At 37.2% G+C, this 72,089-nt stretch overlaps 3 protein-coding genes across 3 annotated transcripts; 1 reads left to right on the top strand and 2 right to left on the bottom strand.

Annotated features, from left to right (window-relative positions):
* The first annotated feature begins 13,731 nt into the window (after window positions 1-13,731).
* On the top strand, window positions 13,732-15,383 carry LOC111896355 (probable cinnamyl alcohol dehydrogenase). Its single transcript, XM_023892359.3, has 5 exons — window positions 13,732-13,992; window positions 14,087-14,200; window positions 14,295-14,522; window positions 14,604-15,043; window positions 15,115-15,383. The coding sequence occupies exons 1-5, from the start codon at window positions 13,793-13,795 to the stop codon at window positions 15,312-15,314; spliced, it is 1,182 nt and encodes a 393-aa protein (XP_023748127.1). The 5' UTR covers window positions 13,732-13,792; the 3' UTR covers window positions 15,315-15,383.
* A 1,147-nt stretch (window positions 15,384-16,530) lies between these two features.
* Window positions 16,531-19,834, bottom strand: LOC111896356 (protein MRG1). The gene is made up of 11 exons (XM_023892360.3): window positions 19,590-19,834; window positions 18,776-18,829; window positions 18,670-18,683; window positions 18,421-18,563; window positions 18,290-18,325; window positions 18,119-18,159; window positions 17,939-18,040; window positions 17,785-17,864; window positions 17,500-17,678; window positions 17,332-17,416; window positions 16,531-16,839 (listed from the first exon to the last, which is right to left on the bottom strand). The coding sequence occupies exons 1-11, from the start codon at window positions 19,728-19,730 to the stop codon at window positions 16,752-16,754; spliced, it is 963 nt and encodes a 320-aa protein (XP_023748128.1). The 5' UTR covers window positions 19,731-19,834; the 3' UTR covers window positions 16,531-16,751.
* An 899-nt stretch (window positions 19,835-20,733) lies between these two features.
* LOC111896366 (uncharacterized) lies at window positions 20,734-21,453 on the bottom strand. Its single transcript, XM_023892371.2, has one exon. It carries the CDS (start codon window positions 21,381-21,383, stop codon window positions 20,970-20,972), a length of 414 nt encoding a protein of 137 aa, XP_023748139.1. The 5' UTR covers window positions 21,384-21,453; the 3' UTR covers window positions 20,734-20,969.
* Between the last annotated feature and the right edge of the window lie 50,636 nt (window positions 21,454-72,089).

Genomic DNA, 72,089 nt, shown 5'->3' with positions numbered 1-72,089 from the left:
GCATCTCATACATCTATTTTGGAGAAGTCCTCATGATTTGGAAATGGTCATACTTGAATTTTCTTTAGTTATCTCTCTCTGTCTCTCTCGTGTACACAATCAAAGAGAAAACGAAAGGATTGGATACACATACATACAAGGATGGATGTGGAAATATGGAACGCTCTTTTGGAGCTCAAAAAGTCACAAGGTTTCATAACGTAAAGTGCTTGTATTGTCAACAATTTTGCATCAAGGTTGGGAGTAACTAGTTTTGTTGTTGCTTTGCCATTCCATAAGGAATTTTTTTGAAGATTTTTGGGAAAAACATGTCTACCACGTGTCCTCGAAGTCCTCTTCTCCTCTGGGGTTGACAAAAGTTTAAGGGTAAGTTGTCCAAATGGATTCCATAAGGAATGACACTTGCTTTGTTGATTAAATCGATCGGGATGCCCTCGGGGGCATACCTCCCTGTTGTTGGTGATTGAACAATGGAAATTCTCATACTTTTTAGCTTAGTTCATGTTGTTATCAGCGAGGTCCAAGTAACTAAATTGTTTTTGTTGCAGATGCAAGATAAAGCACTCTAGCTTCTTTGCATTTGGCTGGATGCTTCTTTTATGTGGTTATGTGCCATGTACCTCCTTCAAACACACTATGAAATGATCAAGTTAGATGTATTAATTTAAATTTTCTGAATTTTTTCTGTTTAAACCTAAACTATATAAAAAAAATTAACATTTTTTTTGTTGCAACCCTTTTAAGTGGTTTAGAAATAATCTTTTAGTAATTATATATATATATATATATATATGTGTGTGTGTGTGTGGGGGGGGGGGGGGGGGGTGGGGGGGTTGAGGTTCAATAAATAACCATTATTAATAAGGAACCAAAAAATCAATCGTTAGCGTCGAAAATTAAAGCGATCAATGGCCAAGAGAATGGATGTACACTAGTACATTGGAAATACATACACCAGATTAGACCATAAAACTCACATCTTTACCAAAAAAATTCACAACTTTTTTTCGTTAAATTTTTTTTTAAGCCACTTTTTTTATCGGGAAAAAAAAACAGAATACACATTTGTTCATGATTTTTCGTCATCTTTCAATAGAAATTCATGTTGATATATAAAAAACAAACTTTTTTTCAAAAAGAAACTCACTTCGTTTTGTTGTTTTTTTCAATATTTAAGTTTATTTTTATAAAAAAAACAAACCAATTATACAAAAAATCTCAAGGTTTTGTCCTCTATTAATAAACATCATCAACGATTAAAAAAAACTTGATTGGTTTAGATTCACATTGTAAATCTAAACTGTAAATATTTCAATTTTAACATTCACAATGTGAATTTTGACTTACTATTATTCATATTGTGAATCTGAATCTGCTCGTACTGAAATTTCATTTTTTTAATCGGTATAAATCTATGTTTAAATAGTACCAAAAAACATGACTTTTGATATTTTTATTAAATTTTTTCGATAAAAAATAGGCCTTAACATTTCAAAAAGCAAAGAAATGAAGTGAGTTTTTTTTAAAAAAAAATCATTTTTTATATATAAATATAGATCCCTATGGAAAGAGGACGAAAAAAACATCAATAATGTTATATTCGTTTTTTTTTTCTATAAAACACATGACCTAAAGAAAATTAAAAAAAAATGGATTTTTTTATAATCCGGTGTGTGTGTCAATTATAAAAGTTTACATCCTTTCATTTTGTCATTGATCGCTTTAAATTCTCACAGTTTAGATTGGTTCTTTTATTAATAAAGGTTTTCTAGTGAACTTATATATATATATATATATATATATATATATATATATATATATATATATATAGAGAGAGAGAGAGAGAGAGAGAGAGAGAGAGAAACAGAATCGGGTAATGACTCATTTTAAGTGAGGACACCTTAAAAAAATTGAAAAAAAAAATCTTAAAAAAATACAAATCATAAAATCGAGCATAGATCTATGTCCAGGAGAAAAAAAAATTGGGAAATTTTTTTTTGGATCATTAAAATTGAATCATGAATCATAATGATACAAAATAAAAATTAAAACTGAATCATGGATCAATTTTAATGATGCAATTTTTTTCGATTGTTTTTTTCTCCCGGACATAGATCTATGTTCGATTTTATGGTTTGTATTTTTTTTAGATTTTTTTTAATTTTTTAAGGTGTCTTCACGAGTCCTCACTTTAAAATGAGTCCTCACAGGAACCATACCCCATATGTACTTTTTTTTAAACCAAAAATAAATCTTGTATCTTTGGAAAACCATTAAATGAAATATGTACTATTTTTATAAACCCTAACAATGGTCACCGATGTGAGCGATGGGGGTAGGGTAATGGAGGATGTTGTTTCAAGATTGAATCGGCCGTCGCCACCGGAAATCCTCACATGCGACTGTGCTCCCACCCCAACCCCTTCACTAGTGTGTGTCTGTTCGTCGAGGGGGTTTGTTCTATGCCACTAATGCATATAGAAGGAAGGAGTACCGATGACCATAATCATCGTTGCCAACTCAGGTAAACATTTCTCTCGTTCACTACACTAAAAAAAACTAATATTATGAAAATATCTTGAAACCATTGAAAGTATTTGATGATTGCGTAGGTGGTCGAAATTCTCCTTTTCTTTATTATAATCAATTGATTAATTTAGGTTTATTTAATTTTGTAATTTGAAGTTGGATACAAATATAAAGTTCTTGATTTGTAGTGTTTTTCTATAACTTTATTGATGAAATTCGATTATGTTCAACTGATATAATCATTTCCATGCTTTTGCTTCTTGTTATTGGCCTGTGTTTTCTACTTAATTTTTGATGAATGTCTAGTATGTGGAACAGGCTAAACATGTATCCATTCATTTGCATATGATGTTCACCAAAAAGTATTTATACCATTTAAAAATTAGCCAATGTATTTTTGTTAATCTGGTTTGGTGTTGGTCTAATAACGTCTTTATTTTCTTTATTTTGACTGTGCTTATGATTATTTATTCCATAAAATATGATAATTTAATTTGATTTCTTTGAATTAATTTCATACTCTTGATAATACAAATTCTTTAAGAATATTGAAAACCATTATGGGAGAATATTTATAGTATCATTTTTGCAAAATAAACATGTTTACAATTTTTTCAGAATAAACTAGCTGAATAGCTTTTATTGATTTATGATTGTCAATATTATTTTTATTCAAATGATTTTCTTCATACAAAATTGAGATCAATCTAAAAACAAATATTATGCAAAGAGTCAAACAATTATTTAGATTAATATAAAAACAGTTACAGTGGGTTGTGAATGCTTCACTTCATAGGTTAAAAACAATTATCTAGTGGAAAAGGAAGAAAATATGGCTTGTAGATAAATGGTTGTATAGAAATGTCCATTGTATGTATCTACAACTGACTTGTGGTTTTTCGGTTTTTTTTGAAGTACATGTGATGACAAAATGTATCATGTGGAAAATGAAGAAAATACAAAGAAACAAAACTGTATTTTAGCAGAATATATTTTTCTAGTATGTATAAAGTGATTTTAAGCAATAATATTTTTTCAGAATTGATTAGTGTGTTTTGATTTTTTTTTTTTACCTTTTTAATCATTTTTATTTTTAACCTTCAAAAATAAATGTAATTCAAAACCATTATCAGTCATTTTTTTTTTCCAGAATGAATGTAATTGTTGTTTATAATCTTATTATGTAAAAATTAATGAAATTAGTAATTCTTAAAGAATAAAATATGTTTCATATAAAATCCGTTTTTTTAGAAAATGTTATTCTTGATTATATATGTTGTATAAATCTTTAAGCATGTTAATTATCAAAAAATTATTGAATGAAATTATGTAAAAATAAAATCGGTAATATCTTTACTATTTTATGGTTGACATTTTGTCATTCTGACAAAATAAATTCGGTTATTATGCAAAATTATGTTGAAATTAAAATTAAATTAATTCAAAAAATTCAAAAATTTAAAATTAAGATAATTAATGATCCCTTAAAATCCGAAAATTTTCTTTTTTATATATAGTTAATTGTCCAAAATACCCTTATGTTGAAATTTATGTGAGTATATTATACATGTTATCTCATTATAATATCATAGACCTTCATATCATGATCATTAATTGTATTCATCCATTGGTCCATAATTGTTTTTATAAACACATAATAGATGTAAAAAAATACAATAATCTAGCTCTCTCTGTCTCTCTCTGTCTCTCTCTCTCTCTCTCTCTCTCTATATATATATATATATATATATATATATATATATATATATATATATATATATATATATATATATATATATATATATATATATATAGTCAATATCAAATAAGAAAGAAAATTTTGGTAGGAAGGTAAGAAGTTTTTTTCTATATATTTTTTTAGCGAACAAACAAAATGAATCATCACATGATTCATTTGTAAGATGATTCACAAGAAAAAAAATTCTCAAAAAAACATGTTGATGATTCATTTATACAATGATTTTGTTGTAATTCACTAAAATTGTCATAAAAATGAATATTTTCTTAATTTACTTAAAAATGAATCATGAAGATGTTTTTTTGAAATTTTTTTCTTGTGAATTATCTTACAAATGAATCATCTAGTGATTCATTTATTTTGTTCATCAAAAAATATGTACAAAAGAAACTTCTAACCTTCCTACAAAAAAAAAATTCTTACCGGATTTATATCTGATATATATATATATATATATATATATATATATATATATATATATATATATATATATATATATATATATATATACATACATACATACTAAAGTGCAAATTTGGTCCCTGTGGTTATCAAAAAAATGTGGATAGGGTCCAAATTTTTTTCAACTTGCACCATTGGTCCAAAATCAAATTATTTTTGTGGTTTTGGTCCCTAAAACAGCTGAAATGACTTTTTTGCACTTTTAATTTTTTTTTGAATTTCTTTACTATTCTTTTAACATTTAAAAAAAGAAAAAGAAAAAATGGCCAATATTCTACCCACCTGTAACCCTGCTCTTATTTTTACATTCTTCATCTCTTTGACCCACCCCGCTTCTCTTTCCTACCACCGCTATTGTTGTCTTCATCCCTTTGCTTTCTCTATGTTAAGCACATTAACCTGTAAAACTTACCTATGTTCTTCACGTTCTTCACTACCACCGATCAAATATCAAAACACAAAAAACACTTCACATGTAGATACACCTACCTACAACTTAAAAAAAAACACCCTGCCCTGTATCTCCCTCTCTCTCTCTCTCTATCTCTCTCTCTCTCTCTCTTAGATCTGCAAAATCCCTTTTACAACACAATTAATATGATTGATGACTACACCAAAATATCATGGAACGGTGGGAGGTTAATCTAAACCATCCATACTAGAAACCAACCTGTAACATTTTCCGTAGCTATTCACTCTCTCAGGAAAATGGTAGAAATTGATCTCTAAGATATGAAGCACAAAAAAAACTATGAGATGTATCAGAACAATGGGGAAGAAGTAAACAAAATGATTCCCACCCCCCAGCCTGTTCCTGTCTCTGCCTCCTCCATTCCCTCCTCTACTCTTCCGTTGTTGGTTACCCAAACACCAACAACCAACTGAAGAGAATTGGTTCCTCAAGAATCCCCAAATTGAAGATGCCACACATAACCTAATCAGGTAAAAATGAGATTTCTTAAACGGAGATAATAGTTGAAGCAAGCCCCACTTATGATGAACATAACCAAGAAACCCAAAATAGAAAAATTAGGTTTTTTGTCAACAACTTCTCAAACATTGGAACTGATCAAGATGCAGGTCCTAAAGTAGAAACAATCTTCGTTTTCGGCCTCTACATACCTACCAGTTGCGAGCTCTGGTCAATCGTCATTTGATCCATATTATTTTCGATCGATTGCCACTGTTATATTCTCCTTGGAAAACACCACCAACTCCTCCCTCATTTGCATCATGTACATCCCTTGGGGACAACGAAATGGGTCAGTGCTAGAATCTCAGCTTTCTTGTTGGTTCTGATTTTAGTGTGTTTTGGTTTTTGATTAGGTGAAGAAGTGGTATGTAACAACCCAATTTTACAAAGGAATTTTTTTTCGTTTTAATTAATCAAACCGATTACACATTCCATAGGTTTTCAAAACATTTGTTTCCAATTCACATTTATTACATCATTGTTGTCTTTTCTGAAAACATCAGAGAGTCCCAAAACATCCAAAAAGGGAGGTAGAGTACACGCCACGTCATCACGCCTTGCTTTTGCCCTTAGGCTCCGAAGTACCTGCAACAATCAACAACCTGTAAGCGAAATGCTTAGTGAGTTTCCCAGAGCATACCACACACAATCCACACATCACATATCCTGATAGCCATAAAAGCTACACACATAACACATAAGCCATGCATACATAAAATCTATAATAGTGTCACGGGCTACCCCACATGGTCTTACATCCAATGCCACGGGCTCCTCCCGGGGTCTTCAAACAACATGCAATCGCACATCATAGCAAGCACATAATATCTATCACATTTACCATAATCACATAATGGGTCGGCCTTGGTGCTTTAAACCCATAGGTATGGTGAGAAGACTCACCTGATACGAATGCTGAACTGACACTTTTCGACTGAATGTACCCCACGGGCTGCTCCAACTCAACTGGCTAAAAAGTGACATATAATAACCAATCATTACCCTCAAAGTCCGCCATGGTCCACTTCAGTTAAGATCAAGTCAACAGTCCATGTTGACCCTAACTCGCCGAGTGCAACTAGCGACTCGCCGAGTTTCGGGGAAAATATTCAACACGTCGAGTCACCTAGGTGACTCGTCGAGTTCACGAGGTTCGATTGGTAATCTAGGGCTTTATGTCGAGTTTCCCCGCTTGCAACTCGACACGCCCACGAACATTCCACAGATGGGGGAAAATCTCAATCGACTCGTCGAGTTGTTCCTTCAACTCGTCGAGTCTACAAAAATCTTTATCCGACTCGCCTAGTTATTCATCCAACTCGTCGAGTTTATGGCAGAATTCATCGGGCTCGCCGATATGTTCATCCAACTCATCGAGTCCATGCCTCTCTTCATATGAATCACCGAGTCACCCTATCCGACTCGCTGAGTCCCTACAGATCTGAGACCATACAGACTCATTTGAGCCATGCAAAGCTTCCAAATTACAGATCGAAGCTTCTAAGGTATGCTTCTCACGTAAAGTTGCAAACTTTACGTGCATGCAAGGCTTTTAAGCTCTCAAATAGCAATCTAAACTTAGAATGGAGTCATACACTTGAGGGGGAGGCTCATGCTAGGCACAACTGATAACTTTATGCATCTAAAGTCCAAAGGGAGTCCAGATATGAAGTTACAACTTCAGATCTTGGCTCAAACACAAAAGCCCTTTCTTAGATTCCATGCAAAGGAGGGTTTTAGGTGGAAATAAGCCAAGGAATAGCCTAATACCTTTAGGGAGTGCTTCACAGCTGAAGATCTTGAATTCCCACGAGTTCTTTGCTTCCTTTAGCTTGCTTTCCTCAAGGGCTCCCTTCACTAAGTCCTTCCTTCAAGCTTAAGTTCACCAAAGATCACACACACACAAATCAGGGTTTTGGGAGGTAAAGAACTGTAAAAGGGGAGGCTAATGGCCCCCTTAAATAGGGTGCATGGCCCCGAACTTAGGGTTTCAACTGCCAGCATCTACTCGTCGAGTCCCTTCCTGGACTCGACGAGTAGGTCATTAAACTTCGCGGGCTAACCTGCTACTACTCAACGAGTAGGGAAAGCCAACTCGTCGAGTAGGTCCTTCACAACTTAAACAAAGCAATACAATTATTAGTACATGAGGATCAGGGTGTTACATGGTGAAGTGAAGGAGTTCGATGGGTATCATGTTCCAAATTGGGGATACAAGGCAGAAAAAACGGGGTATATATATATATATATATATATATATATATATATATATATATATATATATATATATATATATATATATATATATATATATATAGAGAGAGAGAGAGAGAGAGAGAGAGAGAAGAGAGAGAGAGAGAAATTAAATATTAAAAAAGAGTAAAGAAATTCAAAAATAAAATTAAAAGGGCAAAAAAATCAATTCAACTTTTCTAGGGACTAAAACCACAAAAAAAATTCGATTTTAGACCAATGGTGCAAGTTAAAATTTTTTTGGACCCTATCCATATTTTTTTGATAACCACAGGGACCAAATTTGCAATTTAGTATATATATATATATATATATATATATATATATATATATATATATATATATATATATATATATATATATATATATATATATATATATATATATATATATATATATATATATATATATATATATATATATATTTCACCGGTACACCTTATATTTGACAAATTATTTTGTTTGGACCAACATTTTCTTTTTAACTCATAATTCGTATGTTTTATTCCCACGTTAGCAATTTTCAACATTAAAATCTAAAAAGAATATATTAAAATTTTGGAATAAGGAGAAAAGTTATTTTGTTAAGTCCTTGGTGGTAAAATGCATATCTTCTTTGATTGTTTTTTAAATCATGTAGAAAGAAATATCTCAAACTCCAATTTATGTTTTGAAATCTAATTTCACTTTTCAAGTGATTAGATCCATAACAATCTCATTAATATATGTTTCCCCGTCAATAGTCATATCAATAAATGCAAAGTCAACAAATTCTTTAAGCATTTCCTTGTTATTCATTTTCAAATTAGTAGACTCAAAATCTACAATTTTGAAAACATAGAACCTTTGGTCTTCAATTTACTAGACATAAAATCATTCTTTATACAATTTCATCCAAGTTAGCAGACACATAACCTCCTATCTACGAATTAGCAGATGTGAACCATTTGTTATATGATTTTATCTATGTTGGCAAACATTCATTTTCTAAATTGAAACTTAGCAAGTACAAGAGAATTCTGAGCCACATCGAAAATTTTGTCAAATATGAGGGTTTTTTTTTATAAAAAGATTTTTTTTTCTAAAAAAAAAGTTTTGTCTTACCAAAAGATTATCGGGAAATCTAGTTGGTCCATCTTGAAAATGTAATGGTTCTTTCAAAATATTTTGTTATGTTAAAAAAATAAAATTCCAAAAATATAGTCTTTTATAATTTTAACCCTGGTTGTTTTTTTAGTTATATACAAATCATTGCTTCAATGATTTGTAAATAAATAAATATGAATGAATACATTAATCAACATACATACATGGCTACATGCAATTACACCATATTAATAACCTTTTAGTTTGTGAATGGAGCCAAAATTGTCAGGGTCGTATCAGAGGGTGGGATAGCATGGGTGATGACTCAGGGCCTCTAAATTTCTAGAGACCATTTTTATGTATCTACATATATTACTATAAGAAAGAAAAATATTTGTTGTTAAACAAAAAAAACCAAGATTGGAGCAAAAATTGGTGTAGAATACAAAGAAATTCCAACTGATTCTTTAGGAATCTAAGCAATTAATCGTATTTTTTATTTAAAAAAAATTACTGTTAAGGGCTTCATTTTTTTTATTTTGCCAAATCGGCCCTGAAAGTTGCAAAGCTCCATACAGTTATGGAAGGTTGTTGATGGGGGTGAACGGTATATGAGAGAGAGAGAGAGAGAGAGAGAGAGAGAGAGAGAGAGAGAGAGAGAGAGAGGCAAAAAGACTAAATTACCCTCATGTGCACAACACATGAGGAAGGTTAAAACTTAAAAGTTCCAAGGGACCAGAATGTTGCAAAGGTTTGAAAACATATCTGCAAGAAACGAATGCTATGGACTAATGGTGATGCTCTTTGAGCAGACCATAAGGACAAAACTAGTAATTTACTCTTATTATTATACTCCATTAAACAACAAAAACAGTATCAATAGTTCAATACACTATTTTCCACAACACTTTTATTCAAATTTGTTCATATCGCATGATCTTTTCCAAAGCCCAATCCCAAACACCCACTACACAACAAATTGCTCGATAACTATTAATTTTCATTATAAAAAGATTTTTTTTTTTTAAAATGATTTGAACAGTCATTGTTTTGGAAAGCAAAACTTGACTTGTGTAAGAATAATGCACAACTCTTACGTAACAATTGACCTTATCATATGTTTTTTAACAACAAAATATTCTTAACCCCGGTGCACAACATTGACTAGATTAATTACATGTTTTATTAATCATATTTCAAATTAACATAATTTTTTTAAAAGGAAAAAAAATATATATTTTTCTATTTCTAAATATTATTAAAAGAGAACCATTAATTCATCAATGAATCAATCAGAGCTCTTGATTGGATATGTTTTTCACCCTTAGATCAAAATGCTGACATCATTTTCCCCAAAAAGAATTCAAACACAATTACATTTAATTATAAAATCTTTAAATTAAGCAAATATGTTATCAATTGAAGCATGTCATTCTATTTATATACGAAATATTAGTTTCTCTAATTAATATTGTCTTAATTTAACTCTCTTATTTATAGCTTTTGACTACAAAATTGAAATCCATTTAGCTTTTTTTTTTTTTTTAAAACTCATTAAATAAGCATATCAATAATTCGGTTATTAACCTATAAATTTTAATTTAATCCCATTAAATTAGCAAAATATTTGAGATTCATAATTAAAGTGAATATTATTTATAATTTATCCCCCAGTATATCCCACGTAAAATGAATCAATTTGAGATAATGATTTGAATTTTAAAACTCATTAAATAAGCAAGTTGATTAATTTGAAATTCTGAATCAATATAACTAATATCTTTTTTTTTTCAGATGAATAGTCGAAAATCTCAAAGATGATATCTTAGGATCCAAATTTTTTTGGTAAATAATGATTTCCTTATTAAAAAACACTTTATATATACGATTACATTAAAGTTATTATTCATACGATTTTGAATTGGTCCTAGGATTTGCAGTGTTCTTTTTCGGCGGTCTTCTTCTCCAATTATTTTTTTCAGGTTCTTTCTTTACTCTGTTCTCCTTTTTCTTCTCCAATTTCTTGCATTTACTATGTTCTTATTACATGTTATTACAATATTCATGTTGATAGTTCATAAAAAAACTAATCAATCTACTTTAAGCATATTAATTTCATTCATTTAGTTAGAGAAACAAAATTATATCCTTCATTCTTGATATGTTTTCCAATGAGAATCACCAAAAACTATTTATATTTACTTGGTTTGCATTATGAGATTTTTTAAAAGTATGTAACATCATTCATATTTGGATGATAAGAATTTTATTTTATTTTTATAATTTTGAATTTGATTACATACAAAAGACTTTCTATATTATATGTTTTAAATTAAATTACATTCGCCGTCCTTGAGTTACGTCAAAAGTTACAAATTACGTCCCTAAAACTATACTTTCACTATAATCATATGATTTTGAATTGTTTCTGTTTTGCCTATTTTACCCGGTCCATATTATTTGGTTGAGTCACATGTGTTTAACAATCATTAGTTTTTCACAAAAAAAAAAAAAAAAAAAACATGACTCAAAGCAACATTACCTTCATAGACCAACTTGATGTTTCAAAAAGTCAATTTACCATGAGAGTAAGAATAATTTGTCTCATGAAACATCTTGCTTATGGATCTTCAATAAAGACTTACAAAATTGATATGATTCTCATTGATGAACAATAACGATTTTTATTTATTTATGAATGTTCTAACAATTTTATTCTAACCACATATAACAATATATAAACTGGTTTTGTGCATTTAAGGAAGGAAGATCGAGGTAGAGGTTATTAACAAATGGATTGAAAGATTTGAAAGTTTGCTTCATGAGAACGGTTGTTACTACATCCAAAATCCACAACTTAGTCTTAATCAAAACAAAAATAGTTTTGTTGATAATGAAAGCAAAATCAATATTTATATCACAACCAAAGTTACACCATGCAATGAGTGGACACTCACTTTTATGGATTCTTTTTTGCAAACTCCAACGCCATTTTGGATAGTGCCTTTGTTGAAAACACACATGTTGGGTATTTTATATGTTACAATCTAACCATTATACGACAATATTATGTAATTTACCATCACTCACCATACCAAAACTTTTATTATGATCTTCTATTTTTTTTATCTTATATAATAAATGTTATTGAAGATGTTGTGAGATGCTTTCTAGGGGAAACCCTTATGAACAAGAAAAATAAATTATTAAAGAAAGTCAATTTGAACTTGGAAGATTTAGAGTATGTTTACTTTTCAAAATTTTGTGTCAAATATTATATATATATATATATATATATATATATATATATATATATATATATATATATATATATATATATATATATATATATATAGTCTTTATAGAAGCAAACAAATAAATGTAACACTCTAGAATGAATATGCACAACGGTTTGTTGACTATTTGGAAAATAACAAAGAAACTCGTATGGTAGTTGTTATTCAGTACGGAAAAGTATCTTATAATAGAGGTTTGTTCATTACTATAAATGAATATACATTTATACTAACTTCATTATGCATCGTTTCAGAACGTTTCTCCGTCACAAATTGCATCACTACGACTAAGATCTTCATCAATGATTCTATTAAGGAGATTCTTACATTGAAGGAGAAGTTACATAAATTCTTTATTATTTTGTTTGCATATTATTATTGTTTACTCTTATTTTAAAGCAACAAAAATAGCATCTTCTTTATTGTTAAGATTTCTTGCGAAAGTCGGTTTAGAAAGCACATCTGCTAACTGTAGCAACGCTTCGTCCTCTATGCTCTACTCTGAAAATGACGATTTCATTCATAAATTTGAAATTCATGCTATTGTTGATCTCCAACAAGTAGATGAGATTTATATACTTAACTTTCATTTATAAAATATACATTATTTCAAACAGTTTTTGAATTATTTTTACCCTCCTATTTCATTTTACTTTTTTTATTATATAATTTAAACTTACACCAATATTTCTCCAAAAAAAACATTGATTGTTGTCGGTACGATTAAACATGTTTGTAGTGATGTGGAATGGTACTATTTGGTTTGTACTAAATGTCAAAAGAAAACCATAAAGTCATTTTAATGCATGATGGAAAAACTGGTGGAACGGATCAAAAACAAGATAAATAAGTTTTTTATTGTTACATTTCAACTTTCATGAACAAAGACATATATGTTTATCGAATCTGCAGAATGTAACGTTGTTGGTATATATACCAACTTATTGTTGCTTTTGGTTTTACAGTGTCAATACAAAAAGAGCCATATAAGCCTCTATGGGGTTTGATACACCAAACAAAGTCAATTCATAAAGCCATTACAGTACATGTTTTAATCAATGAGTTGCATCATGTTGTAATAAAACAAAGATCACTTGGATCGTTTATGTTAAAAATTACTATATTAAAAAACCAAACTGCTCTAATATACATATTATATTTTTTTTATTTAATAAGTTTGGTTCAAAAACTCTAAAAATGAATCTAACTAACATTTTTTTTATTAAAATGTCACCTGTTAATGAGATATGTATTTAATTTATGTTCCCCATTTAACACAAGTCATAATCTAGTATTAATCTATAAGAGGAAAGTGTTTTGCTTTAAACTATTTTGGATTGAAATTTAACGTCATCAATGACAATTCCACAACCCACAAGAATTCATTTTATATAGATACATGATCAATAATCAAACAATTTTTTAATCCTATTCATGCACCTAAACAAAATCAAATACTCCAATGATTTGTACGTGCATATATATATACACATACACAATATTAAAATTAGCAACAAACAGATTAATTTCTTACTAAAAACAGAAACTTTTAAGATTATGGAGGGAAGAAAAGTTACCGGTTGGGCTGCTAGAGACTCATCTGCCATTCTTTCTCCTTACTCTTTTCATCTCCGGTATGTCAATCAGTCAATGTCACTACTTATAAACAATAAATACTGTTTTTGTATTTTGATCTTGAAAACAGTGATTATTGTTTCAAATATGCAGGAAAACAGGTCCAGAAGATGTATTGTTCAAGGTGTTGTATTGTGGAGTTGATCACAGTGATCTTCATCAACTGAAGAACGAAATTCACTTCACTACCTACCCTTTAGTTGCAGGGTACGTTTCAGTGTTTTCCCGGTTGTAATCCATGCATAAATTGTTGTACAAATGCACCTGGTATTCAATTGTTCATGTTGTTCTTGGATTGCAGACATGAAGTGGTTGGAGAAGTTATGGAGGTGGGATCAGAAGTGAAGAAATTCAACATAGGCGACATTGTTGGAGTCGGATGTATTGTGGGATCTTGTGGTGAATGTTGGTGTTGTAAAACCAACAAAGAACAATATTGCAGCAAAATGGTGTTCACTTACAATGCCATTAACAACGACGGAAGCTTTACTCAAGGAGGATTCTCCTCCGCCATGGTCGTCCATCAAAAGTAAGCAAAATCAAAATTCATCTCCCCCGACCCGACGCTTTCAGTTACGTACTAAAAAGTCAAAATTGAATAAAACTGCAGCTACGTAGTCAACATACCGGAAAACCTAGCTCCGGAGCAGGCAGCGCCGCTGCTATGTGCCGGAGTAACGGCGTTCAGTCCGTTGAAACAGTTCATCAAATCCGACGAGGTTATCAGAGCAGGAATTTTAGGGCTGGGAGGAGTCGGACATCTAGGGGTTTTAATCGCGAAGGCGATGGGCCACCATGTGACGGTGATAAGCTCTTCCGATAAGAAGAAACACGAGGCGTTAACCGATTTAGGCGCCGATTGTTTCTTAGTGAGCTCGAATCACGACGAAATGGAGAAATCGTTGAACAGCCTTGATTATATACTCGACACCATACCAGTTTCTCACCAATTACAAACTTACCTTCCACTTCTGAAAGTCGAAGGTAAGATATTCATCGTCGGAGCTGCTCCTGAGCCATTGCAGTTCGGTGCATCTGGTTTGATCTTAGGTACGTAACAAAATCAAATTCGCCCTTCAAATTGTGCCTGAATTTGGATCTGATTTTGAGAATTTTTACAGGAAAGAAAACGATAAGTGGAAGCTTCATCGGAAGCATTGAAGAGACACAAGAGATTCTGGATTTTTGGGTTGAGAAAGGTTTGAAGACGATGATCGAAGTAGTGAAGATGGATTATGTTAACAAAGCATTTGAGAGAATGGTGAAGAATGATGTGAGGTATAGGTTTGTGCTTGATGTGGCTGGGAGTGACCTTGAGTGAATGGTAAATGTTTAGAACTATATGCAAAAATAAATAAATAAAAATAGCAATGTAGTTTTTTTTTTTTTTTTTTATTTGCATATTATGGCATCCTATTTTGATTTTTTTTTTTTGTATACCTTCAATTGTTTGAAAATGCTTCCATATTAGTATAATATTAGTAGTATCAATTTTTTTTAAAGAAATTAAATATGCATCTACAATTTATTCCTATTTATCATCCTACCATATCAAATATTGACATGTGTCGCATTTAATGACACATGTGTCGCATTTAATGACACATTAGGTCATTTTTGGTCACTTAACTTTTGGTTTTGTGCTCCTTTGGTTACTTAATTAGTTTTAAAATGTTATCAAACTTTTGATTTTGTGCTTAACTTTTGGTTTGGTCACGCTTAGTCATCTAAGTTTTAAAATTATGCTCATTTAGTTACCAAACTTTTAAATTTTTTCAAAAGTTTAGTGACTAAATGAGCATAATTTAAAAGTTAGGTGACTAAATGAGCATAAATCTAATAGTTAAGTGACCAAAAAAAAGTTAAGTGACTAAATGAGCACAAAATCAAAAGTTTGATGACCTTTTAAAACTTAAAAGGAATTAAGTGACCAAATGAATACGAAACCAAAAGTTAATGACCAAAAATGACTTATACCCTGTTTTAATCCACATGTCAATATTTGTCAATATTTAATATGGTAGGATGATGAGTATGAATATAATATAAGAGAATATTTAATTTCTCTTTTTTATTACCTGGATTGAATAAAGTGTTTATATATAAGGTTCGATTTAATTTTTGACAGAATAAACTGTAAAAATTTAGTAAGAGGTTAGATGTGACTCAATCAGATTGAGATTGTTTTTTATAAGAAATCCTTAGTTCGGTCATATAGCCTTTGGGTTTGATAGAAAACTGGTTCTAACCCAAACATTAACACAATTAGCAACTATCAAACAAACAACCCTAATTCACCATTTTGACATTCCATTCCAAAAAAAAAACAAATTTCATAATATTTATCAATTTTAACACAGAAAGAAGCTAAGAGGAAAAAGGTTGAAGTCTTAATACATTTTTTATGGCTTAAACAATTATAATAAATTCATTATCCTAAATGTCATTATATATATTTCAGCTAATTTTTACCAAACATCATTTTTTTTATCAACTAACAACTTTCAAATATATTGCAAGAAAAGTGGCAATAATAATAATAACAATCATGAATTTTAGCAATTTTCAAGTTATAAAAATCAGAAATGTTCTACACTACTAGATGAGAAAATACTAATTCTACAACACTTTTAGCTAATTTGAACCAAGATTGATTCTTGAATCTTGATTTATACAAATTTGTCAACTAATAAAAAAAAAGAATTGAGATTATGTTACAACACCAAAATATTTTTGTTAAAAATGGCAACAACTAATGTTACTCCTGGACCATTTTGCCCCTGTCAGAAACCTTCATCCCATCATACGAAGAAATAAAGAAAGAGCTTTGATTCTTTTGCATAAACCTACAACAACACAACATTAAATATAAAAATATAGTCTCAGTTTTTTTAAAATCAAATCTTTTTTTTATGTAAAAAACAAGAGTAAATTACACGAATTGTCCCTATGGTTTGGGGTAATTTTCACATTTGGTCCCTAACTTACTTTTTTAACTCGGAAGGTCCCTACTATTTCTTTTTATTGCGCGCTTGGTCCTTGTCTTACCTAAAAAGACTATTTTGCCCTTGATTTTTTAATTTATTTAAATAAACACACCTCAGGCCCAAACCTCACTTCTACCTCATCTTACCTATCCCACCTTATCTAAATAAATTAAAAAATCAAGGGCAAATAAGTCTTTTTAGGTAAGACAGAGACCAAGCACACAACAAAAACAAACAGTAGGGACCTTCCGAGTTAAAAAAATAAGTTAGGGACCAAACGTGCAAATTACCCCAAACCATAGGGACCATTCGTGTAATTTACTCAATTAAAAAAAAAAAAGGAAGATTTACTTGAGAAAGTCGAGAAATTTTTGTTGCAAACGCATGGCAAGATCCTCTTCTATGTTCACATATGGCAATAACTCTGGCAATTTAACTGAAAAAAGAAAAAGAAAAATTAAAATAAAATAAAGAAACATAATAAAAAGGAATAATAATAAAAAATAATAATAATAATACCAAAAAGACGTAGGAGATGTTCAGCTCCATAAATTGTTGAAGGAGAAATATTATTATTATTATCTGTAATTAATTCTTGAAATTGTTTGCGTTCTTTATTATATAATAGAATAACTGGTAAAGCTCTATCAAAATAACATCTTAATCCTTTCAGAATCTCTCCAACTGCATCTGTCATCCTGAATTCATGAAAATTAATTAATATTTTCATTTTTAGAATTTAAAATTATAATATTTTTCATAGGATTAAAAAAATTAAAAATAAATAAACACTTGTTGACTTACATCCCATCTTTCTTTGACCTGTATTCAAGATACTTTGCCAAAATGTCATCAACATTTGGAGATCGTGGAAGATTAACAAGCTAAAAAAAAAATTAATAATTCAACAATTTGTATAAAGCAAAAATAATAATAATGTTAATTAATAGTTTAATACCTTATCTTGATGATTAACAAATTCCCAATCATCCACAAGTTGTTTTTTTAGAGAAGATGGAATTTGAATCTTTACAGGCTTTTCAACAGATGCATTCTCTTTCTAACACCATAAGCTTAGGGTTATTTTGGGAACAAAAATTTTATAAATCTAATATCAGATATTTGAACATAAACATACCTCTATACTCGAATCACTCTTCCTCTTTTTCCCTTTTGCCCCTGAGTAAGTAACACACAAATAGATAGTTAAAATTTCTCAATATATGTAAAAATACATTATTTATTTGAGTTCAAAGAATATAAATATAAATATAGATATAGATATAAATATAGTAAGATAGTAATATACCACTACTCTTCACATCTTCTTTTTCCACCTTTACATCTGAAAGATCCAAAAACACATAATTTTGTTCATTGTTATTCATAGCAGATAAAAATAGATAGTTAAGAAGGGGGTAAAATAGTCAAATTACTTACCATTTGATATTTTGGGTTTAGTTTGAGTTGATCTTCCTTTTGAGTTTTTGTCAACACCTTGTTTTTTGTCAAGTGCTTGTTGCTTTAAAATGTTTTCTTCTGTGTATTTCATTAATCTGTCAACTCCAACCCATTCATCCCAGCTGTAATCAAGATATTGGAGCTTTATGAATGTTAAAAAGACAAACTTTATAGTTTATACACACTATTCAAAATAATATACATATGGAAAAGGAAAAGCTTACTCACTTTTTATTCCAACCCTGAAAACAGAAAGAAAGTAATTCATTATTTCATTACTTAATGTGGTGATATGAAAACAAGTTGATCTAAAAAGATTGTGTATCAAACTTACAAGGTAATGCACAAAGTATTTCCACTCATTCTTTCGTATCTCAGCCTTTTGAACCTTCAAGATGAAAGAAGAAAACATTAACACTGTGATTGTGGTACTAAATGTAAGCAGTTATATTAGTTTGTTAACACATCTGTTGCTTAAATATCAATGTTTTCTTCTTTATAGCTAACACATCTGTTGTGCCTTTATGAAACATGGTGTTATTCACTTTGTATATATCTATTCACTACAATAGCAGTAATGCTACAATTACCCTGATTTTGCAACATGCAATTGATGAGGATAAGGCTTATAGTTAACATTTTACTATCAAATAACAATGAAAATTCCATTGGTAGTTATTGACCCCATGCCAAGTTCACCCTTCACAATTGCATACATCCCTGAGCCTCACAAATTTCAAAGGGAAGAATACAGAGAATAGCTTCTTTCGTTTTCTCTATTTTGCATTTCAGATTGGGAACCCTAGTATTCGGTTTGATAATGTGAGAGCAAACACACGTAACGAAAACCTAATCAATCTGGTTCATCCAAAAACAATTTTTTTTTTGCATTTCTGAATTGTGAGCCCTAGTATTGAATTCAGTAATGCGAGAGTAAAGTAAACACACAAAATTGGTTTTATCCAAAAAAATAAATATTCCTGTTTTATTTTTCCTCGTGTTTACCCCCAAATTATCTGACATTTAAGATCCAGACTTAAAATTGCAATTTACATGATAGTAAAACCAAAACTGGGTGATTATGCGAGAGAGATAGAGAAATCAAGAGTATTCGATGAGAGTGATAGAGAAAATGAATAAGAACATGCCTTAGCTTCGTATATACGAGGGCCGTGAAAAGCGAGGACTTTCTCTCCGTCGGAGAAGAGGTTGGAATTGGATTCGGGACGGCGGCGATTACCGGTGGATTTGTCGCCGTCGGTGGCGGAATCGTCCTTGGAACTCCCCATGATTTGTGAAGGTTTTTGGGAGTTTTGGATCGAAGGCTTGGCTTTCGCCCGCTCTTTTTTTGAGTGTTTTGTGGTCGTCGGGCGTTGAGTGTTCTGTTTAATATTAGTTTGTTCTGCAGCTTTTTTAACTTTATGTTATCAAAAAATTTAATTTTAAAGACTTTATTAAATTATGTATATAATATGATGTTATTTATTTATTTGTTTATTTATTTATTTTTATTTTTTTGAAGTGGAATAATTTAAAATCGATAATAGTCTTTGAAGTATATGAAATTTTGTGGTAACTTCCGAAATTTAAATGTGTACCATTTTTAAGTTTCAAAAGATTAAATTAGTTATGGTATGACTTATGATATAGGTGCCCAATTTTAAGAGTTTTTAACATTTTTACTTTAAAAAAAGACTGAATTAATTTTTTTTTTGGAAGTTGGAGCTTGTAGATTTATTTAACAAAAAGTTTTTAATTCAAAAGGTGCTTTAAATTAGAGGTGAGCAAAATACTCGTTGGAACAAACCGAATTGAATCGATTTTTTAATCATTGATTGTCAGGGAATTGAGGCGGTTTAATTTGTATAAAAGACTTTCTTTAGCTCCTTAGATATTATAAGACGAGACCATGAATCGAACCAAATCAAACCCGATTAGGAACCGATATGTAATTCGGTTTCTCCATATCTATAAATTCGGTTCTTGATTTTTTTTGGTTTCGGCTCGATTCGGTCGAGTTTTGCTAACATCCAGACCTTAAATTGCATGATATTGGGAACGAAACTAGACATGTATGCAAGAGACAAAGAAATCAAGTGTGTGCGATGCGAGTTAAAGAGAAAATGAATGACGAACATGTCTTAGCTTAGTATAGGCAAAGGTCGTGAAAGAGAAAAATCAATAGAGTTATATTAAAAAGAGTGAACTTGAACACAATTCCATAAATTTTAACAATTCATATTCTACGATTTGAAGTGTAGGAGAACCAATAAGTACTAATTAATATTGGAATTATCACACAATAAACTTAAAGTATCACAATTGAACAAATAAAATTTTCTAATACAATGATTGAAATAAATTCTTTCAACTCAATTGATACTGACTATAAGGTTTCTTTTAATCAATGTTTATGGATTGAGGCTTGCTATCTATAATAACGAGTGTGTATTTTGATTGTATTAAAAAAATTATATATGTTGTTTTTATAAAAAAAAATCATAAATGTTTCTGAACAGTCAGTTCAACTAGTGACCCGCACCAGGGCTTGGACCAGAGTTCTTAAGATTTCCAAGCGACTCAACGTTTACAACCTTGTGTCCAATTCCTGGACTTGGTCCATCTTTGACTCCAACCAAGGTCTCAATGTTGAACACATTTTCAATTCCATGGCTAGGTTCATGTGTATATCCGTCTTTTGCTCCAAGACTAGGTCCAACCTTGATTCCTCCGAGAGTTGTCTTATCTTCAACCTTGTGTCCTATGCCAGGACTTGGTCCTTCTTTAATGGAACCCAAAGAAAACCGATCAAACAACTGATCATTTTCATCTGGACAATTAACAGTATTTAGAATACTTAAAGGTCGAGCATTCATCAAGAATGCCAAGTTGAGTAACACGAGAAGGGTTATAAGATTTTGGCACTTAATAGCTATAGCCATCTGAAAATCTTTGTATAATGAGATTAGGGGAGCGAGTAATGTTTGGTTGTGGTTTATGTACAAAAATGGAAAACCTTTGGGGTGATATTTATAGATAAAAGAATTGAAGAAATGGATACGTTTTATTGACTAACAAGTTTGAAATTTTGGGTTGCCAGTCCAAGTTGTATGTGTTAGAAAAAGATTCCAAATTTCAATAATATTATAATACTTCTAATATGTTAGTTAAATATGTTTGATTCGTTTAAAAAATAATAAAGAATTTAACTTTACGTGTTTTGATAAGAGCTTTTGACTTATTAAATAAACTTATGAAGAACAGTTGATTTTTACAAGTATCTTATAACCATTTCAAATATGTAAATAGATAAATTTGGGCGTAAATCTAAATAAAATGTTTCATTTTCCTATGACAACAAAAAAATTGTACCTAACATATAATAACATATAAATATATAACGACTTCTCAATATCCACACATGGTGGCTCTTTTGACTTTTCAACGTTAAGATTCGATGACCAAATATTTTTGAATGACCATAGGGTGTGTTTAATGATTTTTCAGAATTTCCACACATGGTGGCTGTTTGATACTTCAACCACAAAACTTGACCAAAATACTAGTAGAACAGGGAGAAAATATGACGCACAAAATATCTCAATCATATGTTTGACTTCATTGATATGCTTTTGTTTTTTAGTACACTTAAGCTCATGTTATATAAGGATAAATTACAGAACAGTCCTAAGGTTTAGGACAATCTTTTATCTTGTGTCCCTATTCAAAATTACGTGAATGATCCTTGTAGTTTGGGATAATCTGTATACATAGTCCCTAACTTTTATTTTTCTAACTCGGACCATCCTTGTATTTTGTTTTTGCTTCGGATTTGATCCATGGTCGGGTTTAAAAGACTACCTTTAACACCTTGTTCTTGAGTTTATTTAGGGAGTGAAATGGAAAGGAAGCTAAGTAATTTAGAGGGGAAATATGTTCTTGAGTTTTTTTAAGAGATAGAATGAGAGGGAAAGCAACACATGTGTATTTTTTACCGGCCTACTTTTGGGAGGGTTAGGATGAGAAGACAAAAAAAAAGCTTATATCCCATATTTTCCATTCCATTCCCCTCAAACTCGAGAACCGATAAATTATTTGTCTTTTCCTTCCATTCTCCTCCCTCTCCTTCCATCCTCTTCCCTTTATTAAAAAAAAAAAAACTCGAGAATAAGGTGTAAGTTTTTCTATTTTTATTCATGTTCACGTTTATGTGACTTCCTATATCCTCTCCATCTCCTTCTACTCTCTCCCCTCACTCTTTTATTCTCGGACCCTAATCTTTGATTACCACCAAAAATGAGGTTGAAATCAAACCTTAATCAATACCATAACTTCAATATGCTTCTGTAATGTTTTCAACCATCACTACCACCTTCTGCAACGAATTCAACCATTGCTTTGGTGTATTCTTCCACTAACTTTAACGACGTCTGATGGTGGGATCTTCCATGTACATGAGTGTATTGTGTCATGACAATTTTGGGGTTTGATTTTGCTACCATGTGGTTTTGTTTTTTTAGATTTAATAGTTACATTCGATAAAATATGAGAATGAAATAGCACATTTCCCTAATTCTATACTTTATTTTTTATTACCAATATGTTGTAGGTTTGTTTGAGTTTTATTAGTTTGTTCAATCGTTTTTTTAGTTTCATGTTGTTTAGAAGTTTGAAATCATCTTTAAGTTCACTTGCATTCCTGTTGTATTATGTTGCAATTTTGATATATTTAGGAGATTTGTTCGATAGTTTATTTTTATGGGTTTGATATAACTCATAAAGTTGATTTCTTTCCTAGGTGTAGAAGACAATTGTGGTGGCTTATTGGGGGAAGGGATCGATGTTGACTGTCGGAAGTGATGGTTATATCACAAACATTTCACATTTGAAATTGCAGTGGACCATTATAATTAGTAGGGTAAATTATACAAATGGTTAGTGATGGTGGTAGCCGGAGGTAATTTTCCAGTAGACTGAACATAAGGATGGGGGAAGGAGTAGGGTGGGTTTTATTTTAATTTATTTTATTGATTAAATAAATAATAAATTAATAATAAATTAATTAATAAATAAATAATGAAGGGCAAAGTAGTATTTGTATATATGGTAGGGATCAAATGTGAAATAAAAGTATACCATCTGGACTGTTAAGGCTAAAAAATGTTAGGACTAAACGCATAAATTACCTTAAACCATAAGGATTATTGATTTAATTTATCATATTCGTTTTTTTGTTACATTTTAGTCTTGAATATATATATATATATATATATATATATATATATATATATATATATATATATATATATATATATAATATTGTTATCGTTTGTTTAGTTATCATAGAGTAAAATTATAGTTTTGGTCCCTGTGGTTCGATTAGATTTACACTTTTAGTCTAATCTTTGAAAATTTGACAAAATACATCCCTATGGTTTAAAGAAATTACACTGCACATCATTAATTCATTTAAAAAACCATTTTATCCTTACTTTTATATTTTTGTTTTTCTTTTATATATATATATATATATATATATATATATATATATATATATATATATATATATTATTGTTTAATTTTTTTTTATATTTTTACGCTTACATTTTATTTTATTTATTTATATTTTTTATTATTTAGATGTTATTTGACATTTTTCATATATATTATTTAATGTTTTTTATATTTTGTTTGTTTATATTTTTTCAATAAAATTTTCTAGTTTTTTAACATGTTATTTGAAAACATTTCAATTTTTTTGACATGTTGATTGTTTATATTTTTTTAAATATTTTTTTGTAAAAAAATGTAAAATGGTTCTTTAAATGTGGATATTATTAACATAGATTAGGTAGAAAGTTATTTTTTAATAGGATTAATAGATAGGCTAGCCGAAATTCGAAAACGTGTTACAAGTTATATAATGGCTAACTGAAAACCATATAACTTGAAAATGAACAAAATAAATAAATAAATAAATAAATAAATATATATATATATATATATATATATATATATATATATATAATTAACTCAAAAACATTGACACATGTGTGTTGACTTATATGAATACTGATTAGCATTTGTCATTCGGAACGAAATGTAAAAAAATTTCTGTAACTAAAAAAATTGAACTCGAAGCCATTGGTACTCATTTCGAATTCTAGTTCGAAAAACGTCAAAAGAATGTAAGTAAACAAAAAATAAAAAACATTAAAAAGTATATTCGAATAAAATTTCAAAAAAATATATATCATACAAAATAAAAAAGGGAAAATGACAAAAATGCCCTACACACTTTCTAGGGTTTACCCTTTGAGTCCCTAAAGTTTTTGTCGAGCTTTATGTGTCCCTAAACTAGGATATAACCTGCTCTTTTAGTCCCTGTCAACTTGTAATAGCTGGTTCAGTGACCTTTTAGACCAAAAAAACTCACATTGTGCCCCTATAAAACCAAAAAAATAAGTTCAGTGATCAATTCGAACAAAAAAAATCTCCTTTTCTTCTAAATCCTCAATTCGAAGAAAAAAAGAGATTAGCTCTCGTTTTCTCTATGAACCTCATCAAACCCCCACATCCTTTTTAACATCGCATCCATCAAACCTGCAACTCGGAGGGAGAAGGAGAGATAGCTTGTACGATTTTGAATAGAGAAGAAGGAAGGGGTCAATTCCTTAAAGAGTTGAAATTGAATCAAATAAAATAGTGGAAGGGGGTTATGATTGAGAATCGATTAGAAGGGGAAGTGGGTTGTGATCTTCAGTGAGGGTGTGTGACGATCAAGGGTGAGGATGGAAAGAAGAGTAGCGATCGATTTCTTGGGAGGGTACGAATTGAGTTTTTTTGGTCTAAAAGGTCATCGAACTTATTTTTTTGGCTTTATAGGGGTACAATGTGAGTTTGTCTAAAAGGTCACTGAACCGGCTATTATAGGTTGACAGAGACTAAAAAATCAGGTTATATCCTAGTTTAGGGACCCATAAAACTCGACAAAAACTTTAGGGACTTAACGGGTAAAACCTAAAAAGTTCGTAGGGCATTTTTGTTATTTTCCCAATAAAAAATGAATAAAGAAAAATGAAAACGATATATATATATATATATATATATATATATATATATATATATATATATATATATATAATAAAAGTAAGGGTAAAATAATCTTTTTAAATGGATTAAGGATGTGCAGTGTAATTTCTTTTAAATCATAGAGATATATCTTGTCAAATTTTCAAAGGTTGGACTAAAAGTAAAATTTGACCAAACTATAAGGACCAAAACTATATTTTACTCATTATTATATATAATAAAAAAAACATTTTATAAATAGTATATTTTTGTATATTTATAATTTGGCCACAAAAGTTTTTTATTTCACATTTTGGCCCCTAATCTATATTTTTATTTCATATTTTAGACACAAAAGTTTCTTTTGTTGGCAGATTTGGTCTCTAGACTTTCATACAGGGCAACCCCCCTTATTTTATAGAATGACATTTTCCATTCCTTACTTTGTAGAATGGCACTTTCCATTTTTATTTTGTAAAATGTCAATTTCTAGCTTTTTACTTTGTAAAATGACACTTTTACCCTTCAAATTTGAATAATGACAATAAACCCCCTTAAGAATACTATAATTTTGTGTTTTTATAATTTGGCCATAAAAGTTTCTTATTTCACACTTTTCTCGCTAATCTACTTTCTTATTTCATACTTTGGCCATAAAAGTTTCTTATGTTGGCTTATTTGGTTCCTAGCCTTAGGTACATTGCCAATTTACTCCCCCTTATTTTGTAGAATGCCACTTTCCACCCTTTACTTAGTAGAATAACACTTTCCACCCTTTTAATTTGTAAAATGTCATTTTTACCCCCCTCAAATTTGAACAATGATAATTTCCACCGCTTCAACCTTTTATATATTGTCATTTTTATAAGTTGGTCCCTAGACCTTTATATATCGACAACTTTGGTCCCCTTCAAAAGCTACGCACATAAAACAATAAAATGATGAATAGTAGTACTTCTCGTTTGTTTGGCTAAAACATACTAAGAAAAACTATGTATGTTCCCTTCGCTAAGCGAGGAAGGGGAAACTTATTGTTATTACTATTATATAAATAAAAATGTATAAAAATAAACAAATCCTAAACATGATTGTTTTCAAGATTATCCAACGTTTTCTCCTAATGACGTCTTCACCTCCATCAATCTCATTCACAATGAATGGAGATTTTGCACAAAATCTTGATGGGTTTTGAGCAAAACAACAATTATTATGTGTACATGTAACCCTAATGCTTTGGATCTAGGTTTTCTCTAATTGAACATGCAAACTTGAACACAAAAGGAGAAACCCTAGGAAGTGTATACTATTTTAGAAATTCATATAAAACTAGGGTTAGGTTACATGTGACATCCCAAAAATCTCGGCCAGAAAAGACCGGTTTCATTTATGCTTTTTAAACATTTTCAGAGTAAATCCTTTTGATTTTAAAAGAGATGCAAAATTTGATCCCAAAAACAAAACATGATAAAATAGATTTTTATCAAAACATTTCATAAAGAAATATAATTTAATTTCATAATCAAAAATCGGGATGTCATGTTCCGATACAGACCATAAAGCATAAATGATAACATTACAAGTCATTCAACAATATATACATATACAGACTTGTAAACAAAACAACTTGATGATTCATCCATCGTATGCCCTTGCGCCACTTCCTGTAATACAAATAAATTGAGTGGGTCAGGCTTGGGGGCCTGGTGAGCATATAGGGTTTCAACCCACAATAAATAATTATATTTAATTCAACAATCAACAATAACCCGATTACCCATTCTCGTTATCCTCACTTTACGTCCCTAAAATAACATCTATCTCAAGGGATCTAATATAGGATTTTCATCTGGACAGACATTACTGTAAAGGGGCTTCCTCAACAATAAGTGTCCTAAAGGCAACCATGTGGAGGATAGAGTACACCAGTGAACACATCGTTCACAAAACCTACAGGTTATGAGCCTGCTAGCGTTCCACAGGACTGTCTAGAATAGTCCGTGGTCGTCATCCATACTCTGCTGAATGACTAGAATAACACCAACAACGAGGCCTCTCATCAATTTATTTCATTGCGCGCCAACTATCTACCCATGTTCTACCCAACATATTAGTAGATAAAAATATACATGTTTTATACATAATTTTTTTAAAAAAAAAAACTGTACAACATGCTCTATCAATACTCCATCCAAATAGCAAGTAATACGTAAACACATAACAAGAAATTTCAAGGAGAGTCATATAAGTCTATGTGTTAGAAGGTAATAATAATACCCTCACACAACCCGTATTCTTAAATACATTCAACGATTACTTGTATAATATTGTGTATTGAAAGGGACTATACACTCACCTTGATCAGAAGATGATCGTGCATCACTACGACTTGCAGAAGTAGTATTCTTCGGTAGATCTGGAAGATCTTCACAAAAACCGAGCTCCTCGCGGGCAGGGCTTCTGCTCGAGAATAACGCTCCTCGGGATCCTCGGGACTTCAGAGCTTACTTTGGGGCTCGGGAATGATACCGGGGCTTCGGGATATAACTGGCACGCAAAACGATGCAAAAGTTAGAGAGAAAGGAAGAAAAATGGCAAGGAAAATGGCTGATCTCGGTTTCTATTTATAGGCTGCTGGGTCTGGGATTACGCTGGGTGTAATTTCCAAGTACGTTGGGCGTAATCTTGGTTACGTTGGGCGTACGCTTCGGATAAGCTTTGGTATGTGTGCCACGATCTTCAAAAATTCATAACTTTCGCATACGAGCTCCGTTTTTGACGTTCTTTATATCCACGCGTAGGTGAGATTATGCTCTACAACTTTCATTTAGATTCCGTTGGCTAATTTTGAATTTATTTTTTTATTATTTATTTTTAGTAGGCCGGGACAGAAAAACTTCGTTAGAAATTCATAACTTCTTCATCTGACGTCCGTTTTCGTCCCTCTTTCTGTCGTTGCACTAATATCGACGAGATCTTCGATTCTCGTTTAGAAAGTTTCGGCTAAAACTCGCTCGATCTCAATTCGAACTTTTGGGCTGTCTACTACTAAGCTGAAACTTCGAAAAATCATAACTTCCTCATACGAAGTCAGATTTAGGCGTTCTTTTTATGCATGCTCTCGGTTCAACATTGTCTACGTCTTTCGTGTTGATCACTAAGGCTAAATATCACTTCTTCGTAAATTCACTATTTACGTCACGCTGTGCCACACCGGTTTTGTCGCGAAACTTTGACATGTCATAACTTCTTCGTTATAACTTGGATTTCAGCATTCTTTATATTTTCGGAAACCTCGTCTCAACCACTACATCTTCGTGCATCAATATCGGGTTTATATAACATTTTATTTTTACGCTTATTTTGATTCTTGATTAAATCAAATCACATAATTAAGCATATAAGTATAAAACACATAATTCGCAAACAATACATTCTTATTATTTCAAATTGGGTTACAAAGGTTAACCTAGACTATTACATTGCTAAAAATGGCAAGCCCAGAAACACGGGCGTTACATTACATACCTTGATTGTTATATTGTAATAATAATGAATCCCTTGTTGATCTTGAAGCTTGAGAACTTAGTGTCACAAGTTTAACTGTAACGCCCCATTTCGGGTAAGTAATATAAACATAGTATTTTCCCTTTTCTTAAGCTGTAGTCGACGAGTCAGAAGCTCGACTCGTCGATCAGAGACGGGTTTTGAACGCGAGTTTAGCCGGTGACTCAACGAGTCTATATTCTTGACTCGGGGAGTCTACCAGTCTGGATGAAACCCTAATTTCAAGGGTTTGCACCCTATTTAAACAGCCTTCTGAGCCCTAAACCAGCCTCCATCACCTTCAAAATGTCCCTTGTCAAACCTTAGCTTTTACTTTAGCACTTTTGAAGTATTTTTCACCCTGTGAAGAATTTTGGTGCATTTTGGGGGTTAGAAGAAGCAGAAAAAAAAAAGAAGGTATTCAAAGAGGGAAAAGAGGATCTGAGTTTCTGGTCACATTTCAGTTCTCATTGAGGTATGAAACTTGAATCTTTACTCCCTAGCATTTAGATCTCCTTAAAAGCTTGCTATTATTAATTTGAGTCATTTCTTGACCTTGATGTCGATTTGGGAAGTAGTTGAGATGAATGGGCTTCAGATCTAGGCATTTCAGGGTTCCATGAGCTCAAGGTTTCCACCTTTATTGAGCCAAGCTCCCATTCCAAACCTAGAACTCCACGTTTAGCTTATTTTGGGTATTTAAGCTCTATTTGATCTTGTATGCACGTAAAGTTGGAAACTTTACGTGTAAAACCAGCCCCGGAAGCCCATATCTATGATTTGGAAGCATTGAAATCGACTAGAATCGACTGTATAGTATTAGCATGCATGAGACTCAACGAGTCGGTTCATGCTCAAGAACAGAATCGACGAGTTGTTCATACAACTCGGCGAGTCACAGACTGAACGGGCCGATGTAGAGGGCAAGGCCCTGGTTAGTTCTGGACTTCGGTCCGATGCAGTTTCTGGACTACGGTCCGATGCAGAGGGCAAGGCCCTGGTTAGTTCCAGACTTCGGTCCGATGCAGTTTCCGGACTTCGGTCCGATACAGTGGGTAAGGCCCAATATGTACTTGTATGTTATTGTATGGTATGTGGTAGATTGGGGGAGCTCACTAAGCTTTGTGCTTACAGTTTCAGTTTTTGGTTTCAAGTACTTCCGCAAGTAAAGGGGAGAGCTCGGGTTGATGGCGTAGCACACACCACAATTCTAGTTTTATCCCGGGAGTTTATTCAGATGTTTCGATATGATATTAACTTCAGTTTTTTATTTGATACACTATTATGGATGTAACAGCCCGAAATTTCAGGTATTATTAAATTATGTTTTTGGGTGGTTTAAGAGGGGACTCGGCGAGTTGGAGCCTAGACTCGCCGAGTAGGATCGCAGACTTGGTCGCGGGATCGCGACTGGACTCGACGAGTCCAGGTATGGACTCGGCGAGTCGACGCTGTTTAGCGGAAACCCTAACCGTTCAGGTTTGGGACGTATAAAAGGGACCCATTGGCCGTCATTGTTCGTTTTAGCCTTCTGAGAAGAACCCTAAATCGATTTAGTGCAGCTGGAGCAAGGATCTTAGGCCATTGTTGGCTATAGAAGAGTGGTTGTGCAAGGAAGAGGAAGGATTGGCTAAAAGAGCAGCAAGGGGTCACATTCTGAGGATTGGGAATACAGAGAATACATCATCCAGGTAAGAATTCGTGTATGCTCTGCTATATTGATGTATTTATGAAATTAGGGTTTATAGAACCCATTTAGTGATTTGATGAAGTAGTGCCTTGTTACCCCACGACTATAATCTTGTAGTAGGACCTTTAGAGGTCCAGAAGGTCCCATGCATGTGTATTTCGGGACGAGACCTATCTCAGGAAGCAGTTACTCGTCTGCATGGCATGGACTCGCCGAGTTGTTCTTCAGACTCGGCGAGTAGCTTGAAGATTTACTGGGACTCGCCGAGTTGTTCATCAGACTCGGCGAGTGGAGTCGGGGTGGCCCCGCGATTCTTCCAGGAGTAACTCGTCGGGTCGAGGAGGGTACTCGACGAGTAGATAAGGAATCTCAGTAAGTTGGAGGACGTCTAGACTCGCCGAGTCGCCATGGTACTCGCCGAGTCCGGTCGAGTTGTCAGTTGACCGTTGACCAGAGTTGACCCAAGTCTGACTTCTTAGGGATAGTCACACTTAGAAGATATAAGTATTAATGAGATATGTAATGTTATAGGGAGGTTGTAGCTCGTCAGTTGTGCACGAGTCATTTTGGGATTTGCTAGCGTTCAGCTTCTACGAGGTGAGTCTTCTCACTATACTGTACCCGGAAGGGTTTGATTGTGTGACCGGAAGGTCGGATATGATATGTGATATGTATGCTATATGTGGTAAGTTATCTGTTATATGTGCTATGTATGTTATGGGCCGGAAGGCGATTATATTATGGGCCGGAAGGCATTATGTTATGGGCCGGAAGGCGATATGATGTGTGATGGACCGGAAGGTCGGCGTGGGTAAGGCCGGAAGGTTTACCCAGCAGGGACGGAAGTCCCCTGAGACACATGGACCGGAAGGTCAGGCCTGGAAAGGCGTATGTGCGTAAGTTGTATATTGGGGAACTCACTAAGCATTTATGCTTACAGTTGTTGTGCATGTATTTCAGGTACTAGCGAGGACCGTGGGAAGGCACCGGCGTGATCGATACACACTGAAGATTGTTTTTATGATCTTGGGATTTTGAATATATGTATTTGACAGAATACTTAACTACTTATGCCTTGTTTTAAATGGAATTAATTATGTTTTAAAAATGAAAAAATTTGTTTGAAAAATTTGAGTTGTTACAATTGGTATCAGAGCCTTGGTTTGAGGGATTCGGGTGCACCTTCGGGGGTAACTGAACTCAAACCGAGAAATTGAGGAAACTTTTCAAATAAAGGCATAAACGTTGTAAATGGTTTTGTGGTAAGCAAGAAAGAAGTAGTGTGTACGATCAGTCAGCGCCCGAACGGTAAAGATCCCCAAAATACCTTACAATATTATATGATGTGAATTGTTATGCATGCTAGAAGACTAGGTATTCATGATAGGACTAGAGTGGCCTGAATTGTGATGCCTTAGTCTAGGGAAGTTTGCTTATATGAGATGCTTTGCTAGTATGCGGGTAGATAGTGCGTATCAGAAGTAGAGTACTCACTATCCGAAGTTTGGGGAGGAGGACTTGGGATGAACACTGATGCGGTGTGATCGGTAGTATTGGGCCCGTACTACCGAGGACACCGGGTCAGTGGGAGACCCAAGTAAGAATCCCTGGATATCGGGGACGGGGTAGGGTTGCGTTATCAAGTGCAATTACACTTGATGGAGTCTCTGATAGTTTTATGTTGTATTTCAGAGACATCATGGTTAGACCACGCCACGGAGCGAGTACGAGCGGTGTGAGTGACGAGGATATTCGTCAAATGATTCATGAGGAGGTGGCGGCGGCGATCCGGGCCGAGATCCCGGAGATGTTTGGGTCTATCAAGACCACCCTGATGGAGACGTTCGACGAGCGGTACGCCGCATTGACTGAGGCTGCAACCGCTGCAGCTACCGCAGCTGTGGCCGCTGCTAGGCCACAGGGGGGCGACTCATTGCTGTTCCGAGAGTTCAGCAACACGAAGCCACCAGAGTTCGATGGGACGCAGGATCCGATTGCTGCGATGAGGTGGATCGCGGATATAGAGGGGTGCTTCTATACTTGTTCATGCCCGGAGCACCTGAGGGTACGGTTCGCTTTGAACCAGCTCCGTCTGGGAGCGAAGGACTGGTGGAAGTTCGTGACAGCGAATTTCACTTTGGCAGAAACTACAACGGTGACATGGGAGGGGTTTACTGCCATGTTCAGGGATGAGTACGTTCCCCCGGTGGAGAGGGAACGATTGGTGCAGGAGTTCTTAACCCTCAAGCAGGGTACCGATTCGGTTGCGGTGATTACACGGAAGTTTCATGAGAGGGCGATGTTTTGCCCTGAGCTGGTGTCCTCAGAGCAGGCTCGGATGAGCCGATACTTGGGTGTCTTGAGGAGGGATATTCGGGAGTTTGTGTCGAACTCCACTTACCATACTTTTGCTGAGCTTCAGGCGAATGCCAGGAAGCGCGAGATCGAGTTGGAGACCCAGGCTAGGGAGGAGGCCGAGTCTCAGCGGGTGGATCGGCGACCGGCTCAGTTCCAGCCGGCAGCCAAGCGGACCAAGTCCGCTGATTCGAGGACAGGAGGTTCGAAGGGTCGCACTTGCGGGAAGTGCGGCAAGAGTCATGATGGAGTATGTCGATCTGGTGCTTGCTACAAGTGTGGCAAGGAGGGGCACATTGCTAGGGAGTGCCCCAAGGGATTTACGGTTTGCTTTCATTGCAAACAGACTGGCCATAGGAAGGCCGAGTGCCCTCAGCTTCTTCAGGGATCTGCACCTGCTGCCGGAGTTACTGCGACTCGACCGGTGAAGGCCGAGGCCCCGAGGGCTCGGGGAAGAGCCTTTCAGCTGACTGCGGAAGAGGTCCGCGCTGCGCCCGATGTTGTGGCAGGTATGTTGTAATTCATGTAATTATTTTAATGTCGTTATGTTATGCTTATGTTATTATGCGCGTAGGTACTTTCCCTGTGAACTCTGTGCCTGCCTTAGTGTTATTTGACTCGGGTGCGAGTAGGTCCTTTGTGTCCTTGGCCTTTAGTCAGCATATTGGCGTTAGTCGTGAGTCGTTGAGTCGACCTTTGAGAGTCTCTATAGCTGACGAGAAGGTGATTTGTGCTACGGAGGTTCTTCGGGGATGTGTACTAGAGATTTTCGGGGTTGGATTCCCGATTGATCTGATTCCTATCGCGATGGGGGATGTCTGTGTCATCGTGGGCATGGACTGGCTGAGCCGGTTCGGCGCTGTCATCGACTGTGAGCGTCAGTTGGTGACTATACGAGACCCTAGAGGGGGAGTTCTTTCGGTATACGGCGAGGGTACTCGTTCGGGATCAGCTTTTTGTTCGGCCGCTAGGGCGAGGCAGTGTCTACGGCAGGGCTGTAAGGGCTTCGTGGCGTATGTGATGGATACGCGAGAGGTTTCTGAGAAACCGAAGTCAGTTGAGGAAGTTCCGGTGGTGCGCGAGTTTTCAGATGTCTTTCCCGAGGAGTTGCCGGGAGTACCGCCTGTGAGGCAAGTAGAGTTTAGTATCGATCTGGTTCCGGGGGCAGCGCCTATTGCCAAAGTGCCCTATCGTCTTGCACCTCCAGAGATGCAAGAGTTGTCCTCGCAACTCCAAGAGTTGCTGGGGAAGGGATTCATTCGGCCGAGCAGCTCGCCATGGGGAGCACCTATTCTGTTCGTTAAAAAGAAGGATGGTTCACACCGGATGTGCATTGATTATCGGGAGTTGAACAAGCTAACGGTCAAGAACCGTTACCCATTGCCGAGAATCGATGATTTATTCGATCAGTTGCAGGGAGCATCTTGGTTTTCCAAGATCGATCTGAGGTCAGGATACCATCAGGTGAGAGTACGGGATGAAGACGTCCAGAAGACAGCGTTTAGGACGCGATATGGACATTATGAGTTTGTGGTGATGCCTTTTGGACTCACCAATGCCCCGGCTGTGTTCATGGATCTCATGAACAGGGTATGCAGGCCGATGTTGGATCGGTCAGTGATCGTATTTATCGACGACATTCTGGTGTATTCGAAATCTAGAGAGCAACATGAGGAGCATTTGAGGGAGGTCCTGGAGGTATTGAGGTCGGAGAAGCTTTATGCAAAGTTCTCCAAATGTGACTTCTGGTTGCGGGAGGTCCAGTTTCTAGGACATGTGGTTAATCAGAAAGGGATATTGGTCGATCCGGCCAAGGTTGAGGCGGTGATGAGTTGGGAGGTGCCGAAGTCACCCTCTGAGATCAGAAGTTTCCTTGGGTTGGCAGGGTATTATCGGAGATTTATCAAGGATTTCTCTAAGATCGCAGTGCCACTCACCAGATTGACCCGGAAGGGTGTTACATTCTCATGGGGGCCCGAGCAGCAGACCTCCTTTGAGACACTTCGCCAGAGATTGTGCGAAGCCCCGATATTAGCTCTCCCAGAGGGGATGGAAGATTTCGTGGTATATTGCGACGCATCGATTTCGGGATTGGGTGCAGTGTTGATGCAGAGGGGTCATGTGATAGCTTATGCGTCAAGGCAGCTGAAGCCTCATGAGACGAGATATCCCACGCATGATTTAGAGTTGGGGGCAGTAGTGTTCGCTCTCAAAATTTGGCGTCACTACTTGTATGGGGTTCGATGTACGATATACACGGACCATAAGAGTTTGAAGTATTTGATGGATCAACCCAACCTAAATATGCGTCAGAGGAGGTGGTTGGATGTGGTCAAGGATTATGATTGTGAGATCCTGTACCACCCAGGCAAGGCTAATGTGGTAGCCGATGCATTGAGCCGCAGGGCGGAGAGCACTCCATTGCGAGATGTATGCTTGAGACTGACTGTGATGACTCCAGTATTGGACACTATTCGTGGGGCCCAGGCAGAGGCTGTGCGACCAGAAATGCAGAAGAAAGAGCGGGTTGTGGGGTTAATCTCAGAGTTTGTCAAGGATAGTCGAGGCCTTATGACGTTTCAGGGTCGGATTTGGGTACCGTTCGTGGGCGGTACGCGTATTACGTTGATGGAAGAGGCTCATAGATCGAAATTCTCGATCCATCCCGGTGCTACAAAGATGTATTTGGATTTAAGGAAGGAATATTGGTGGCCCTGTATGAAGAGGGACGTGGCATGGTTCGTTGAGAGGTGCTTGACCTGCCGTAGGGTTAAGGCTGAGCACCAGAGACCGCATGGCAAGTTACAGCCATTGGAGATCCCCGAGTGGAAGTGGGAACAGATTACTATGGACTTTATCACCAAATTGCCGAGGACTGCTAGGGGAGTTGACGCAATTTGGGTGATCGTGGATAGGTTGACAAAGAGTGCACACTTCCTTGCCATCAGTGAGAGTTCTTCGGCGGAGAAATTGGCGGAGATATACGTGAGAGAGGTGGTATCTCGGCACGGGGTGCCGATCTCGATTGTGTCAGACCGTGATGTGCGCTTTACTTCCAGATTCTGGAAGAAATTCCATGAGGAGCTGGGTACTAAATTGCATTTTAGTACCGCATACCATCCCCAGACAGACGGTCAGAGCGAGCGGACAATTCAGACGCTGGAGGACATGCTCCGAGCGTGTGTGTTAGACTTCGGGGGTAGTTGGGATGCGTATTTACCATTGGCAGAGTTCTCCTACAACAACAGCCATCATTCGAGCATTGGTATGCCACCTTTCGAGCTGTTGTATGGTAGGAGGTGTCGGACCCCCATTTGCTGGGGAGAGGTGGGACAGAGAGTGATGGGCAGCACGGAGATCGTGCTCCAGACGACAGAGCAGATTCAGCGAGTGAGACAAAGGTTATTGACTGCCCAGAGCCGACAGAAGAGTTATGCAGACAGGCGCCGATCCGAGCTTGAATTTCAGGTCGGCGACTTCGTTCTCCTGAAGGCCTCTCCTTGGAAAGGAGTGATTCGGTTCAGGAAGAGAGGTAAGTTGGGGCCCCGGTATATTGGGCCATTTCGTGTGATTGCAAGGATAGGTCGGGTAGCCTACCGGTTGGAGTTGCCAGCGGAGTTGGGTCAGATCCATGACACTTTTCATGTGTCGCAGTTGAGGAAGTGCATAGCCGATGAGTCGGCAGTGGTTCCATTGGAGGATATTCAGGTGGATGCGAGCCTGAATTACGCGGAGAGACCAGTGGCTATCAGGGATCGGAAGATCAAGGTTCTGAGGAACAAGGAGGTACCTCTGGTGTTGGTTCAATGGCAACACCGTAAGGGATCAGAAATGACTTGGGAACCGGAGCGCGAAATGCGGGAGCAACATCCGGAACTATTTGCAGAGTGAGACTTCGAGGGCGAAGTCTAATCCAAGTGGGGGAGAGTTGTAACAGCCCGAAATTTCAGGTATTATTAAATTATGTTTTTGGGTGGTTTAAGAGGGGACTCGGCGAGTTGGAGCCTAGACTCGCCGAGTAGGATCGCAGACTTGGTCGCGGGATCGCGACTGGACTCGACGAGTCCAGGTATGGACTCGGCGAGTCGACGCTGTTTAGCGGAAACCCTAACCGTTCAGGTTTGGGACGTATAAAAGGGACCCATTGGCCGTCATTGTTCGTTTTAGCCTTCTGAGAAGAACCCTAAATCGATTTAGTGCAGCTGGAGCAAGGATCTTAGGCCATTGTTGGCTATAGAAGAGTGGTTGTGCAAGGAAGAGGAAGGATTGGCTAAAAGAGCAGCAAGGGGTCACATTCTGAGGATTGGGAATACAGAGAATACATCATCCAGGTAAGAATTCGTGTATGCTCTGCTATATTGATGTATTTATGAAATTAGGGTTTATAGAACCCATTTAGTGATTTGATGAAGTAGTGCCTTGTTACCCCACGACTATAATCTTGTAGTAGGACCTTTAGAGGTCCAGAAGGTCCCATGCATGTGTATTTCGGGACGAGACCTATCTCAGGAAGCAGTTACTCGTCTGCATGGCATGGACTCGCCGAGTTGTTCTTCAGACTCGGCGAGTAGCTTGAAGATTTACTGGGACTCGCCGAGTTGTTCATCAGACTCGGCGAGTGGAGTCGGGGTGGCCCCGCGATTCTTCCAGGAGTAACTCGTCGGGTCGAGGAGGGTACTCGACGAGTAGATAAGGAATCTCAGTAAGTTGGAGGACGTCTAGACTCGCCGAGTCGCCATGGTACTCGCCGAGTCCGGTCGAGTTGTCAGTTGACCGTTGACCAGAGTTGACCCAAGTCTGACTTCTTAGGGATAGTCACACTTAGAAGATATAAGTATTAATGAGATATGTAATGTTATAGGGAGGTTGTAGCTCGTCAGTTGTGCACGAGTCATTTTGGGATTTGCTAGCGTTCAGCTTCTACGAGGTGAGTCTTCTCACTATACTGTACCCGGAAGGGTTTGATTGTGTGACCGGAAGGTCGGATATGATATGTGATATGTATGCTATATGTGGTAAGTTATCTGTTATATGTGCTATGTATGTTATGGGCCGGAAGGCGATTATATTATGGGCCGGAAGGCATTATGTTATGGGCCGGAAGGCGATATGATGTGTGATGGACCGGAAGGTCGGCGTGGGTAAGGCCGGAAGGTTTACCCAGCAGGGACGGAAGTCCCCTGAGACACATGGACCGGAAGGTCAGGCCTGGAAAGGCGTATGTGCGTAAGTTGTATATTGGGGAACTCACTAAGCATTTATGCTTACAGTTGTTGTGCATGTATTTCAGGTACTAGCGAGGACCGTGGGAAGGCACCGGCGTGATCGATACACACTGAAGATTGTTTTTATGATCTTGGGATTTTGAATATATGTATTTGACAGAATACTTAACTACTTATGCCTTGTTTTAAATGGAATTAATTATGTTTTAAAAATGAAAAAATTTGTTTGAAAAATTTGAGTTGTTACAATGGATTTTTGAGACATACGATGCATGGTCTTATTATATAACATTCGATGTTATGGGTTTTATTAATATTAAAACAAAAAAAATTTGGGTTGTATTTTTGAGATGTTTCAGTAACACCTCTAATGGCTCACAAACACAAAATGCAAGAGAATGATACGAGGGAGGAGGAGATTAAAATTCCGGCTGTAGCTTCTATCAAAGAGTGGCCATAATTCAAAGCCTCTAGGGTTCTATTTATAGTGCACCAAGGATGCTATGGATAACCCTAACCTCAAATATGGTAATTATCCACCTCCTTTTATTATCCATATATGATAAGATATTCTTAAAATTCTAGAATAATCTTTCATATACTCATTGAAATTGTCCACCACCTTCACTGGGAAGGTTCTGGACCCTTTTGTTCAACTATTGAACAATTACACTTTAGTCCCTACACTTTTAATTAATTCCTTTAATCCAAAGTTAATTCCAAATTAATTTTTGATTAAATAATAATTAATAATATGATTACTAATTAGTATATTATTTCCATAACATATTAATAAATCATTTAATCCAATTTATTAATCAATTAATAAATTCTTCTTCTTCCTCAAATAACATCCTGTCAAGTTGCACGTGTGAAGGTAACCCAAAAGGACCATGCCACTATCAATTCAAGTACATACCAACTATAGTTATGAGTTGGATAAGTCTAATAACTATAGTTACAAGTATGACTTCAAACACTGATAAGCAATCGTAGCTCTCAAAGCTTTTTATCAAACTCTGACCTAGTCAATTGCGTGTCCTAATATGAGGGATCATATAATCCTCCGTTATGCAAGATATCATGTGAACAAATGAAATGGAACATAATCATTCTCATTGCCAAACAATTTGTTTCCTGATTTATGATTTGTAATGACAAAGAACTTAATCGAACACATCGATTCAGTCCTGATCGGACCCGACACATAAGTCAACACAAAATCATCGAGGGGCCCAATATATCGCTTTTCCCCCGTAGGGCAAAAGGAACACATAAACTTTGACTCATATGTCACACCCCCAAACCAGAACAACGGAAACGTTCGGGGGCGGAGGAGGTCATATTCAGTATCATAACAATTGCATAGTAAGGAAAGTACACACCACCAAATATATAAATATTTAAAAGTGTTTACATAAGCGTAGTTGTTACATATTCAAAATATAAATACAATAACATGTTTCAAAAGAATTCTTTAACGCCAGAACGTTAATCCCCAAAAGATGGTTTCCAAACCTGCTTTGCGGTTCCCTGAGAATACAAGTTATTTCAAAGAAAAGTGTCAACAATTAAGTTGGTGAGTTCATAAGCGGTTTTGAGAAAATGTATGTCATTCCAAAGTTCGTGCGTTTTCCAAGAAAATCCCTTATTTTCTTATAAAAGGGTGAAATGCATATGAATGTTCATGTTGTAAATTGTAAATAGTTGCACCAGGAAAATCCCTTATTTTTCCTATTAGTTGATTGTTTTAGATGCAGGAAAATCCCTTATTTTCCTAACGTAATAGGCAGTCTCTAAGACCGAAAATCGCAAGCAACTGTCATGCTTAAAGGTTGAGGCATAGTTTTGTATATTAAAGCTATAAGAAGATCGCACTTGTTAGATGAAGAATAGTTTTAATAACTACTCGTTCATAAATTCCGAATACCATATTAATTGTCTATCCGGTGAGTTTTATAACCATACTAAACATAATATGCCTGTGGCGACGGTCTTCAGGCGTCGAAACGTTTATGACAAACTGTCACCCAAAGGACTGTAGCTAACAGTTAGGGCGCGGGATCATGACTTCCCGTATAGATCTATACACTTTTGACACGCTCTCCCACGGGAGACTCTGGTTATAATGGATGGGACTTTAAGTTGTACCTTTTAACAAAAGGGTAGCATTGAAGATATAATCGTCTCCCGGATACTCAACTAAGTCTGTATTAAAGTGATAGTTTTGTATGCAATGTTTATCCTCTTTCACACTGTTTAACAAAGCATAAATCATAAGTTCTTTGAATGCATAAAATGGTTTAACAAAGATGGTTACCCACGATATGATGTAGTATGTAAACATATAAATAAAACATATTTCAATCTATAACACATATTGTACCCCAAGAGGGTAAAGTTGTGTTGTGAGGTGTTTTGCATGATAACAACTTCATATGATAGTTAAAACAACGGTATGAAAAATATGGCAAAAGATCGATGTTTCACACGATTTTAGCCGTGTGTTTACTTGTATTCCCCCCCTTAAAAGTGTTTAAAAGCAGTTAAAAACGTATTTAAAGCGTCTTTGTAGGGGTAAGAACTCACTTGATTGATGTGGTTGTTTTGAAGTAGTCGAGAGAAGAATTGAGCAAAACTTCATCAGAGCATAGTTTATAGTGAATTAAGTATATCAAAACCATTTTTGGTATACAACTATAAACACAACTGGGCAAAAACACTCTGAGTAAGAGTCATACTTTTAAAAATTAAATTTATTTAATTTTTGTAAAGTAGGCATGCATTCATTTCATATTACTAACAGTGTCATAAATAGATCAATATAGAAGTATTATAAATAAATTGTGCAGTGCAGGTGTGCCTTGGGACATGTAATCGAAACTAAGATGGATATAGCCTGATCAACTATATTTGTCCGAGAGCCGACTAACGTATGCCAAGGAGTGTCTGCAATGGACAACAAATTTAAAACTTACCAAGAGCATATCATTAAGAATACTATGGGAGTATTTGGGTACCTTCAACCGTCAAACTTAAGGGTAAATTTTACGTACTTTAGCTTATAGTCAATTCTTAACCCTATTCTCGTATAAACTCAATGGCTGGATTCCATCACCCCGGTGACCCTTACTACCCCAACCAAGGTAATGGGGGATGGATTGAAGATGACCCCGAGGAGGAACACATGGAAGACGAGGATGAGGAAAGTTCAGATAGCTTAGCCTTAGAGCCTGAGATAATCAATCCGCCAACCATCCGTCCGACCTCCATTTAGGATGGGATTTCAAGGACCAAATCCCGTATGGGGAAGCCACATCCATCATTGGAGCCAGCAACAAGGACTGCATCCTCCTTACGGTATGTGTCGGGACTTCTACGATGTTAGCGGAGGAAGTTCAGCTGATCGAGCACTCCCAGTTGTGGTAGGCAAACTTGCCAACCAGGCTTATCAATCCGGAGTCCAAGCAAACCGGATTCGCAAGGTTGACATAAGGATGGAAGAAAACGCAGCTGATATCCGTCGCCTAGACATGCTACAAGGGAATGCTCAACTCCACACCAACTCCCTCCAGGAGCAAATGACTGCAGCTCTCTCCGAAATAAGGGATTTGAGGGAGCAACAAGTTGCCTTTGACAGGCGTCTCATGGGAGCCAAGCACTCGGATGCGGAGTCAAGCTCCAAGCGTAATCCGCGCAGCAAGTAGTGCTCGCCTAACTCCCAAATTTTGATATAGAATAGGACCATCGGCTAAAAGTCTTACTTTCTTTAACTTCCTGTAATCGGAGACCTTTAGAAAGGTTAATTTTGTTCTAACTTCGGATGTAACACAACCATATGTTTAATATATATAAGGCAAATCTCTTTCGAATGTTAATTATGTGCGTTCTTTCAAGTTCATGAGTTTATCTATTGCTATTCAAACTCCATTTGTGAATCAAACTCAAAGCCCTATATAGGTTGAATCAAATTCTTAAACTATTAAAGATAGCTAACTCATTCAACCCTCGATCACCAAAAGTAATGATCTTTCATTTTTAATTATTAACAGCGCGATGCCTCCTCGTCCAAACCTAAGACCTAGACTGGGCACGGTACCAACACCACCTCCACCGCCAGCTTATGATTCGGCCATGGTCCAGGCTGCTATCATGGCAGCAGTGACCGCCGCTCTCTCACAAATAAACTCCAACGGGATTGGAGGGGCAGGAAGCAGCACGAATCATTCCAACCATGACACTGGTCATGGTCACGTTGATGAGTTTATAATACTCTTGATCGATTAGATCTTATAATAGGCAAATCAAGAAAGTAATAACAGTAAGACAAAAACACAAGAATGGATCTGAATGAGTCGAATGATTCTATTAACTCAATCCTCAACAGAGCTCGATGAAGAACTTCCATTGTAGAGGATTCTAGGGTTACAAAAGATAAGAACGTAAACGTTATGAAAATCTCTATCCAATCTTACCTTCTTGAATGCATGCAAGCATCTATAAATAATAAACCCTACAAAATAACTCACGGATGGACAGGCCCATACCGGAGACTAAATTGGACTAGCTAACGAGCCCAAGACGCAACACTAACTGGACCTAACAATCTCCCCCTTTGCGTCAATTGGAGCGAGACTATCACTTCTTCTTGCTGGGTCCAGCTGCCGAAACCTTCTTAGTGGTATCAAACAGACGAGGGATAAGAGCGAGGATTGTTTGTCTGAAGCGAATGTACCACTGGATCATATCATCGAAGTACTTCTTGTCGTCAGCTGAGTTTTGCTTGCATCGATGAATGATACCCAAAACATGTTCCAGGCATGCAGTGGTGTATAGATGTTTGTCTGCCAAAGCGAACAAGCATTTTTGGCCTTCGTTTCTGGTAAACATAACAGAATTTCTTTTCGGGTCTATCTTCTCCATCTGCATCATGTTCAGATCACTTGCTGAGCCAACAGGAGAAATAGTAGGCTTTTTCTTGAAGACACTAGCGATCTCCTGATCCATCTTGGCAACTTCCATGATGTAGCAGACAAGCATCCTCTTGAAGTGGTCAATAATCGGACCATATTCTGCTTCATTTGTAAGAAGGATGTTGTGCAAAATAATCCAATCATGTGGATTTAAATTGGGAAGATCAGCAAGCGAAATGGCATGTTCGGTCTTGGCAGAACCTCTCAGCACCTTGAACCGAACGTTCGTGAAGTTTTGTTCCCAATACGGCTTGAGGACCCGAACGTTGATAATCTTCTGAGCGCTCCATGTTTGATATTGTGGTTGGGCAGCTCTCAGATAGAACTTGACAAGATCCCTGTCAACCTTAGGATGAGGATGAGGGATATCTGCAACGTTGTCAAAGGCATGGAAAATGAAGGCCTTTCGGGTCAGTGGCATGTCGAACTAAGAATCGACAGAATTGATACGATCAAGTGAGATCACCGGTTCGAGCCACAGGATGCTTGGGGTTTCAATTGCTTCTTTCAGTAACTTCTCAAGAGTCCAAGGAGGAAAAAGGGTTTTCCTACTCTCAAGAAGGTCGTGAGCTTCTTTCATCTTTCTTTCAGCTTCCTCAGCCTCTCTAGCAACCCGAGCGCTCATATCAACGTCCTTATCTCGACCTTGCTTTTTCAAGAGATCAGCAATCGTCTCTTTGTCGTCTAATCTATCTTCAACAATTTGTTTCCCTTTGTTTTTTACACCTGAACCTGAGGCTTGGCCTGTTGGAGGAGGTTCGGTTGTTTTTGTTGCTGTAGAAGTGGGAGGCGGTTGAGATACATTCTCTCCCCCTTGTTTCGGAATGGACACGAACTCAAGGAGCCCTTCAATTTTGCTCAGGAGAGAAAGAGCAGGAGCAAGCTTTTCCGTGAGAGTACGCCTCCCTAAATAGTTTAATATTGGATCATGTGCTTCAAGGATGTTTGAAAGTGCTGCGTGGACATCCGAAACACACGATGAAATCACCTCTCTTTCAGATCGAAGTGACTCAATCTCCTTTTGAGAATTGGAGAGTTGAAGATTCTTGACCTTAAGAGCAGTGGCCTTTCTAGCGAGAGCGTCCATGAGGGAGTTCTCGGCAGCTAGATCTTCTTGAAGCTTGGTAAGGCGCTCCTCAATGGTCCCCTTAAACGCGGAGTTGTCGTCGGTGAGAGTTTGACGAAGAGTGGCGAAGGACGTCAGTTCAGAGGCAACTGAGGTAGCCAGCTTGTTGACGATGGGGTCAAGCTTCGTTTTAGTGGCTTTGGCAGTTTCCTGTAAAGACTGCAAAAGAGAGGAGGCATCAGTAAATAGTTTTTCGACTTTTTCGGTCGCAGCAGCACATGCTTTGGTGGATGCGTCAATGGCGACAGTAGCTGAGCTAACGGAGGCTTCATGAGCCTTAGTAAAAGCGTCAACTATCCTCTGAATAGCAACCTCAGAAATGGTAGACTGTGATGAAGAAGAAGAGGAAGCGATGAGAGAATCAATCTTCTCGTGAAGCTCCTTGAGATGCTTTTTGGTGACGGGAGCATCATCATCATCTTCACTTTGCACTTGATACGGACTGTAGTAGACCGAATCAAATGTCATGTCCTCCCCACCAAGAAATGGTTCTTCATCCTCTACGGACTGAGCAGGAGAGGAGGGTGGAGGCTCGGTAGTGGAAGTAGGTTCGGGTTGTGAAATAGGTTCAGTAGTGGGAGTGGGTTCGGGTGCTTTAGTAGGATCCCCCGTATCAGATACGTTGGTTCTTACTTCAGCTGTTGTTGTGGTAGCTTCAGTGAAAATGGGAGGGGGTACTGGGATAGAGGTAGATGGGATTTGAGTGGTGGAGATTATGGGGGGAATGGAAATAGGAATGGTGATTTGTGGAGAAGAGACGGGTGAACTGGAAAAGTGTACTTTTGGGGTAGGCGATCGTGGAGGAGTGTTACCACGAGGGGACTCTTCAGAGTCTGAATTGTCTTCCGCAGATTCGCTTGAGGAGGAAGCAAGCATCAACTTTCGCCTACGTTGGGTTTTTCTCTTCTTCAGTGGAGGAGATTGAGCAGCCTTGGTAGGTTTTCGTTGGCCTTTCGCTCCCTTGCCAACCTGCTTGTCTTTTCCCTTTTCATTCTTCTTTCCCCTTGGAGCGGGCTTATCAGCTTCATGGATGGATTTGATCATCTCAGGAGTGAGCTCTCTAGGACCAGAGCGACGAAACTCCTTGTAAGTTCGGATGATACGACTTTCGGCAGGAACGTCTCCAAACATTGACTTAGGGATGGAGCCAATAAACTGAAATTTTGATGTATCGGAGACTATTATCTTCGTGGTATGGAAAGTAACTATCGAAGAGAGTGGAGAATCAGCAACAATGGGGATGTGATACTTGTCCATCACCCATTTTGTGACTAGAGTCCAGAATCGAGCGTAGGAGATCTCGGAGTGTCGAGATGTGGATGCAAGGCTCTGGATCAGTTGCTGCCATAACACTGACCCATAATCCAGGTTGATACCATTGTATACCCCATAAAGAATTGTGATGAACAGACGACTCGCTCCGTCTGAACCGGCACTGCGTTCCGATAACCCCTTGAATAGCACCGTAAATAACCCGTTCCATTGTGGAGGCAGGCGCGATTTCTTGAACTTAGTGACTGTCGTCAGAACCTCGGTGTATCCCATGTTATAGAACATAGAAAACAAGTGACCCACTGGAATGGATTTAGGGTTAACCCTAGATGAATCAAGTCCAAACCCTAAAAGTGAGCAGAATCGCTGCTTGGAGATAGATGCCTTGTGATCAAGAATGTCGAAGAAGATCCTATCGACAGACTTATCGTAATGAGCAGTGGCAAAGATTTGGGATAAAAATTCCATTGGAACAACTTCAGCTTTGGTGAGAGTGGGAGCAAGTGGCGAGTATTTGAGGCATTCGATGATCGGGAACATGAAGGCGTCGTAAACGTGTGGAGTAAGATCGATGATCAGACTCTGTTGAGGACGAATTGGCAGGATGTGGGAAGTGGCATGAACAGATGATGAATCCGCCATTGAAGTGAAGAAGTTGGGAGAGATGATGAACAGTAGAATTCTCAAAGCTTTTCTCGCTCTCTGAATTTTGGGTGCAGTAAAGAGGTAAATAATGGTTAAAATTACCTTTTATACTGTGGCTAAAGGAGAGAGAGGAATTTGTTCCCAAATCTTCAAAGGAAATACGAAGGGTTTTCCGGAGGTGATTGATGCGTGACAGTTGGTAGCCCCGATGATTACACAGGAGAGAGAAGAACTGTCCCGATTCACGTGCCTTCCTATCAGGCGCCGTTTAAGAAAAAACGGTTCCACTTCGCACGCCTGTCATTGAAGCGCCATTTGAAAATCAAATCGATTGGACTCCCGCCTGAGTCAACATCTTATCCCTTTAGAGAGGAATGCCATCTTAAATCAAAATGACCACATGTAATAATGTGAGCCACACGTCTTTAAAAAAAATTGCCATGTAAGTAATGAAACCAGAATTATGGAAAATCAAAAAGATTTTCGTGCTGAGTGTGTAAAAGAAAAAGAAGTAAAGCAACACATATGTGGGAAATTGTGATGTCAATAAAGACACGAAACAATGGATCCCGGGCACAAATCACTTCCTTCAAAGCCAAGAGAGACCTTAAAGTGTTTGTTTGGTTTTCCATTGAATAACGATCAGACACTTATTGAGAAGTGTTGAAAGGCTTCTTATAATTAGGCTGATTTGGGTGGCTTTCGCTTCAGTTTAGAATTTCTGATCTTGACATAAGACATAAATCTACTGAAGTACTTGTGAGACCAATGTAGTCTGTTGAACAAGTAGGTTTGAAAAGAATCTATGTGGCATTGTGAAAATATTTTATGTGAAATCTCAAAGAAGAATAAAACTGGATTCCAAGGGAAGAAATGTTATGGTTTTTAACAATTTCATAGGAATCACACAAAAAGAAATTAGAGATTTCATGTTACATCCCCATGGATATGTTTGTCAATTCGTTAGTGAAAGCTAGAACAAGGTTGATTGTTCACCGTCAATGCATAATAAGTATTGAATTGTGGGTTTCACTTAGCACGTAGTGACACGAAGCTAAGATCATGAACACAGAAGTTGTGTAACCATAAACCTCAGTGGTAATTTCTGAGAGTCTCAAGGGTTACGTTTATGAAGCGAATGAGGTGGAGAAAAGTAGTGTAGATGGTGTAAAGAGACCAAAGTACCTCTGCTATTAAAATAAGGACCAAGCAGAAAACTCTTATCTCATATGAGAAGAGAGTAAGGTAGCTCATGATTAGAATAAATATAAAAGCCTAATTGGGAAGACAAGGTTTGTATATACCAAGTCAGTAAGGCTATTATTCTGAATCGGGTGAGGCTTTGGACACATACAACAACATGCTTCTAGGGACACTTAACTAATGAAAGAAACTCCACACAAAAATATGAGATTAAAAAAATTTCGTAAAAAAAAATGTTTTTAGAGTTTTTGATTAAAAAAAATTTGGAATTTTTAATTTAAAGAGAGAGAAAAAAAAATGAGACAAAAATTTTTTTTGGAACCGAACCCGAGCGTTCGGTCTATTTCGGTTGCAAAAAAAAAATAAATTTGAGAAAGAAAAGAATTTTGAATTTAAAATAAAAAAAACTTTGAAAATAAGAACCAAAATTTGAAAAAGATACAAAAGGTTTATAGCCAAAGAAACTACCTTTGAGTGATAGGCGAAGATAAGAGAATAGGACCGAACCCGAGCGTTCGGTTCATTTTGGCACACATGTGAACCGAACCCGAACGTTCGATTCATTTTGCTTCCAACTTTTAGTTTTGAAAGTAGTTTTTGGTACTGACTCCGATTCCATCATTCCTAGCCCGTGTAGAATTTTATTGAAACTCGCTTCAGGAAGAGCTTTGGTGAAGATATCGGCCAGTTGATCAGTGGTTCGAACAAAGTGAATTTCGACGTTTCCATCTTCCACATGATCCTTTATAAAGTGATACCTCAGTGCAATATGCTTGGTCTTGGAGTGTTGCACTGGGTTATGACAGATCCTAATTGCACTTTCTGAATCGCAATATAGTGGGATCTTTTTCATATTGAGTCCATAATCACGGAGCTGGCTTTGGATCCAAATCACTTGAGATGTACAGGAGGCAGCTGCAATGTACTCTGCTTCGGCTGTAGACAGAGAAACACATGTCTGTTTCTTTGATTTCCAGCTAACCAACTTCCCGTCTAGGAATTGGCAGCCTCCAGTGGTGCTTTTCCTGTCTAAACCACATTCTCCAAGGTCTGCATCTGAGTAGGCTTGAACGAAGAAACCTGAGTTTGATGGATACCATAGACCGAGGGAGGTGGTTCGTTTCAGATACCGGAGTATGTTTTTCACTGCAAGCATATGTGGTTCACGAGGATTCGCCTGAAACCTAGCACAATAACATACAGAAAACATTATATCAGGCCTGCTAGCAGTAAGGTACATTAAGGACCCAATCATCTGGCGGTATAGCGTAATATCGACTGCCGGTTTTTCCAAGGATGGTGTGAGCTTGGTGCCGAATGCCATTGGAACTTTGACCTTTGAGTCTCCCATCATGCCAAATTTAGCAAGAAGAGTCTTGGTGTATGCTTCCTGGTTGGTAAAGATGCCTTCGGGTCCCTGTCTAATATTTAAACCAAGGAAAAAGTTAATCGGACCCATTGATCTCATTTCAAATTTAGTCTCCATCAGCTTTCTGAATTCAGCTGTTAAGCTAGGATTCGTTGAGCCAAAGATGATATCATCGACATAGATTTGAACTATCATAAGGTGGTTACCTTCCTTCTTACAAAAGAAGGTTGGGTCAACCGAACCTTGTTTGAATTTTGACATCTTTAAGAACTTAGTTAGCGTTTAATACCATGCCCCAGGTGCTTGTTTCAGACCATAAACTGCTTTGTCCAGAATATAACAGTGATTTGGGTACTTTTCATTGACAAAACCAGGAGGTTGCTCCACGTAAACCGTTTCTTCAAGTTCTCCATTCAGAGAGGCGCATTTTACGTCCATTTGGTAGACCTCGAAGTTCTTGTGTGCAGCATAGGCCATAAATATTCGAACAGATTCCAGCCTAGCTACTGGAGCAAAAGTTTCTTCGTAATCAATTCCTTCTTCCTGGCAGTATCCTTTCACCACGAGACAAGCTTTATTTCGAATTACATTGCCTTCCTTGTCCATTTTGTTTCTGAAAACCCATTTGAGACCAACGAATGAGGCATCTTTAGGAGTTGGAATGAGGCGCCATACCTTGTTTCTTTCAAACTCATTGAGTTCATCTTGCATGGCTTGTACCCAATCGGAATGATCAAGAGTTGTGTTGACAGTCTTAGGCTCAACTTTGGATACAAAAGAATTATACATGCAGAACTCTACTTTGGAGAATAGAGATGATTGCTTTACCTTCAGTTGAGATCGGGTCAGGACTTTTTCAGAGACATTACCCACTATCTGAGATACAGGATGATCTCTGGTTCATTTAATAAGAGGAGGATAATTTAGATCATAAGATGGATCCAATTCGGCGTTGACCATTTCTTCCAATTCAGATTGACTATCGTCATCGAAAAACATGTTGAAATTCTCCCCCTCGACTGATGAGCTCTCAGGTGCAGCAGAACTCTTAGGTGTCGCTGGACTTTCTGGTGCTATAGGACTTTCGGTTGTAGCTAAGCTTTCGGGTGCTACAGGACTTTCGGGTGTAGCAGGAATAGAATTCTCCCCCTGAAAGTGTGAGTTCGGTTGATTTGAAGGAAATGGATTCTCCCCCTCCACTGAAGTACCTTGCTGAGGAGGTTCGTTTGGAACTTGTTCTCCGTCACCCATTTGTTTGGCTGCATCTTTGACGATTTGCTTTAGACGGTCGATTTTGTTGTCTGTTGCCTTGGCTTCCGAGAGAGTAGCTTTCTCAAGATCATCGAATAATTCCACAAACTGATCAAACAAATTAGCAATGGTGGCCGTGACCTGACCTGTTTGAGAGAAAATCTCTCCAATTGCTTCTTCAGTAGCCTTTAGCTTCTTGACGTAGTTATCATCGAAAGTCACATAATATGTTTCTTCGATCTTCCTAGAACGCTTATTTAAGACCCGGTATGCTTTTGAAGTAAGAGAATATACCAGAAATATTCCTTCATCAGCTTTAACATCAAACTTGTTGCGATGTTCTTTGGAGTTGAAGATGAAGCATCGTGAGCCGAACACGTGGAAGAATTTTACGTTCGGCTTCCTGTTATTGATGATCTCATAAGGAGTAAGAGAGAAACGCTTGTTGAGATAAGACCTGTTCTGCGTAAACACGCTGCAGCAATAGCATCAGCCCAGAAATATAAAGGAAGAGAAGCGAAACTTAGCATAGTTCGGGCCGCCTCACACAAGGATCGGTTTCATCTTTCGACAATTCCGTTCTGTTGAGGCGTGTAGGGGGCTGAGAAGTTGTGACTGGTTCCTTTTTCTGCCAAAAAGTCTTCAAATTCTCTGTTCTTGAACTCCAGTCCATTGTCGCTCCTAATGTTGCGAACGACTTTTCTCAGTTGCACTTCAACCTGCTTGATGAACATCTTTAGCTTAGGAGTAGCCTCATATTTGTGCTTCAGAAAGAACACCCGTGTAAAACGAGAGAAATCATCAACGATAACAAGAATATACTTGCTACCACCAATGCTTTCAATTGATGATGGACCACACAAGTCAATGTGAAGCAACTCAAGTGGTTCAACAACTTTTGTGTTTATGATGGATGGGTGACTTTGACGACTTTGTTTCCCCATTTCACATGCAGCGCACAAGTGTTCACGATCAAACTTGAGCAAGGGAAGACCCCAAACATGACCTCCGGTGACAAGCTTGTTGATGTCTTTGAAGTTGAGATGTGAGAGCCTTCGGTGCCACAACCAGCTTTCGTCAGAATGAGCTTTGGACAAAAGTCATATAGCTGGATTTCCTTTGATTGGTTTGAGATTAAGAGGAAACATTTCGCCTTTTTGGTCTGATTTGAGAATGACCTTGTTTGATTTCTTCTCTATAATCTCTGAACCTTCGTCGTCGAATGAAACCTTGAGACCGGTACCACCCACCAGTTGAGATACACTGATGAGATTGTGCTGCAACCCTTCAATGTACGCCACCTTTCTTATTGTAAAGTCTCCATTGGTTATCATCCCATAACCCTTTATCGTTCCATAAGAGTTGTTGCCGAACTTGACATTCCCACCATTTTGAAGAGATCGAAACTCCCTTAGCTCTTCCTTCCTTCCCGTCATGTGACGTGAGCAGCCACTGTCAATGTACCATTCTTCGTCGAACTGCTCGTCACTTATAACCTGCAAAAATTAAGCAGATTTAGGAACCCAAAGTTTCTTGGGTCCACGTGAGCCTTTCACAGGAACATGAATAGTAAGCGAAACATCAACAAGATATGTTCTTTTTATTAATGTTGTTTCATCTTTCCTCTTAATAGTGAAAACTTTGATTTTGTTAGGGTTAGTAACAGACGTTTTGGTTTCAGATTTTGGTGTTTGGGTATTAGTCTGCTTTCGATCTTCCTGGACTGAGGAAATCTTCGATTTTCCTTTCAAGTTCGTTGATGATTTTGAATTTTGTGCAGGAACAGAATAGGGTTTAGAAGAGAATTGAGAATGAGAAGAATTAGAATGGGTGAATTTAGACTGGGAGTTTTTCCTGACTTGAGGTTCTAAATGACGCTTTTGTTTTTGGTCATTTGAGGGACCGAACCTGGACCTTCGGTAGCTTTTGCCTTCGTGATCGAACCTGTCCTTTCGGTTGCTGTTGCTCTCGGGACCGAACCTGTCCTTTTGGTTGCTTTTGCTTTCAGGACCGAACTTAACCTTTCGGTTCCGTTCCTCATGCGGCCCGAAAGTCTTTTTCTCTGACTTTGAATTTCTATCATGATAAGAGAAATGAGTGTTTTGAGAGCGCCAAAACTGCTTTCGCTATGAGAGATTCTTTTTGTATCTTAGGTTTCTTTGCTGCTTTTGAATTTTCACCTGTTTCGGTTGTCTATGGATATTAGCCTTTTGCTTTAGCTTCTTGACAGCCGGTTCGCTCTTTGTAGATGAGGTTTCGCTTGTGGAGTTGACTTCTTCTATAGATATTTCTTTTGTGCCACTTGTGCTTGGCACGTCAAAGTTGCCAGGCTTATTCAGCGGCTCTGGTACATATCTTCCTTTTGTTTTCCAGGACGTTCGCTCTGACAAACCAACTGTTTCGTCGACATTATTTATAGGAGCAGACCAGAAAAACTCATCACAACCATCTGCGTTATCTTCGTTCACTATGGTAGTGAGTTCGGCTGTTTGATGTTCGGTTACTCCTGTGACTTTATACACCTGATTTAGAGTAGTTCTTACCTTCTGAAACACAAGAGCTTTTTATTTGAGGGTTGGGGACTTATTCTTGGACAAATGAGCGAATTCCACAAAATTTTCAGAAAGTAGGTTTTTGTGGTTTTCGGGTTCTCTCTTGACAAACTCAGAACAGTCAACTTCAACCTCTACAGAAATTTCACTCATATCATCGTCTTCATTAAGTTCAGATGCGTTTTCAACATCAATTTTATTTTCTGAACTTAAATTGGCACTCAATGAGTCGAATTTTTGTATGGTTTCGGTCCTTAGTTTCAGCTTATCGTTTTCATCCAAAAGATTTTTCAGCATGTCCTTATGGTCTTTGGACTTTATAAAAGATTCTATTTTGTCCAGACCATACATATAAGTAGGATTCACATCATCAGACGACACAACACTTTCACAGTTGTATGCTTCAGCATCGATTTCATCCTCCTTAAACTCAAGGAAGGGTAAAATCATGCGATGTATTTTCTGCCCTATTTCACAATTCAGATGTAGTTGAGTAATGTTAGCATAAAGTCTTTTAGCAATCAAACAAAAAACATTTCTTTGTTTTAAAAGTTTCAAATTGTCTCTTTGCAAATAAATGTTTTCATCCTTAGACTTAATCAGCTCCGACTCCTTCTGCTCAATCCACATCCTTCGCTCCTCACTCTTGGATGACACCCTGCTTATTTGGTCAGTTAGGTTAGAATTGGTGACCCGTGTTTGAGTTAAACAACTATCCAGATTTGAGATTCTTGAATTTAAGTTATTTAATTCCTTTTCATATGATTTCTGTGGAATTTTGAACGAAATAAAAAGAGATTGTACCTTCTTGATCAATTCATCAAGTTCATTGATCTGCACACTAAGAGGTTTTGCTGTGAAGCATAAGTCCTCTCGCTCCTTGGTGTCCTCATTTCCACCATCTGTATTGTATCCTCTCATGTGAGATACGTCAGTTACCATCAGACACTTTCCACTGCTTTCACCACCTCTTGCGACATATGCCTTTCCATGCGAAGGCTTTCTCACCTCATCATCTTCTGAGTCGGTTGACCACACCTGTACGCCACCAAACTCGTCATCCTCTGCAGAACCCTGTACAATAAGAGCATTTATAGAAGGATTAGTAGCAGCTTTCTTTCTCTTAATCTCTTCTAGCTTTTTCATCAGGATTGCCTCTTCATCTTTCTCCTCATCTTTTTCTGCCATTTTCTTCAGAACACAATCTTTGGCATAATGATTCTTTCCTCCACAGTAATAGCAGCTGACACCAGAATCTCCTTCAAACTTTGCCTCTTTCTTTGGTTCCTCAGTCTTCGGCTCCTCCCTTACTTTTTCTGAACTGTAGCTTCCCTGCCAATTTTGGTTCTTATTGGTAGGAAACCTCTTCTTGATGAACCTTTTTGGATTAGACACCATCATAGCATAATCTTCCGAAGTTAGATCGTAGTCCTCTAGATTCAGATCTTCATCTTCTACTACATTCTTGCTTTTAGATAGAAGGGCCAACGACCCCAAATTTGAGACCACACTCTTCTCTTGCATCACTATCTTTTCTTGGGATTTCAGAATTCCCACCAGTTTCGCCAGCGAATATGATTTGAACTGCTCATGAGCTTTAACTGTAGACACAACAGCTCTCCATTCAGATCTTAAGCCATTCAGAAAGGTGACATTCTGTTCAATCAGCTTCCTTTCGATATCATGTTTGATCATCTTGCTGAGAAGATGATTGAAGCGATCAAATGTATGTGTAACAGACTCATCGGAGTTTTGCTTGAACTCACCAAACTCTGACAAAAGCAAGGTCTGAATTGAGTGTTCCAAATCTTCAACTGTAGAATACAGCTCTCACAGCCGATCCCAGATTTCTTTAGCTATACTGCAGGAACTCATCAACCTGAACGTGTCAGACTGAAGAGCGAATCAGATCAGTCTCAATGCTTTGATGTTGCATTGAAGCTTCTCCTTTTCGTCTTGAGCAACGCCTTTCACATCTTTTAACAGATCATTATACTCTTTCTGAGTTTTAATGATTTTGGATGTTCCTAAATGAGCAAATGGTCCAGACACAATAGCTTCCCATATGAGATACCCATTATCTTCAGATCCGCTGACATAGTCTTCAAAATGATGCGCCCATACCTCGTAATCTTGAGTGTAAAGAATTGGAATCTTTGTTGTTGATCCAATATTGTTTGAGATGTAGATAGGATTAGATTGAGAATCGTCCATGCTTGATCGTTTAACCTGTTGCAAGATCAGACTTGTAATATGTAATATTAGGGAAAAACGAATAAATAATGAGATACGTCAATTTTGGAGTGACGGCTCAATAAATATCAGTTAATGCGGAATAACCCTAATCACTTCTTTCACAGAAGAGATGTGTATGAATTACACAGCCTCCTGCTCTGATACCAATTGATGAGTTTATAATAATCTTGATCGATTAGATCTTATAACAGGCAAATCAAGAAAGTAATAACAGTAAGACAAAAACACAAGAATGGATCTGAATGAGTCGAATGATTCTATTAACTCAATCCTCAGCAGAGCTCGATGAAGAACTTCCGCTGTAGAGGATTCTAGGGTTACAAAAGATAAGAACGTAAACGTTATGAAAATCTGTATCCAATCTTACCTTCTTGAATGCATGCAAGCATCTATAAATAATAAACCCTACAAAATAACTCACGGATGGACAAGCCCATACCGGAGACTAAACTGGACTAGCTAACGAGCCCAAGACGCAACATTAATTGGACCTAACACACGTAAGGGAATGTACTTACAAGGAGTTCTCCAACGCAAAGCCAAAAACTTTTAATGGCACTGGGGGAGTCATTGCACTGATGCAATGGTTCGAAAAGACCGATACGTTCTTTGAGATCTGCTCTTTCCAAGAAGCGAGCAAAGTCAAGTTCGCTGCTTGCACCCTCATTAATCGAGCCCTCACCCGGTGGAAAAGCCATGTGAAGTCCGTGACTCTCACCATCGCCAATGCCATGAGTTGGGAGGTTTTGAAGGTCCTACTATTGGAGGAATACTGCTCAAGGGGCGAGATAGAAAAGCTAGAGCAGGAGCTCTGGAACCTGAAGATGACTGGGTCTGACCTAGTCATCTACATGGCTAGGTTCAACGACCTTGATGCCTTGTGCCCTGCCATGGTCAACCTAGAACCGAAAAAGGTTAAAAGGTACATTTGGGGGTTGTCACCTCAGATTCAAGGTCATGTTTTGGACTTCAACCCTATCACTTTCAACAGCGCTAAGCGCCTGGCTCAATGACTCATCGACCACGGGGTCAAACAGGGGATTGTTGCAGCTACTACCGATCCATCAAAGGAGGTACAGGGCCAGGGAAGGCCTTGGAACAAGAGAAGGGGACAAACCATACAGGGGAACCCCAAGAAACAACAAGTGGTAGCGGCTCACGCTGTTACTGTTCCTACCACCACTGCACCCACAAGTTCTTACAGTGGGAGATTTCCGAAGTGCAACCAATGCAGCTTCCACCACCACAGTCTTTGTAGTGACTTCAAATGCACAAGGTGCAATAATAAGGGGAATACAACCCGCTTCTGCAAGGAGTCAGCCCAACAAGCCGCCCCCACTGCTAATGTCGGAGTAAGCCGCACCTGCTTTGAGTGCGGAGCCACGAGACACTACCGCAGGGACTGCCCAAAGGCAAACAACAGAGATACCGGAGGAAGGGGCTGAGTGTTTGCAATGGGACAAGATGAAGCCATTGTAGACCCCACTGTTGTTACGGGTACGTTTATTCTCGATAACTCTTATGCATGCATTTTGTTTGATAGTGGAGCGTAGAGGAGTTTTGTGAGTCATAATTTTAAAGGCCTGTTGAAACAAATACCCCAATCATTAAGTGAACCATTTGTAATGCATTTTGTTTGATAGTGGAGCGTAGAGGAGTTTTGTGAGTCATAATTTTAAAGGCCTGTTGAAACAAATACCCCAATCATTAAGTGAACCGTTTGTAGTAGAAATGGCCAACGGTAAAATAGAAGGCACTAAGGAGATATACTTAAACTGTACCCTAACTCTAAACGATAATCCCCTTCCAATCAGCCTCATGCCAGTATCGATTAAGAGTTTCGATGTCATCATTGGCATGGAATGGCTGAGTTCTCATCATGCAGACATTTTATGTTACGATAAGACCGTTCGCCTTAATCTGCCAACCGGCGAAACCCTCATAATCTATGGCGAAAACCCAGTACCACTCTTCGTATTATCTCGTGTATCCAGGCTCAGAAGTACCTGCGCAAGGAATGTCACGTGTTTTTAGCACATGTCGTGGATGTGAAACACGAAGTCCAGGACATCAAGAGCATGCCTGACGTATGTGAATTTTCCGATGTTTTTCCCGAAGATCTTCCAGGAATACCACCCGCGAGACAAGTCAAATTCAGAGTCGATCTGATTCCCGGAGCTATCCCAGTAGCCAAAGCGCCCTATCGATTAGCCCCAACGGAGATGCAGGAGCTATCCAGCCACCTGAATGAACTACTCAGCAAAGGATTCTTCAGGCCGAGCTTCTCGCCTTGGGTAGCACCAGTTTTATTTGTGAAAAAGAAGGATGGATCATTTAGGATGTGCATCGACCACCGAGAGCTCAACAAACTTACCATCAAGAACCGATATCCTCTACCACGAATCGACGACTTATTCTACCAACTCCAAGGAGACAACTACTTCTCCAAGATCGATCTGAGATCGGGATATCACCAGCTGCGAGTCCTGGAGAGTGATATTCCCAAGACGGCCTTCCGAACAAGATACGGGCATTACGAGTTTGTAGTGATGCCGTTCAGACTAACCAATGCCCCTGTCGTATTCATGGACTTAATGAATCGAGTGTGTCGTCTATTCTTGGAAACATTTGTGATAGTATTCATAGATGACATACTCATTTATTCAAAGAGTAAAGAAGAGCATGACCAACATCTGAGACAAGTCTTAGAGACATTACGAGCTGAGAGACTTTATGCGAAGTTCTCAAAATGCGAGTTTTGGATTAGGAAGGTGAACTTCCTAGGTCACGTGATCAGCGAAGAAGGAATCCACGTGGACCCATCTAAGATCAAGGCTATCAAAAATTGGTCTGCACCAACTACACCAATGTAGATTCGCCAATTTCTGGGCCTTGCTGGTTATTATCGAAGGTTCATGAAGAACTTCTCCAGCATCGCAAAGCCTCTTACCTCCCTAACTCAGAAAGGTGTGACCTACAGCTGGGGAGAAAATCAAGATGTTGCATTTCGAACCCTGAAACACGCCCTATGCAGTGCACCCATTCTTTCTCTTCTAGAGGGGATCGGGGATTTTGTAGTGTATTACGATGCTTTGAACCAAGGGTTGGGATGTGTGCTAATGCAGCGAGGAAAGGTTATTGCGTATGCCTCACGACAACTGAAAACACACGAAGCCAAGTACACCATGCATGACTTAGAACTTGGAGCTGTGGTATTCGCTCTAAAAATTTGGATGCACTACCTTTACGGTACCAAGTGCACCATATTTACGGACCAGAAGAGCCTCCAACACGTACTCGACCAGAAGGAGTTGAACATGAGACAATGACATTGGGTCGAATTGCTCAACGATTACGAATGTGAGATTCGATACCATCTGGGAAAGGCGAATGTAGTGGCTGATGCCCTTAGTCGTAAGGAGTACTCTGGTCGAAAAGTGAAGTCATTAACCATGTCGATCCATTCGCATCTATCGACACAAATCAAGGAAGCTCAAATAGAAGCCTTGAAACACAAAAACGTGACAGGTGAAACCCTTAGAGGGATGGACACGAATCTAGAGATCAAGAGTGACAGAGTGTGCTACCTCATGAACCGAATCTGGACACCAAAGTTTGGTGGGTTCAGAGAGATAGTTATGAACGAAGCACACAAGACTCCATACTCTGTACACCCAGGTTCAGATAAGATGTATCTGGATCTCAAACAACTCTACTAGTGGCCAAACATGAAAGTAGAAATTGTTATCTATGTGAGCAAGTGCTTGACTTGTGCCAAGATAAAATTAGAACACCAGAAGCCCTCAGGTCTACTCCATCAACCCGAAATACCTGAGTGGAAATGGGAACATATTTCCATGGAATTCATAAAAAAACTACCCAAGACTCAGGGTGGACACGATGCCATTTCGGTGATCGTCGACAGACTAACCAAGTCTGTTCATTTCTTACCGATCAAGGAAACTGATAAGATGGAAAGGATAACGAGAACCTACATCCGAGAGATCATGCGACTTCATGTGCCGATGTCTATCATCTCAGACAGAGATAGTAGACTCACTTCCAGATTCTGGCAATCGTTGCAAAAATCCATGGGAACAAGGTTGGTTATGAGTACAGCCTACCACCCACAAACTGACGGACAGAGTGAGAGAACGATCCAAACTCTAGAAGACATGTTGCGGCATGTGTGATCGACTTTGGTAAAGCGTGGGATGTTCAATTACCATTAGTCGAGTTCTCTTACAGCAACAGTTATCATACTAGTATCAAGACTGCTCCATTTGAAGCCCTTTACGGCCGTAAGTGCAGATCACCTCTGTGCTGGGCGGAAGTAGGCAACGCGCAGTTGGCAAGAGGTCTAGTCCATGATAGAACTCTGACTGGTCCGGAGATCATTAGAGAAACAACTGAAAAGATCGTTCAAATTCGAGAACGTCTGAAAGCCTCGAGGGATAGGCAAAAGAGCTATGCCGACAAAAGACGAAAACCCTTGGAATTTCAGGTTGGTGAACGTGTTCTACTGAAGGTCTCACCCTGGAAGGGCATGATACGCTTTGGGAAGCATGGAAAACTAAATCCAAGGTACATTGGACCCTTCGAAATTACTTCAAGGATTGGTCCAGTGGCTTATAGACTTCAACTTCCGATCGAGCTTAACAATGTACATCCAGTGTTTCACGTATCTAACCTGAAAAAGTGTTTGTCCGACGAAACTCTTGTGATTCCACTAGACGAAATCGAACTTAACGAAAATCTTAACTTTTTGGAAGAACCCGTCAAGGTCATGGATAGGGAAATCAAGCGAACTAAACAGAGTCGCATACCAATAGTGAAGGTCCGCTGGAATGCTAAGCGGGGACCTGAATTCACATGGGAGCGAGAAGATCAGATGCAACGGAAGTATCCACATCTCTTCCTTAGTCCCTAAACTTTTATTTTGTAATTAATTTCGGGACGAAATTCCCTCTAACGGGGGGATGATGTAACAACGCGTTATTTCAAGTCAATGCAATGTCTAAAAATCGAGTCTTGTAATCTCTTTGTGAAGTAATAATAATATCATCGTAAATGAAATGTTCAAAAAGCTCTGTTTGAGTACACTATGTGGTAGGTATCGTGATAAGGTTTCCAAAAATATAAAGAGCACTAAAATCCGAGTTATAACGAACGAGTTATGACCAATCAAAGATTCGTAACACTACCAGTAAAGCGTTGCTAAACATAAAACGAGAAATTTCAATAAAATGCTTTTTAGCCTTAGGTATCTAAATGAAAGTCATAGATATCATTAAAAGGTGAACATACATAGAAAGAACGCCCAAATCAGACTTCGTATGAGGAAGTTATGAATTTTCGAAGTTTCTGACCTAACAGTAGACAGCTAAAAACTCGAAATAGAGATCGAGTGGTCTTTAGCCGACACAACCTAAATGAAAGTTGAAAACCCCGACAATAGGAGTACAACAGTAAAAAGTCTGATGAAAATAGACAACAGATGAAGGAGTTATGGGATTTAAACGGACTTTTCCAAGCCCGGCCTGTTAAAAGTAATATAATAAAAATAAAGTCAAAATTAGCCGATGGAGTCTAAACGAGAGTTGTAGAGCCTTTTCACAACTACGCGTGCATATAAAGAACGTCGAAATCGGAGCTCGTACGCAAAAGTTACTGATTTAACAAGTTCGGGACACAAAATCCGAGGTTGACTCAGCCTCACGACGTGAGGGGACCATGCTCACGACGTGAGCTCGTGATTGATGGGTTCCAGAGTGTCAGACACGTCAAATCGTCAAAGAGGATCATGCTGACTAAGCCTCATGATGTGAGAATCCAAAACTCACGACGTGAGACTCCAAATCAGCCCCTATAAATAGAGGCTTAAGGGTGCCGGGTTTGGTGCTCATTTATTTCCTTCTAAGTATTGTTACTCTGCGTGATTACCTCAATAAGCCTTCCCGAAGCCCCGGTTTTTCTTACTCGAGTCCTGAAGGAATTTCTACACTCCAGAGATCCCCGAGAATCCTGAGATTTCAACTCTCTCTAGTCGAAGTTCTGCTCGATTCTTCTCTCGACTACTTCAAAACAACCACATCAATCAAGTGAGTTCATACCCCTACAAACACGCTTTAAATACGTTTTAACTGCTTTTAAACACTTTTAAGGGGGAGAATACAAGTAAACACATGGCTAAAATCGTGTGAAACATTGATCTTTTGCAATATTTTTCATACCGTTGTTTTAACTATCATATGAAGTTGTTATCATGCAAAACACCTCACAACACAACTTTACCCTCTTGGGGTACAATATGTGTTATAGATGGAAATATGTTTTATTTATACGTTCACATACTACATCATATCACGGGTAACCATCTTTGTTAAACCATTTTATGCATTCAAAGAACTTATGATTTATGCTTTGTCAAACATTGTGAAAGAGGATAAACATTGCATACAAAACTATCACTTTAATACAGACTTAGTTGAGTATCCGGGAGACGATTATATCTTCAATGCTACCCTTTTGTTAAAAGGTACAACTTAAAGTCCTGTCCATTTTAACCAGAGTCTCTCGTGGGAGAGCGTGTCAAATGTGTATAGATCTATATGGGAAGTCATGATCCCGCACCCTGACTGTTAGCTATAGTCCTTTGGGTGACAGTTTGTCATAAACGTTTCAACGCCTGAAGACCATCGCCACAAGCATATTATGTTTAGTATGGTTATAAAACTCACCAGATAGACAATTAATATGGTATTCGGAATTTATGAACGAGTAGTGTTACAAATCTTTGATTGATCATAACTCCTTCGTTATAACTCGGATTTTAGTGTTTTTTATATTTTTGGAAACCTTATCACGATACCTACCACATAGTGTACTCAAACAGAGCTTTTTGAACATTTCATTTTCGATGATATTATTATTACTTCACAAAGAGATTACAAGTCTTGATTTTTAGACATTACATTGACCTGAAATAACGGGTTGTTACATCATATGCTTGTACTATTTACTCATAAAATCATGCATAACAATATGTTTTATAACACCAAGTTACTGATGCGTTTACACATTATAGATGCACAACTAACTCATAAACAACAACTCATATATCTTGGTTTAAAGATTATATGATATTATCGTCTTAGAATTACTCATGATAAATTCCATGAAGTAATTTACTAAGCGTGGGTTTAATCCAATACTTAAATCCCCATTTCAAAAGCACTCATGAATGTTGCAGCAAACCATTGTTATGTCTAAACACTTAGACAATCTACAATCCAATTCATGATAGTCTTAATTCACTACTTACTTCCAAAGTATGATCAACTGTGGAAGTTTTGAATAATCCAATTATTCGGGAAGTAAAACATGCGAAAAAAACACAAAGATAAACAATTAACAAAAGATAGTAAACGACACTCATAAATAAATCTCCATTATTTAATAATCAAATGTCGATTATATTTATTTGTTATAAGTTTCTAAATAACGATCTAATCACTAAAACCAATATCATCCTTCAGACCAATGCTCCCCGCGTGTTGAACATGCTTAATCCTACTAAGACCCTTTGTGATGGGATCGACATGATTCTTTTTTGATGATACCCTCTTAAGAACGAGGCTTCCTTCTTCTACACGATGTATGATAAAGTCATATTTTCTGTCAATATGCCTAGATCTACCATGATCTCTTGGTTCCTTTGTCAAGGCAACTGCTACTTCATTATCGCAGAAAATTTCCATCGGCTCCTCAATGGCTGGTACTACTCCAAGATCTCCAACAAAGTTCTTCAACCACATATCCTCCTTCGAGGCTTCGCTCGTAACAATATACTATGATTCACAAGTATAATATGCTATGATCTCCTGCTTGGAACTTTTCCAAGTTACTGCTCCTCCATTAAGGGTAAACACCCAGCCTGACTGAGAACGGAAGTTGTCTCTGTTTGTCTGAAAGCTGGCGTCTTTACTCAGATTTCCCCGATAACGACTAACCATGCTCAAAGCAAAAGCCACGTCAGGGTGAGTACATGTCATAGCATACATAATCGATCCAACGACGAAAGCATATGGAACTTGACTCATTTCCATTATTTCTGCATCGGCACTCGGACTCTGAGTCTTAATCAGCTTGGTATTACTTTGGATATGTAACTCCCCTTGCTTTGAATTCTCCATGCTAAAATGCTTTAGCACCTTATCCAAATACATACTTTGACTAAGTACAATTAGTCTTCTACTCCTATTTCTCAAAATCCTTATTCCTAGAATATAAACAACCTCTCCTGTGACAACCGTCAATATTCAGTCAAGTCAAAGTCAACTAAAGTCAACAAGTCAAACCGGTCAACTCAATTTGCCATGAGTATTAGATTTTACACTATGTAATTTCTAAACAACTCTCTATTCTATCGAAAAATCATAAATTGAAAAGTGCGTACATCTAGATCTCCTTAACCTAAAACTGTGGTACGTGGCGAGCCAAACCGATAAAACAATGTTGCATACTCATCGGGAGTATGCAAGATCCTTAAACAAGGCTTAACGGGGCTTACGGACCCTGCATTGCGAAGCCGAACACTCAAAAAGGTCACCAATGAAACCTCTCTCAATCGTTTTCACTTTATCTCTCTCTATGAGAAATCTCTCCCAAATCTCTCTAAGTATGTGAAATCTCTCCTAAATCTCCCCAAGTATGTCAAATATCTCCCAAATCTCTCTAAGTATGTGAAATCTCTCCCAAATCTCTCTAAGTATGTGAAATCTCTCCCAAATCTCTCTAAGTATGTGAAATCTCTCCCAAATCTCTCTAAGTATGTGAAATCTCTCCCAAATCTCTCTAAGTATGTGAAATCTCTCCCAAATCTCTCTAAGTATGAGAAATCTCTCCAAGTATGTCAAATCTCTCCCAAATCTCTCTAAGAATATGAAATCTCTCCCAAATATCTCTTTGTATGTGAAATCTCTCCAAGAATGTCAAATCTCTCCCAAATCTCTCTGAGTATGTGGAATCTCTCTCAAATCTCTCTCTCGAAATCTCTCCCAACTTTCTATAATCACTCGGGGCATCCCGACCCTCGAATTTGGCGAAAACAGCCCAAAAACGGAAGTCTACGCGAAAAACGGACCTTAGGAACCGAAACCCCTCTTAGGAACCGAAACCCCTCTTAGGAACCGAACCCTCCTGATGAAGAAGGCTGCTGACCTGAACCGAAGGTACTGTTCACTAACCGAACCGAAGGTACTGTTCACTACTGTTCACTACAGTCCGTTCGGTTCTGACATTCTCGCCTCTTATCTCCGAACCGAAGCTTCCCTTCTGACCTTCGCTTCTGACTTCGAACCGAGCCTTCGGACGGACCCTCGCCCTTCGCCTCTCCCTTCCGGCTCGCGCCTTTCGTTTCCGACTCAGCATCAGCATGGACCGAGCCTCGGCCTAGGGACCGAACCTCGACCTAGGACCGAGAGGTCTCGCTGGGAACTCATTTTCTCCCGGTTTTCGCGTAGTTTTGCGTTTAAGGCCCGTTTTTAATTATCTTAATGCGGGGTTTTCACCCAAAATCATGTTTTAACATAATAAACCCTAAATATTCACAATTTAATCATATTTTCATAAAAATCTTTATTTAAATAATAAAAGCAAGTGGGTAAAGTACAAAGAGGTGGAGTGTTGACTTTGCTTTACTTTATGACACAAGCAACCACTCCCACACCCACTCTATGACCAGCCACTCCTCCCCACCATACCTTGTACTTTTTACCCCTCTCACAAGCCATCCCCACGTTCTAGGGCTGGTCACTCAACCTCTCTCCTCATTTTCTTTCAATCACTTTCATTCCACCAAAGATCCAACTCCAATTTTTCTCTCCAACTTTTCTCTCTAATTCAGGAATCCCAAGGCTGATCATCAAGTGTTCTTCCACTCTTGGTAAGTGTAATTCATCCTCCATGTGGTTTTTACACTTCCTTCTACTCAAATCATTGATAGCTTATACAAACTCCATAACTATGATGCTAGATTCTCAAAAATCTTCAAGGCATCTCCAAGTGTTCTTGAGTTAAACACCTCCATTCTTCAACAATCATCTATTGAAAACACTTAAGGTGAGTTCATACCCCTACATTTTCATGTTTTTCTCAAGTTTTTAGAGGGGGAATACAAGTTAAAACACTAAGAACATAACTACACTTTTCTAACAGCCTTCATCAGAAAAGTTCAACTCCATTCACGGACTGTTTTGGATATCTTAAACATTTTTGTTTTCAAAACTGTATTAGGTGCATGTAGTTCCACTTCTTAGCTTTAAAATGACTACTTGCACATCTCCATACGATTTTTCTACAATTTATGGTGATTTTTACAAAACTGTCTATCATTTCAAACATCAATCCGGACCGGTCTGTGATTATGGACTTCTTCACATAAGTAAGAAGTCATTAAAAATTATAATAAAAATTATGAACAAACTAGACTCATTTTCCAAACTCTCAGAAGTTACAGAACTTGATTTGGACGCTTTATGATTTTTCTACAATTTTTCCAATAACAGTTACAGAAAATGTTATTAACAGAAAAACACTATAAATTTCATTTCACCTTGTAACATGTTGAGCAAGGTATACATCGTTATGTGTTTATGTGTAGTTGCAATATATGACAATTTTGTATTCTTATATAGACATACATCAGAAAACAAATGGATTTACACCTCCACAAGTATGGTAAATATATAAATGATATTACAAGGCTATATCCATTAAAATACAAACATTGGTAAATTATGACAAGTAAGGCCTATGCTCACTACCCACACAAATAATTGATAAACTATAATAGGTATAGTTTAGGGTTATTTATATAACAAACACATTATTAAAGGCTTTACACATACAAAAGAGTTATTGCCACTATGGACAATTATGATAATCTATAATAAGTATAGTTAAGCCATTATACCCCCACAAACGAACACGCTAGTTATAATCGGTATAGTTATGGTAAATATATATTACAAACAAAGTGATAAACTATAATAGGTATAGTTTATGTTTCATCTACCCTAAGAACTTAATTACAAGAAAGGAATTCACCACCACTTTTGATAAGCTATCATATGCATAGTTCAGGTTCACTAATCCCTATTACTCCCCGGTGAACTATGATATGTATAGGTTATATTCACCATCACCACCACTTTTGATAAGCTATCATATGCATAGTTCAGGTTCACTAATCCCTATTACTCCCCGGTGAACTATGATATGTATAGGTTATATTCACCATCACCATCACTTTTGATAAGCTATCATATGCATAGTTCAGGTTCACTAATCCCTATTACTCCCCGGTGAACTATGATATGTATAGGTTATATTCAGCATCACCATCACTTTTGATAAGCTATCATATGCATAGTTCAGGTTCACTAATCCCTATTACTCCCCGGTGAACTATGATATGTATAGGTTATATTCACCATCACCATCACTTTTGATAAGCTATAATATGCATAGTTCAGGTTCACTAATCCCTATTACTCCCCAGTGAACTATGATATGTATAGGTTATATTCACCATCACCATCACTTTTGATAAGCTATAATATGCATAGTTCAGGTTCACTAATCACTATTACTCTCCGGTGAACTATGATATGTATAGGTATAAGTCCACATTAAATTTTCGCATTGTTAGACTTCAACTATAATCGTTGAACGTATATGCTTGAGTCATACAAGAATTTAGTCGTGATTGGCTTAGAATTGGTGGGCCCGCCTCATCTTCTGTTCCTCGTTGGGTTGTGGACCTAGGGCAGACCCACTATATTCAACGTTTTATCTAACTTAAATCTTATATAACTTATATACGCTGGACGATTATAGGGGAAACTACGGGTCAACCTAGGGTTCATCAACGCATCATATAGGAATAATCTGTTTACACTTAACTAAGAAAATATTGGATTTTCTGGAGATAAAACTCTATTTATTTTAAAGGGAAAACGGTTTCTACTCCAAACAAAACTCTTATGAACTCACCAACTTAATTGTTGACACTCTTTCAAAACTACTTGTATTCTCAGGAAATCAGTGAAACAGGAAAACTTCAGCGCTTTGAGGATGGGACGTTAAACCGTCAACAAGTTATTTTTGTCATCATAATGTAATTGATTTTGAAACATGTAAACATATACTTTGGTGTAACTTCTTCAATTATATTTATGATGGTTGTATTTACTTTGAGCACTATTATACACGTTGTTGTAATACTGTACATGAAGTCCTCCACCCCTGGACGTTTCCGCCATCCTTGGTTTGGGGGTGTGACATCTCCCAAATCCTTCACAGCGGAACACTTTCAAAGTCATGACTTAACTTCCTGCAAAGTTGGAATGTCATTTCCTATAAGTAGTATGTCATCAACATATAATACCAGGAAGGTGAGTATACTCCCACTAGCTTTGACATATACACAAGATTCATCCTCACTTTTAGAGAAACCAAAATCTTTGACTTTCTCATCAAAGCAAAGATTCCATCTGCGAGAAGCTTGTTTCAATCCATAGATTGATTTCTCAAGCTTACACATTCTATTGGGGGTATTTAGCATCCACAAAACCCTCTGGCTGACTTATATAAACATCCTCAACCAACTTTTCATTAAGGAAAGCGGTTTTGACATGCATCTGCCAAATTTCATAGTCATGAAATGTAGCTATGGCTAACATAACCCTAATAGGTTTAATCTTGGCCACCGATGAGAAGGTCTCATCATAGTCAACCCCTGGGGTTTGAGTAAAGCCCTTCGCAACAAGTCGAGCCTTGAAGGTGTGCACCTTTCCTTCCATGTCGTTCTTCTTCTTGAAGATCCAATTGCACCCAACTGTCTTTCAACCTGGTACATTGTCAACCAAGTTCAAAACTTGATTGTCATACATGGACTGAATCTCGTTGTCCATTGCCTCTTTCAATTTAGCAGAATTAGAGCTTGCCATGGCTACTTTGTAGTTAGAAGGTTCATCCAAATTTACCAGTGTACTATCACTAATAAGCGTATCATTATCTGTAGTTATATGGAAACCATCAAAATCTTGTGTCATTCTAACTCGAGTGGAATATCTAAGAGTTAACGACTAGTTAATAGGTTCAACATGAGTTTCTTCCTAGGGTTGTGTAACATCCCGATTTTCAAGTATGAGATTTAGTATTTTAAAGACAAGTTTCCCTTGAAATTCGTCAAGTTGATGGCCTCAACTCGACGTGTTGAAAGGCCTTGGGCCGCACATCTTTTTGGACCAACTCAACGAGTTGGAGAGGCAAAATCGACGAGTTGGTGGCTGATTATGAAACCCTAATTTTTAGGGTGTTGCACCCTATTTAAAGGCCTTAAGTCCCAAGAATGGCCTCCTTAATTGCCTCCTTTGTCTAGAAACCCTAATTTTCATGCACTCTCTCCCATGTTGAGTGTGTGAGTTTGAAGAGTTGGTTCTTTTGGTGTTCTTTTGAAGGAACTAGAGGTTGGAAGTGCCTAGATTGAATGGAAGGCTTCAGATCCAAAAACTCTTTGTGTATTGCAGTTCTTTTGGGATTTTTCATGGGTTGAGTATTTCCTGAAGTTATCACTTCAGATCTGGACATTTTGTGGCCTCTTTGGACTTATGGTTTCAATCATTATCAAGTCCTAGACCTTCTTCATGCTTTAGGTCCCTTATTAAGCCTTCCTTGAGTTTTGGAGCCTCTTTGTGACGTGCATGGACGTAAAGTTAGAAACTTTACATGGTTTTCCAGCTCTTGGGTATTAGATCTACATTTTAGAGCGTTAGACTTGAAGAAAAAGGACTGAATGTGTTAAGCCGAGAAAAATCGACAAGTTTTCTAGCCAACTCAGTGAGCTGGCTAGGGTTTTCCCGATTCTTTGAATAATGTAGGAACTCGACGAGTTGGTAGGTGCACTTGACGATTTGGGTCAACATGAACTATTGACCTTGACTGTTGACTTTAACTTTGACCATGGTTGACAAAGTTTGACTTTTGAGGGCATTTTGGGTATTTCGAAGTTTAATGGAACTGGTCACATGGTGGTTACAGGAATTTGATTCAGGAGCTGAGATTTGGGAGTTGGATCTTATCAGTTAGCGCTGCTAGTAAGGTGAGTTTTTCTCACTATACTTACTGGGTCGAAGGCACCAAGGTCGGCCCATTGGATTGTTACCCTGGTTATTGTCTGATGCTATGTGTAGAGATATGTTAGATCTGTATTCCGATTATAGAATAATGATATGCTTAGTGATCTGTTAGATATGTTTGACTGACTGTGAATGCTAGCTAGTATTTGATTGTTGGATTTTATGTACTCTAACATTCCTATGGTGCACATACAACCCTAATGCTTTGGATATAAGTTTTCTCTAATTTTACATGCAATAAACATTTTCCAAAGCATGAAGCCTAAACTAGCATGCAAGGTGATATTTGAATCATAAAAACTACTTAGAATATTACCTTGTGTAGTAGCATGAATAACTTGGCCTCAAAAAAGCTTAGCAACAATAGTGTGATGCCTCAAATGGAATCACAAAACACCAAGAACAATTAGGAGGAATATAGAGAGGTTATGGAGACTCTAAAATCGGATTCTACTTCTTGGAATGCAAGGTGTAAACGATTTCAAGCTTATAGATACATATATATGTGTAAAATATTAAGGTTCATGTGTAACCCTAATCCATACACATTAGCCCATGACCCATCCATTTGATTTGGATAAATACTTCATGAGTTAACCCATAAGCTCATCACAAATCAAACCATGGATCTTTAGCCCAACTCATATGTATCATATTAATTAGTCTCTTTTGATCACCAAATTAATTTTTAAATTAATTCTTGACTAGTACTAATTAAATAATATGATTCCTCAATTAATATATTATACTTATAATATATTAACAAAACATAATTAACCTCTTACTTAGATATCCTTCCTAACATATTGCTTTGATGAATGCAACCGAAATGGACCGTGCTACTATCGGGTCAAGTACATACCAATTATAGTTATGGGCTTAGACACCCTTTCCAACAGTCTCCCACCTGGATAAGTCTAATAACTGTAATTACCAATGCAACTTAAAATCCGATTATCAATCGTAGCTCTCAAAAAGCCGTTGTCAAACTCTGACGCGTCCATTAGATAAGTGATGATATAATCCTTTGTTCTATAAGATATCATGTCGAAAAAGGAACAAGATAAACTTCGACTTATATGCTTGTGCTAACTATTCACTGAATCATACATAATAGCACGTTTTATAACATCGAGTTACTGATGCGTTTTCGTACTATTAATGTACAATAAAAAAATAACCGCCAACTCATATATCTTGGTTTGAAGATTACACGATATTATCGTCTCACAATTACCCGTGATAAATTCCATGAAGTGATATGAGTGTGAGTTTAGTCCAATACTCAAATCTTATTTCAAGAGCACTCATGAATGTTTGTAGCAATCTTTTGCTATGTCTAATACCTTAGACAATCATACAAAAACCCATCCATGACAGTCTTCTTTCATAACCTACTTCCAAAGTATGATCAATTGTGGCTAGTTTGAATAATCTTATTATTTTGGAAGTCATAACATGCAAAGTGAAACACAAGAATAACTGAATCCAATATGGTCTCAAACATTTGAATATAAATAAAACACCTTTTATTTAATCACCATATTGACTACACATTATTCATTGTATAATGTTTTGATTTATCAACTTTATACTTAAATTAAAACAATAGTTATCCTATTCTCCAAGCATGCACACTATGTTTCCTATGGTCCTTTCTTTGTGAAATAGATCAATTGAATACATCTTCAATGAAACTCATTTCACAACTCCAAATCTTTGTCACAAGTGTAAGAATGCCAAATTCTTGCCACTATTAGAATGTGTTAGGTTCTAATCTTTATGCAATGATCCTTTTATAATGTCAATGAACCAAAGCCACAAAGACTTGGACAATGAAATTACAAAGTATTCCTTTGGAGATTGTCAAAAGAAGAATTCCATGGAAGTGAAGTCTCAATTTCAAGGTATATTCCTTTGAACATCCTTCTTGCATAAAAGTTTCTAACTTTCACATAGATTCTTACTATCCAACTCCCATTATGGAAACATTTCCATATTTTCCATATGACAACTCATTATTATTAGAATCATGTTTATTTAATAATAATGTCAATATGGTCCATCCATTACAATACTTCCAATTGCCCACAAGCAACCAATCTTTAGCGAACCTTAGATTGTCCTTGATAGTTTTTTAACCATCTTAGTCATATCCGGTTCTAGTCCCTTTTCCTTCTTAATGCCCTTGGCATTTGGAAAATTAGAACATGTGAATATTATAGCATATGCAATCGATCCTATATCTGAAGCATATGAGACACAATTCATAATGTCTTACATCAAGACATGATACTTGACCAATATTTTGGTATAATATTTCTATATATAAACTTTCAAATGTTGAAGCATTCCAACATGTATATATATATATATATATATATATATATATATATATATATATATATATATATATATATATATACTTGACTAAATTTGATTAAAATCTCAATCTAAGCTTTTAGATTTGAAATGAAGTATGAGTTCCTCTCCCTTAATTATAGCAAAACAACTTTTTAAACTCTACAACTTTGCGAATTGAAACTTTTGGTTTCTATAATTAACATTGCTAACTTGAAACACTTACCATAATTATTATGCTCCCACTAGAATAACAATCATTTCTTTAATAACATAACACTTATGCTCCCACTAGCTTTGACATGTACCCATAAATACGCTAGACTTCTAGAAATCAATACTTGTTGACTTTCTTACAAAAGTTCAGATTTCTGATACAAGATGCTTCGATAAGACTTTATCTAGGCTTCTAAAACTCATATACCTTTCCTTAGATAGCTCACATGTGTGTCTAACCAATTTCAGAACTTAGAGTAATAAGTCTCAAATGTTTAGACCTTTTGTCATTTCTCACAATTCGAACTATGAAGAGGGATTCCGTAATCATAATCG

Source organism: Lactuca sativa, chromosome 4, assembly GCF_002870075.4.
Source record: "Lactuca sativa cultivar Salinas chromosome 4, Lsat_Salinas_v11, whole genome shotgun sequence".
In the NCBI taxonomy this organism is placed as follows: Eukaryota; Viridiplantae; Streptophyta; class Magnoliopsida; order Asterales; family Asteraceae; genus Lactuca; species Lactuca sativa.
This window is presented reverse-complemented; position numbering and strand designations above follow the sequence as displayed.

Bases quoted from the DNA above. Each gene is read 5' to 3' on its own strand.
- LOC111896356 (XM_023892360.3), bottom strand. From the start codon at position 19,730: ATGGGGAGTTCCAAGGACGATTCCGCCACCGACGGCGACAAATCCACC. The intron at 18,326-18,420 runs GTAAGTAATTTG...TGGATCTTTCAG, and splicing joins TAAACCCAAAATATCAAATG to ATGTAAAGGTGGAAAAAGAA. The intron at 17,679-17,784 runs GTAAGTCAACAA...TCATGAATTCAG, and splicing joins AGGTCAAAGAAAGATGGGAT to GATGACAGATGCAGTTGGAG.
- LOC111896366 (XM_023892371.2), bottom strand. From the start codon at position 21,383: ATGGCTATAGCTATTAAGTGCCAAAATCTTATAACCCTTCTCGTGTTA.
- LOC111896355 (XM_023892359.3), top strand. From the start codon at position 13,793: ATGCACCTAAACAAAATCAAATACTCCAATGATTTGTACGTGCATATA. The intron at 13,993-14,086 runs GTATGTCAATCA...TCAAATATGCAG, and splicing joins CCTTACTCTTTTCATCTCCG to GAAAACAGGTCCAGAAGATG. The intron at 14,523-14,603 runs GTAAGCAAAATC...ATAAAACTGCAG, and splicing joins GCCATGGTCGTCCATCAAAA to CTACGTAGTCAACATACCGG.